The 72,089-nt window shown below is 37.8% G+C and overlaps 2 protein-coding genes and 1 pseudogene across 2 annotated transcripts; 1 reads left to right on the plus strand and 2 right to left on the minus strand.

Moving 5' to 3' along the window:
* Positions 1-31,377: 31,377 nt before the first annotated feature.
* On the minus strand, positions 31,378-32,611 carry LOC126624209 (non-symbiotic hemoglobin-like). The gene is made up of 4 exons (XM_050293246.1): positions 32,301-32,611; positions 32,028-32,142; positions 31,816-31,932; positions 31,378-31,679 (listed from the first exon to the last, which is right to left on the minus strand). The coding sequence occupies exons 1-4, from the start codon at positions 32,402-32,404 to the stop codon at positions 31,539-31,541; spliced, it is 477 nt and encodes a 158-aa protein (XP_050149203.1). The 5' UTR covers positions 32,405-32,611; the 3' UTR covers positions 31,378-31,538.
* A 2,435-nt stretch (positions 32,612-35,046) lies between these two features.
* LOC126624210 (non-symbiotic hemoglobin 1-like) lies at positions 35,047-37,136 on the minus strand (annotated as a pseudogene).
* Positions 37,137-58,337: 21,201 nt separating this feature from the next.
* On the plus strand, positions 58,338-59,562 carry LOC126624495 (uncharacterized). Its single transcript, XM_050293558.1, has 2 exons — positions 58,338-58,476; positions 58,924-59,562. Exon 2 carries the CDS (start codon positions 58,938-58,940, stop codon positions 59,433-59,435), a length of 498 nt encoding a protein of 165 aa, XP_050149515.1. The 5' UTR covers positions 58,338-58,476; positions 58,924-58,937; the 3' UTR covers positions 59,436-59,562.
* Positions 59,563-72,089: the final 12,527 nt, after the last annotated feature.

A 72,089-nucleotide genomic window follows, 5' to 3' on the forward strand; every position in this document is an offset into this window, starting at 1 on the left:
GAATCTAATGGATCGTACACCGAGTAAGGATGTATGTGAAGAAATTATATGAAATGGATAAGCAATTAAATGGTTTAATTGAAGAATGGTCAAGATTAATTAATTAGTTAATTAATTTTACGAAAGGTTCGTATTGGGCTTATATGTTGGTTTTGGGTTTCGGGGCCCAAAAGCGTTTTGGTCCAAAAGGCCCATTATATTTAAGTTGTATGACAACTAAAACAAAATGGGCATATTAGCCCAATAACAAAGGATGGCCGGCCATTAGGGTGGATTGGCAAAGTTTGCTTAATTACAAGTTTGCCACTCACCAAAGAAAAGGTTATAAAAGCAACTTTATAGCTATTTTCTCATTAGGGTTTTTCTTGTTGAAATTGGGTGAAACATTTTCTCCATTTTCTTCTAAGGAGGCCGGCCACTAAGGGGAGGGACATCTAGCAATCTCTTCTTCCCTTAGTCATCCATATCATCTTCACAAGATACAACCTTGGTGAAGAGACTTAGAGACATCAAGCTTTTGGTGTTTTGGAGAACAAATCCTTTTTCCTCAAATCATCAAAGGAGCACTAAAGGGAGGAAAACACAAGGAGGATTCAAGGAGCTTGGAGGTGACTTGAAGGCCCTCCACTTGGGTGAATCCCTTGTGTAATCAAGGATGAGCTTCAAGGGTAAAGAATCACTAAATCTTTACTTCTCTTTAATGTTGTTAAAGAGTTTATTTTGGTTCACCATATACTAGGCTTTGAAAGTCATGGGTTTTATGAATTATTTTTGGATGCATGCCTACTTTACAGTGTTAATAGCTTGCATGTGTTTTCAAATGTTCATACTTGTTCTTAGTCAGGACAAAATTTTTCCTTCAACTGATTGTATTGTATTTCTCTGAGAAGTGAGGGAAAGAACCTCTGTAATAAGAGGAGGTGTGAGAGGGGTGAGAAGGCTCCAGAAATGGCCTCCTCTAATTGTGAGGGTGAGGGGCCCTTTTATAGAATAAGGACTCCTCACTTATTACATATTTGTCCTTTCCTTTACCACATAATTACATTTAAGTCCCCTGAGTATTTGTACAAGATCTAAATACGAGGCCCTAAATATGGTATAAACAAAATGTATTGATAAAAAAAATGTTTTGCTCAAAATACTGCAAGAGGGCTAGTTTAAGATTTTGTGGTGTAAGATCCCATATCGCCCGGGGGAGGGGAGATGATGTGCCTGATATGTACATGCCCACCTCCCTATAGTAAGACGCATTTTGGATGGAAGCCCAAGAACAAATCCATGAGGGCATGTCCCAAAGCGGACAATATCTCACTATGTGGACTGGGATGTGACATGTGGTTTTTTTTTTTCAAAACTGTTTCTGCTGTGCTTTGAGAATAAATAGTTGTGAAAGAAGCAGGTAAGTGTTTGGTAAACTATAGTGCTAAAAGTTCTTTTAGCCAAAAAAAAAAAAGAGACGAGGTAGGATTGCCAATATGAAAGTTTCATTAATTAGTACTATTGTGAACCGCCTCCTTAAAAAAGCGTTTTTTGAGAAGAATGAGTAGAGTGCTTCTGTTTTCTGACGTTTTACACTCATGATTTTGAAAAAAAATAAAAGAGCTTTTTTTTTCATTTACCAAACACAACTTTAACCCAATTTTTTTTCTAAAAGTTGCTTTACAATAATTTAAGAAATCCCAAACTAGCAAGGTAATAAAAAACACTCAGTGAATTGAAAATGTTTTCTAGTTTTTTATTTATTTTTATTTGTATTTTTATAATTAAAAAACTTATAGGATCTAATGTAGTGTGTAGCAACAAAATGTGGTGTGAATAAAACATACCGTTTTATTTTTAAATTACAACAACATTTCTAAACAAATTGCCTGAAATACAACCGTGAAACTCAAAATTAAAAGCATCATCAAAAGATGCGTTGCCTGAACACCTATATGAGCCATGAACAAACAAGAGTCTTTTAACATAGTAGTTTTAGTGGAGTCCCTTGGGTGAGGGTTGAAGAGTTAGGGTTTCTGAGCGAACAATTGGATGAACGTGTTTTGCGGTTGTCGGGGTTGTGCCATGGAGAGAGTTCTCAGGCTTATTCGTTCTAAGTTCTAACTTACCGAGCAAGAGGGGTTGGAGGTGGTGATTAGTGATGCAATGTCCCAAGTTTTTCCTGGTGGGAAAGGTATTATGGAGGATGACGATCAATCCCAATGTAGTGATAGGGGTGTTCAAGGATTTGTGGCGGCCAAAGGAAGATGTGGAGGCTATGGAAATCAGTGATAACCGTATCCTATTCTGTTTTGGTAAGGATGAGGAGTTGAAGTGTGTGTTAAGCGGCAACCCGTGGTACTTTGGCAAAACCCTTCTGATTTTGGTTGAGGTTAAGGGTTTGGAGGTGCCTGTGGGTGTTTCGCTATGAGAGCAAAAGTTTTGGGTACATGTGTATGGGCTTCCACCGTCCCTTATGTCCAGTCGAATGAGGGAAGAACTTGGAGTGGCGTTGGGGAGATTTGTGATGGTGGATTATGACATAGAGGATTCCTGTGTTGGAGAGTTCATGCGCATAAAGGTAAGCCTTGATGTCTTTCAACCGCTGCACAAAGGAATGCAGGTAAGGCTATCAGCCTCAGAATGAGGTGATCTAATTGGTGTGCTACTTCAAAATGAATGGTTGCCGACATGTTGCTTCTTGTGTGGTCGTATGGACCACAATGGGGTGCACCATCAATGCTACGTGGGAAGTCATATGGATAAGGTTAAGTCACCATATAGGGTGTGGTTGAAAGCTGGGTAGCCCGTGTTAGGTTCTGGTAGTAATAATTGTCACTGGGATAGTGAGGGAGCCAATGAGTAAAAGGTGCAAGCACCGGAGTTTAAGGTGGTGGAGGGAGTGGAGCACATGGTGTTGGCAGTACAACGGGCTTTTGTGGTGCTAGGGGTCCGGAGTTGGGCGTTGACTTGCAGAATTCGAATTTGGAAGTTGTTGTGACTGCGAATGCATCTAAAGCAATTGGTGGGGGGGGGCGTGATTTACAGGACTCAGGATTCCTTATCTTCGTTACCATATTTGAATGATGGTAATTTATTTGGGGCGGGAATTCTGGATGAGGAAATGGGGGAGAATGTGCATGTTGACGTGGTGGATTTAGTGAGGGCATGAAGTAGTGGGCCAGGACAATAGCCCAATATTGCTTTTAGGTGGCATTTTTCCTCTTTCTAGAGTGGTGACCCCAGTTGTTAAGGTTAGGCCCATAGCACCTTTGGGGTCCGATCCGTTTGGATTAAACCCATTTATTTATAGGTCCTCTCTATACCCACACGTGGGTTACCACTAAATGAGAATCTGAGTAGAAGGAAGGGTTATCGGGGTTCCAACAAAAGAAGTGGTGTGAGGCGGTAGCAACCACTAGTTTTACAAGGAGGAATTGGCACGGTTCCTACTAGTTCTCAGATCCACTCCCCTAACCCAAGGCTACCTGCTTGCTTGGAGTTAGAGATCAATGTGCAAGTGGGTGATAAAATACTTTAGAGAAAGGAGTTTTAAGCTAGAGATGATGCTCTATCTGCTTCAAAGAAACAATGCTCTAGTCCATTGGTGGGGTTTGTCGATGAGCAACCTCGTTGATTATAATGAATTGCTTAAGCTGGAACTACCGAGGTCTCGGGAACTTTCGTGCAGTTCAAGCTCTGTTGGAAGTTAGCCAACGTTATCGTCCTTAGTTGGTCTTTGATGCGCAATATATAAGCACACAAATTAAACCTTCTTTTTATCAAATGTAGTAAAGTATGTAAGTAGGGATCGTTCTGGACCGGGGATTAGGAGGGATTGCTAAACACTTGAAAACTGACTTAGAAACGTAAAAACAAAGTTTAAAACACTAAACTAGACTCAAAGAATGTAAAACTAAATTTTGAAACACTGAAACAAACCAAAAGACTCAAAACAGCAAACCAACACTCAAAACTGCCTTAAAAACACTTTCTGGGCAGTTTTGAACACAAACACAAATTTGGACGAAATTGGGTTATAACTTGAATCAAAACACTTAAAAACACAAACTAAATGGATTTCTAACTAATCTAACACTTTAAAATAAAGGGGGATTTGGTTTTGATGAAATTGCAAACAAGACAAAACTTTGTAATTAAAACATATTGTAGAACGAATTTGAATGAAGCTTATTGATGGAAGGCTAGCTAGGAGGTTCTTCTCCACACATGTCACACTTGCATACAAAACGATCTCCAATTGCTTTTCGATACACTATGAATACTCAATGCCCCAGATTAACCGTGAATTGCACTAATTAACCCTTAGTTTTTTCACAAGTTATTGAGTTGGATGATTGCATACGACAACCCAAAACATTCCCTACAAGTTCCCTACATGAATTGCATAATAGAGATACAAGCAAGAATCATTAAGTTCTATGAAAAACATAAGCATTGACAAGGCACTCGTTACTATGAATTGCATGAAATTTATGCCAAGAATTTACTTAACGCGATTGTGACTAGCAACCTTCACTACTTGCGAATATAAGTTCATAACGATTAGGTGAAACTCCCTTATATTCTATCATCAAATTCATGCATGAAAATTAAGCGTGCACTCTCAACCAACATACACAAATCAGTTTTTATATGAACGGATAAGTAAATTGAATTCACAGCTTATGAAACGCAATTAGAAGTAATCAAATCATATTGCAAGCATAAACATGGTTTCGAATTCAGGGGGGTTTAGTTCCTCATACTTACAAACAAAGAGTATTGAATTTAAACATTGAAAACAAGGGAAAGAAAACACCTAAAACGTTCCAGCAATCCTAACTTGAATGGCATGCACGTCCAAGGCTTCTCCTCCTTCCTCTTTGCTGCGGCACAAGGTTTTGGGGATAGGTTTGGATGGTATTTGTATGGAGGAATGGATGGGAGATGGTATGGTGGTGTTTAGGATGGATGAGGGGTGTGGCAAAAGAGAGAAAGATGGCTGAAAATGTGTTTGTGATGTAGTGTATGAATGTGTAGATGGGTTTGGCTAAAAGAATTGATGGCGAATAGGTGGTGTGGCTGATTGTATTTTTTTTTATGTAGTGTGATGTGTAGTGTTCTTCCCTTCACTCCCTATTTATAGAAGCTCCAAAGCAAAGAATCACTTAAGTGGCTTCAATAAACAATACAAAAAAGACCAAAATGATGCAAAAACAGCTAGTTTCCATGCTTTTTTATCATTGTGTCTTGCCTTTAACAAAAGGCAATCATTCCTCTTTTGCTAATTCAACTCCTTTGTAGCTGTCCATGTGCCTTCATTCTTCAATTTCTGATGCATTTGCCTTGTATTCTGATAGGAGCATATTTATGCGACTTAGTTAGCTTGTTTTCTTGCATTTTCATAGTTTGTTTGTGTTTATTATAGTGTTTTAAGCTATTTCAAACACTAGAACTCATGCCCATTTCATTCAAAACATGTCATTGATTTGCATAACACATATTCAAGATTAATTTGTGTAGTGTCCACCATAGCCCAAAAGCCGTATATCCCTATTCCATTATGTTTTGTAGGTTTTAACCCCGTTGAGCCTTGTTTAGCCTATTTTCTTTGTTACCCACATTATCCTTTTTCGTAGGAGAATGACTCGAGATGTTGGAAAAAACTTCTCTAAGAAAGCCCGTTTCATGCTCTCCCAAGATGTGACCGTTCCGGGAGCTAATTCATATAACCAATCTTTCACCTTTTCCATAAGAGAAAAGGGGAAAGCCTTCATCTTCAATATACTCCCGTCCACGTTTACCGGAGTCATGCTTGAGCAAACGACTTCAAACTCCTTCAAGTGCTTGTTTGGATCTTCCATGGACAGCCCATAGTACTTCGGAATGTGATGTAACAAGCTTGACTTCAATTCGAACTCGGCAGTTTTGTCCTGAGCCGCCCTAGGGTATTGGATACATAGAGGTGCGGCATTACCCAATCCCGAAGCGGAAAGCTCCTTGATCGTTCGGTTGTCCGCTGCCATGTCTTCCACTTCCTCTTCAACTTCAGAAACGGACTCGGAACTTGCACTTGATTCACTAGGTTCCGGGTTCTTCCTCTTTCGTCTCAACTCACGCTCAAAATCGTCGTCAAAGTCTAAAATATGTTCGTGAACCGGATTAGAACTCCGAGTCATAAACAAGTACCTAAAACAAGAAACAAAATAACATCAGAATCTGATCTAATAATAATAAAAAAAAAAAAACGAAAATAACAATCCAAGGGATTAGCAAAGTTGCTAATCCCCGGCAACGGCGCCAAAATTTGGTGTGAAAATTATGTTGACACACAAATTAACCTTTTTTTTATCAATTGTAGCAATGTATGTAAGTAGGGATCGTTCTAGACCGGGGATTATGAGGGATTGCAAAATCACTTGGAATTGACTCAAATACGTAAAAACAAGTTTAAAACACTAAACTAGACTCAAAGAATGCAAAACTAAACTTTAAAATACCAAAACAAACCAAAAGACTCAAAACAGCCTAAAAACCACTTTCTGGGCAGTTTTGGACACTAATCATCAAATTGGACGAATTTGGGTTTTAACTTGAATCAAAACACTTAAAAACACAAAGTAAAACACTTACTAACTAATTTGACACTTTAAAACAAAGGGGGAATTGGTTTGGACGAATTTAAAACAAGACATAAACTTTGTAAAACAAAACAGTTTTGAAAACGAATTTGGTTTAAATGGATGAATGGAAGGCTAGCTAAGGGGTTCATCTCCACACATGTTATACTTGCATTCAAAATGATTTCTAATTGCTTTTCAATAAACCATGAATTCTCAACGCCCCAAGTTAATTAGGTCCGCTTAAATTAACCTTCAGATTTTCCTAACGTTATTGAATTGGATGATTGCATACGACAACCCAAAACATTCCCCACAAGTCCCCTACATGATTGCATAATAGAGATACAAGCAAGAATCATTAAGTTCTATGAAAACCATAAGCATTGACGAAGCACTTGTTACTATGATTGCATGAAACTTATGCCAAGAATTTACTTAACGCGATTGAGATCATCAACCTTTACTACTTGTGAATATAAGTCCATAACGATTAGGTGAAATTTCCTTATATCCTAGCATTCAATTTATGCATGATAATTAAGCGTGCACTCTCAACCAACACACACACATCAATGTAATTCGCATAGATAAGTAAATTGAATTCACAACTTATGAAACGCAATTAGAAGTAATCAAATCATCACGCAAGCATAAACCTGTATTTCAAATCCCCCCTAGCCAAGGGGGGTTTAGTTCCTCATATGCACAAAACAAAGAGAATTGAATTTAAACATTGAAATCAAAGGAAAAGAAACACCTAGAAATTCCAGCGCATGAACTTGAATTGCATGAACTTCTGAGCCTTCTTCTCCTCCTCCTTGGTGCGGCAAAGGTCTAGGACAGGTTCTTTGGGGTTATGGATGGCGTAGGATGGATGGGGGATGTGTGATAGTGTTTAGGGGTGATGGGTATGGTGCGGCAAGAACTTAGAACTAGGGGGAATGGTGTTTGGTGGGTGCAGCAAGAGTGTGGAGAGGGTTGGACGAATTTCTGGAGTGAATTGTGAATTGTGGTGAGTGGTGATCTGATTTAGGGGTTAATTGTTGGAAATGTGCCCTAAAGCCAATCATGTGATGATACTTTACGGACATTTCACATGTTAAACTAATCTAGTTTTACATATAAAGGGCATACATTATTGTTTGAGCCGTCTCATATAAATGTTATATGCTTAAACGATAAAGTCCAAGGAATATGTGATTGGGAGAATGTAATCTAATGAAGTTAGATTCATGAGACCATTCTTTCGTAGACACATCCTAAACGTTCCTGATCATAGGATTGTCAATTGGGCGTTGACAGTCCGTTAAGATCAGTACGTACTATGTCTTCTCTCAGGGAGAGTGATTAGTCTCGAGTCATTGGTGTGTGTGACATCAAGACAAGTACGTAGGTGCTCAATAGAGAATGAGTTCACTGAACGTGATCAACGAAGAGTTCTTATATTCCATGTCACATGAGAACTCATGGTTGGGATAATGCAAAGTAGTCCTTTGACCTGAGGCATCACAGTTGTCTTGTGGTTAAGTCCTTGATCTTTGATTATGTCAAAGTCACCCCCTCGGGGTGTCCACGGCATCGTTGGGGTTAAGCCACTTAGCTATGGAGACAAGTGAATGCGCAACAAGGGATCTCTAACCTTCAAACAGTTGAGGGAGAATACTCTATGATATGATTTGGAATCTCTGGCCAGAGTATGAATGAGATTAGGGAATGCGTTCCAAATCACATTCAAGGAAATCATATAAGCACACGAATCACATTGGATAGTAGACATGAATAAATAAACTATCATACCAAACAATGTGGTCAAGAGTATTAGATTAGAGAAGGACCGTATTGCATTTGTAATCCCAAACTGAATAGGTTCTCTATCCTCTTCTGATTAGCTTGGGTAACCATGATATGCTGCTAGGTGTCACTCATGGTTTGTGGAAGCCCTAAACGTTTGTAATCACTAAAGGGAGAATTGAAAATAGTTTCAATTCACAATCGATGTAAAATGGTTTTAATCGCCCACTACCTCGCTAAAAGGAACCTAATGGATCGCACACCATAAAAGGTGGAGATTGAAGATTAAACGAAAATGAGTAAGAATGATTAAATGGTTTAATCATTTATTTATGGAAAGGATTAATTAATATGTTAATTAATCAAACGAATAAGTTCGTTAAAGACTTCGGGATAGTTTTGGACCTTAAGGCCCAATGGGCTTCGAACGTCAAGCCCATTAACTTAAGTTGTATGACAATTTAATGAATGAAGATTCATTAAAGCCCAAAAGCCCAAAATCCCCTAAATGGCAAGCCATAGTGTGATGAATTAGGGTTTTGGTTATTTAGGTCACTTAAAGAAGTGACTATATAAATGACTTTATAACTAAATATTCATTAAGTGATTAAGGGTTTATTTTGGGGGAAAATTGGTGAGAATTGTCTCTCCATTTTCTCTCTAAAGAGGCCAACACCTTGGAGGGTACATCTAGCAATCCTACTACTCCAAGGTCACTCATTTCTTCTACAATCAAACCTTGGTGAAGAGACTTAGAGGTTCCCTATTTTGGGAACTTGGAGAAACCTATTTTTCCATCCAAATCCATGGATCTAAGAAGCAAGGAATGAAGGCCCTATCTCTTTGGGTGATTAGCCTTTGCTTATGCAAAGAGGAATCTACAAAGGTATTAATTTCAACTCACTTTGTTTTGAGTTGATTATTGGTTCACCAATCTACTAGGCTTTGAATTTCATGGGTAATGTTTTGTTTTTGAATGCATACAAGCATGATTCCGCCTTTAATTTGTTAATTGCATGCTATAGATGTTATTCAAATGAACATGTTTTTCAAAATAAATCCTTCAAGTGGTATCAGAGCCTAGGTCTAGTAGTTGGTGAATCCTTTTGGGTTTTGTAGTTCATAAGTTTATGATTTAAAAGTTGTAATTGTTACAAGCTTTATTCTTGCTTCTTTGAATGTAAATTTTGTTTGAAAATTTGCCATCTCAAATGTTGTAGATGTAGTTCATATGAGGATGAATATTGGAGCTAAAATTTGGTGCCATGTTTTTGGGGATTTTCGGCCAAATCCAAAGGGTGTTTTTTTGGGTTCATGTTTGTCTTGTTAAAATGGTTTTAAGGTGACTTTTGGAACCCCTAAGTACCCTAGGATGTTAGCCTCATTTTGAATGATAAAAATTTGAGTTTTATTGCATGAAAACATTCATGGAGCTCTTATGGGTTTTCATGGATGTTCTTCATATGTTCTTGATGTTCTTGCCAAGAACACAAAGGTTTGTGTTTTGATTCAAAGTTTTGATTTATTTCATAAAGTTTATGATATATGTTTTTCAAATGATTTATCATGTATTTAAAGTGTTAAATATTTGTATAAATGATGATGGAAACATCAATCATCAAAACATATATTATTTTTATGAAAGTATTTAAAGTGTTAAATATTTGTATAAATGATGAAAGAAATATCAATCATCAAAACATATATTATTTTTATGAAAGGTGAAAGCACTACTTGATTGTTTTTGACAAAACTAATAAATCAAAACACCCACCACTCCTTTTTATCCCTAAAAACCGGCCACCCTAATAAAATAGGGTATTTTTGGGGCTTTTATGCAATTACATAAAGTTTTGATACTTTTGTGTATTTGTACTTTGACCCGAAAGTTTACGTTTTGACGTTAAGGCCTAAAAACGCTAAAGGACAAATTGTTTTGCTCCTTTAATGAAGTTTTTGAATTTATTTAAATTTTGGGTTCTAGTTGTATTTACATGAAGTAGTGACTTTTGTGTTTTTACAAAGTGACCCCAAAAGTTTATGTTTTCGCAATATGGCCCAAAAAGTTGTGGTTATTGCATGATGGCCCAAATAGGATGAGAACAAAATTGTTTTGTCTCTTTAAATGAGAATTGGATTTTCATTTTGTTTAGCTCCACTTAAATCAATTTTATGGATACAAAAACCAAATGAAAATGTTGCATTCAATTAATTAGTTAAAGCGTTAATTAATTAAAGGATGATTATGAACCTAAGCCTAATATAATTGAGCTATGTGAAAGGCGTTTCAAATTTGTTTGAACCATGGGAATGTGTAGATTAGATTTTGGTTGTAATTTGATTTGATCAAATGTTGTAAAAGGGCATAAGTCCTTCTTTACTTTAAGGTAATTTGTTTTATGCAAATGTTGTAATGAGCATAAGCTCATCCTTTACTTTGAAGTATTTCTTTCTTGCTTTATATGATATGCATGAAAATGAAGTAATTGGGTCCAACGCCCCTAAGACAGCACGCCTTAATGTGATTAAACGCGTAACTAAAATCAATCTCCATCCCTAGACCGAGATTCAACACAAGGCTCGTGTTGAATCTAAACAAAGGTTCATAGTCATCCTAAGGCCCTAAGGCAACTATATAGTCCATCAAATGAATGCAAACCTTATGTTAGTAGTAACATATACTCTTGCTTTAAAAACCGTTTTAAAAGCATAGTGGGAGTATTATGTACAACTAAAACAATCATATGGACCAATAGTTGTAATAGGACCAAAATTGTTTTAATAGAGATTAAAATGTATGTTTATATGTGATGAGACCAAAAACCCTCAACCAAACCAATATTAAGTTGATAAGCGGAGAGTGCTTAGAACACTCTTTCGTGGCCTTCCACCGTGGTGGGATCCAATCGTTTATGACTTGTACACCGGCTTCACCCTATCATGGGGGAGTACAAAGTGCATGCTTATACTCAGGAGGAATCCATACACATATGATGAGGTGAGTGTAGGCAACGAGGATGGCCAATATCATATCATTGTGAGGCTATTCTTGAACCCCTTCATGAACTAAGCATGGTGGGAAGAACTTAACTAAGTGCAATGGAACCAATATCATATCATTGTGAGGTTACATTCTCTAGAGGCCAAATAAGATGGGTACTTGCATGAGTTGCAAATGAGTAAGCGTACTCTCTCATTATTATTGTTGCTAGCCATATATCGTATCATCGTGAGGTGGGCTTGGTAATAGTGAGCCTCCCATAACCTACTAGGAGTTTCATCCAAAACTCTCGAATTCCTATGAGGGATATGGAATTTGCCAAAAATAGTGGGTGGTGCTATTTGATTTAAAGACCCAAATCAAATGGCTTAAAATCAATCAATTTATATTCGTTATGTATTTGATTACCAATATATTTGCAAACGCTATCCAACACTTGACAAATAAAAGCCGAACGTTTAGTTTACGGACTTGGTACTACAAAACCATAGATTGTCTTTAATGGCTTGTAAAAGTACCAAAGTAGTCTCATCCTCACAATCTTCCTATTGATAATGTATCATTAGAAGAATATGTTAGAAAAGGTCTATCATAAAGAGGACAACACTTTTAATGTCATAATTCTTCAATTACAAATTGTTGTATGAAGAAATAAGAGTTGCTTTGAACAACCCTTAGTCAATACAAACACTTAGTGCTTATTTCTTTGTTAATTGAACAAAGAACTTGAGAAGTAAGCACAAGGGCATGGACACTTTATGTGCCATGATTCTTCACTTACAAATTGTTGTATGAAGAAATGAGAGTTGCCTTGTACAACTCTTGAAAGTTTGTAATTATGTTTAGAACATAATGGTTGGTTGACAAAAATAGTCCATTAACATGGACTTATGATGATTTTGAATCATTGAGTGTTGAAATGTTAAACCACTTAACGAGACGGAAACTAGGCAAGGACTTCACCTTTGTTTCCCTATCCTAATGGTTCACTAAGTTTATGGTAAACTATGTAGTGAACAATAACCACATACTCTCCAAATTGTTTGATGTGTATAACACAATTGAAAAAGGTTTCAAGAGAGATAGTGGGAGTTTAGGGACCATGACTAATGTAGTCAAAGGTGAAAGTCAAATAAAGAAGATAAATAACTCCAAGGGAACAAACTTTCTTTATGAAAGGATGGACATTGGAAGGGGTATTTGCAAGAAATGTCTTGCAAGTGTCAAGAACACACCTTTCGAAGGTGTTGTAAAATGTTCTTGAATAGTTCAAAACAGTTGGTTCTTCTACTTGAATGTATGATTCCGTATTAGTAACTATGTTTTACAAATCGTTGTAAAAGTGTGACTAATAAGAAGTAGAAGATATATGAGAGAAGAAAAGGTGCTTCACATACGGAACGTGAATAAGATATAGATCTCTGCGAAAGCAGATAGTACTTACTTCCTCATATGAACTACCAAAGAAATTGGATTATAGTAATCTAATTGATTGTCTCTATAGTAGAGATGATATGGTAGTGTTAACTGTTTAGAATATAATGATGCTTAAAACCCAAAAGGTTGCAAGGTAGTGACTAATCCCAACTAAATTGTGATACCTCTAAAACATAAGTTACGAGTTGGTGAAACAAGGATGTTTTGGATCGTTAGATCCGGATCCAATACCTTCTTGTTAAAATTGTATAGAGGCGAAATGTTCGAATCTTTATTCTTTTGGAAAGAAGAAAGAATCACAAAGTTGTTGAGGTTAATTCACTTAGATGTTAGTGGCACTTGTCCACAACATAATACTACTCATGTTATATGACATTCACCGAAGATCACTCTCGGTTGGACTATAGTTTATTTTGAATAAACACAAGTCCGAATACTTTGCAAAAGGTTTCAAAGAATTCAAGAAATGTAAATAGATGAGTAAGATATCTAAAGTATTTACCTCCTTAGATTTGATCCAAGGAAAGGTAACACTTTAGATGAGTTTCCTTGAAAGATATCAAGGAAAATAGCATCATAAGATAATGTATTTCTCCATTAGGAGAAGAACGAACTCGAATAAGATTTAGTTCGTTAGATGTTATCTATTACCCATATATAGGATATATACTTCTAAAACAATATGATTGTCAATTAGAAGATCTTCCAATATTTTCATGACTCCATAAGATGTAGTTGGAAAAGAAAGACAAATCTTAAGCATGTTAAAGATTTGGGGTTGTGTGCTAATAAGCAATATTTGTTTGATAACAATCTTGTAGGATATCCTTAAAATAACTTTTGGATATCGCTTCTATAAACCAACTAACAAATGTTGTTTTGTTGGGTAGTTCATTGTAATTCTACAATGTGATTTGCCTAAAAGCAAATGAACGAGAGATAGAACTCAAAGAATGGGTTCTTTGAGAGACAAGATAGTAATCAACAAATATAACAACCTAGTTCCTATACCACAAGCTCCAAGGTAGTCGATAAGAATGAAAATCCTTATGACTACATTGAGTGCATATACGATATATACTCAAGGAAATGGTAAAGTACCATTTGACTCGAAATAATGAAACCTTCATAGCTAGTTGGTAGCTTAAGGTAACTACAATCAAAGAGAATGGTTGACTTTGAAGAAACCATCTTTGAGATAGGCTTGGTTTCAATTAATTCGAAGATTGCTAGCTACAACTAAAATGGTGATTCAATGTTTTGACATAATATGGGTTTCCGAAACCATTATTAAGATAGTCTTGATAATATATGTCCAAAACTATAAATCACAAGACATGTAAGTTGTAGAGATCCATCCATCATGGATCTTAGCAAGTTAGTGGGAGCTATTTGCATTTTATGAGGAAAAAGGATCAAATCGTTTGATTTCTCATCAAGATGTAAATGAATCTTTTGTTTACGAGTTTTACAAAAGATTAGTGGGAGTTAATCATGTTCCTAAAATTTAAGTATATATGATATATTAATTTTGGAAATGAAAAGAATACTTCTTCGTTAAAGTTATGACTTTAATACATTATATGAAGATAGAATGTATATGGGAGATATAGTCTATATACATGGGATGGAAATCTATAATGATATATTTCATGATATAATTGGATTATATCAATCCCTAATAATAGACAATGGATGCTAGGAAGTTTCTCATATGATGATAAACTTCAATAAGAAGGACGATTCTAGTGAGACTAGCAAGTTGCCCTTCTCAAAGGGAACGTACCCTTTGACTCCCATAGAAATAATGCGTAAATTGAATCCTTTATGCATAAGCAGAAAGGTGATTTATGTATTTCATATTGTATGAAAAACATTGATATGAGTTGTACCTAGAACGGTACAAGACGATATCAGTGCAAGCCCAGGATCAGAACCGTGGCAACTGTCAAGTGAGTCCTTAAGTATTTAAGAAAAACTTAAGGATAGATTCCTCAAAGAATGAGGAAGAATTAGAGTAACGTAATGGAAGCGTAAATGTATTAGATTATGAATCTGATCCATCATTGGATGTTTCTTCATTATGAATGAAGAGATAAACAAATATCTCTTTATTATGACTAAAGAGATATTTGAATGGAAACATTAAAGTAATGACTTTAGTGTGTTCCATTATGAATGCAAGATATATTGCCATATAGAAGTTTACAACAATGTTGTTTGGATGGGAAAGTTCATTTATGAACTCTCTATTCGATTCCAACCAGAAAGTGTATGACACTAATGGGGCGATAGCTCAAGCCTGGGAATCAAGGTCTCATCAAGATCCGAACACAAATGAGAGACTGAACCACATGATTGAGAATCATGTATAATGGTGACGTCGTTATTCTCAAGGTTGCTTCTGTGGATAACACATATAGATATCCACTGCCTAGGCCTACTATTCAGCCATTTATGAAATGACTACAGAAGAGGTATCATCAAGATGACCAAGCTGATTGGCTCTAGTGCAAGTGGGAGATTGTTGGAAATGTGCCCTAAAGCCAATCATGTGATGATACTTTACGGACATTTCACATGTTAAACTAATCTAGTTTTACATATAAAGGGCATACATTATTGTTTGAGCCGTCTCATATAAATGTTATATGCTTAAACGATAAAGTCCAAGGAATATGTGATTGGGAGAATGTAATCTAATGAAGTTAGATTCATGAGACCATTCTTTCGTAGACACATCCTAAACGTTCCTGATCATAGGATTGTCAATTGGGCGTTGACAGTCCGTTAAGATCAGTACGTACTATGTCTTCTCTCAGGGAGAGTGATTAGTCTCGAGTCATTGGTGTGTGTGACATCAAGACAAGTACGTAGGTGCTCAATAGAGAATGAGTTCACTGAACGTGATCAACGAAGAGTTCTTATATTCCATGTCACATGAGAACTCATGGTTGGGATAATGCAAAGTAGTCCTTTGACCTGAGGCATCACAGTTGTCTTGTGGTTAAGTCCTTGATCTTTGATTATGTCAAAGTCACCCCCTCGGGGTGTCCACGGCATCGTTGGGGTTAAGCCACTTAGCTATGGAGACAAGTGAATGCGCAACAAGGGATCTCTAACCTTCAAACAGTTGAGGGAGAATACTCTATGATATGATTTGGAATCTCTGGCCAGAGTATGAATGAGATTAGGGAATGCGTTCCAAATCACATTCAAGGAAATCATATAAGCACACGAATCACATTGGATAGTAGACATGAATAAATAAACTATCATACCAAACAATGTGGTCAAGAGTATTAGATTAGAGAAGGACCGTATTACATTTGTAATCCCAAACTGAATAGGTTCTCTATCCTCTTCTGATTAGCTTGGGTAACCATGATATGCTGCTAGGTGTCACTCATGGTTTGTGGAAGCCCTAAACGTTTGTAATCACTAAAGGGAGAATTGAAAATAGTTTCAATTCACAATCGATGTAAAATGGTTTTAATCGCCCACTACCTCGCTAAAAGGAACCTAATGGATCGCACACCATAAAAGGTGGAGATTGAAGATTAAACGAAAATGAGTAAGAATGATTAAATGGTTTAATCATTTATTTATGGCAAGGATTAATTAATATGTTAATTAATCAAACGAATAAGTTCGTTAAAGACTTCGGGATAGTTTTGGACCTTAAGGCCCAATGGGCTTCGAACGTCAAGCCCATTAACTTAAGTTGTATGACAATTTAATGAATGAAGATTCATTAAAGCCCAAAAGCCCAAAATCCCCTAAATGGCAAGCCATAGTGTGATGAATTAGGGTTTTGGTTATTTAGGTCACTTAAAGAAGTGACTATATAAATGACTTTATAACTAAATATTCATTAAGTGATTAAGGGTTTATTTTGGGGGAAAATTGGTGAGAATTGTCTCTCCATTTTCTCTCTAAAGAGGCCAACACCTTGGAGGGTACATCTAGCAATCCTACTACTCCAAGGTCACTCATTTCTTCTACAATCAAACCTTGGTGAAGAGACTTAGAGGTTCCCTATTTTGGGAACTTGGAGAAACCTATTTTTCCATCCAAATCCATGGATCTAAGAAGCAAGGAATGAAGGCCCTATCTCTTTGGGTGATTAGCCTTTGCTTATGCAAAGAGGAATCTACAAAGGTATTAATTTCAACTCACTTTGTTTTGAGTTGATTATTGGTTCACCAATCTACTAGGCTTTGAATTTCATGGGTAATGTTTTGTTTTTGAATGCATACAAGCATGATTCCGCCTTTAATTTGTTAATTGCATGCTATAGATGTTATTCAAATGAACATGTTTTTCAAAATAAATCCTTCATTAATATGAGTATATATAGGCACTTAAAACCCTAGGGTAATCAGATATGGACATGGATAACCCAAATCCACAAGGAAATAGGTCTAAACAATCAGAAATCCTAAGGGATAAGGAATAGGCATGCGGCAGGATTTATGGGACATGGATAGGCCTTCTAGAATGCCTTTCAAGGCAAGTAATTAGGGCATCTAGAAGCCTAGGGTGCGGCACTATAGGATAGGGCAGATTAGGGCTTCTAGAAACCTTCATATGTAAGGAAACTCACGGCAAGGATGGATAAGGTTTCTAGAACAAGGATGAGGTATACTAAATGGATAAGGTGCCCTAAATGGATAAGGATTCCTCATTGCACTTGGACACTTTGCCTATTAGGATTAGGAAACCTTGTTTTTGTCATTCCTTCTTTATCTTGGACTCCTTTTCCTTCTTGGACTTGGAAAACTTCTTTGTTGCTTCACTTGAGACCATTTGGATTTTGACTTTCCTACATCAAGTAGAAAACCTTGTTTGAGTAGGAATCTTCATCTTCAAGGAATCCTAATTCAACTAGGAAACCCATTTTGACTAGGAATCCTAATTCAACTAGGATTCCATCTTCACTTAGGCGCTTTCCTACTTCGACTAGGAGACCTTGTTCAAATAGGAAACATCATCTTCAAATCTTCAATTTCGTCCATCCTCTTGGCTCCAAGTATATGACGTCCATTCCAAGCTCTAATGTGCTCCAAAAGGCTCCAAAATGCTTCTTTTTATGTAATATGCCTTTAAAACCTGAAAACACATAAAACTAGCTTAAAAGACTACTTTACTAAGGAAAAACACTATAAATGCACAAGAACGAGCTAAACTAAGGCGCATAAATGTGCTCCTATCATTTCCATGCTTTTTTATCATTGTGTCTTGCCTTTAACAAAAGGCAATCATTTCTCTTTTGCTAATTCAACTCCCTTGTAGCTGTCCATGTGCCTTCATTCTTCAATTTCTGATGCATTTGCCTTGTATTCTGATAGGAGCATATTTATGCGACTTAGTTAGCTTGTTTTCTTGCATTTTCATAGTTTGTTTGTGTTTATTATAGTGTTTTAAGCTATTTTCGTGTGTTTGTAGGTCCATATGACAAAGTTGGCAAGAAAGTGCAATTTGGAGCATTTTGAGGCAGTTTTGGGCACCAAATGGATAGCTTATGAATGGAGCAAGATGGATGGACGAATTTGAAGTTCAAGAGGCTAGGAATGTGCTGAAAAGAGTGAAGAAATAAATCCAAGTCAAGGAAGATAAGAAATCAGCTCAAAAGAAGGAACATTATCCAAAATCTTATCCAACCTTATCTTATCTTATCCTATCCTAATCCTATCCTAACTTAATTCCAGTTGCAAAGGGATTTATTTTCAGATTAAAACACATTAAAATAGGTTTCTAGAAGCCCTTATCCACTCCTACAAAGGTGTTGCACCTTATCCCTTGTTTTTCTAGAAATCAGCCACAAAACAACCTTTCTAGAAGGCCTTATCCCTTGTCCTAGAAAAGTGACGCCCCAAACCTTTCTAGAACTTCTAGAAACCTGATTATTCCTTTCCCCCTTGGTTTCTAAAAGCCTTAGCCTTTTCCTTCAAGGATTGTGTGTTATTATCCTATTCAAATTAGGCCTTTAAATCCTTTTCCTTTGCTACATAGGGGCTGCGAATTTCAGCCTATAAATACCATCCTTTGCTGCACCATTGAGTGACCACCCTCTACCATATTTTCACTACACCATTCACCCAAACATCCCTCTTGTGCCGTGAGTTTGCAAAGGAGAAGGAAGGAGACTCTTGGAGCCATGCATGCCATTCAAGGAGTTTGGATTGTTGGAGCGTTTCTAGGTGTATTCTATCTTTGTTTTTAATGTTTAATTTAAGTTATCTTTGTTTATTTGCGAACATGAGGAACTAATTTCTTTATAGTTGGAGGTGAATTCAAAGCCATGATTATATGTTTTATATGAATTGATTACATCCAGTTATTGTTTCTTGAGTCGTGAATGTGGTTTACTTATCTATTTGATTGATAACATGTTTATGTATGTTGATTGAGGGTCGACACTTAGTTTGCATGCATGAATTTGATGCTAGAGTATAAGGGAATTTCACCTAATCGTTATTAACTTATTTTCATAAGTAGTAAAAGTCGCTAGTCACGATTGTGTTAAGTAAATCCTTGGCAAGAGTAACATGCGTATTCCATAGTTATGAATGCCTCGTCAATGCTTATGATTTCCATTGAACTTAATGATCTTTGATATGTGTCTCTATCATGCGTATTCCATACTTAGGGTCCTTGATAAGAATAATTTGGTTGTAATGCGTATTCCATTCAATTCAATGAATCTAGGGAAATCTGAGAATTAATTGGTGCAATCTAGTTAATTTGGGGCATTGTCATTCATGGTTTGTTGAAAGAGTAACTGGAAATCGAGTCATATGCATATGTTTCATGTGTGGAGAAGGAACCCTCTAACTAGCCTTTCACCATTCTTTTTCATCCAAAATCGTTTTTGTTAAGTTTGTTTTCAAAGTTTATGTTTTAACTTTCAATTTCGTCAAAACAAAATCCCCATTCATTAAGTCTTGTTTTTAGAGTCAAAACCTATTTTCTTTTGGTCTTTTGAGTCTTTTAAGTTCTATTTTCGTCCAAATCACTTATTAGGTCTAGAATTGAGTCTTTTTTATTGTTTCTAGCTGTTTTGAGTGTTTTTGAGTTAGTTTTGAGTCTATCGAGTCTAGTTTAGTGTTTTTGAGTCTTATTTGTGTTGATTAGCATCCCTAGTTAATCCCCGGTCTAGAACGATCCATACTTGCATCATTACTACAATTGTCATCAATAGGGTTTAATTGTGTGTCAAGTTAATTTTCACATCATATTCCATCCCTTTTCCACATGTACTAGCTGTTAGACAACTTTCACACACATGTTTTGCATCATTTCATCTTGCAAACATCAACTTTCGGCCACTTTACACCTCTACACACATGCTATGCATCATTTCAGCTTGCAATTATGTTTGTAGTTGCTGAAAATGTGAATACATCTTGTAAAGCAATCCAACAAATGGCATCTTTCACTTCTTTTCCTTTCAAATTGTTCCTTAAGTGTATGTATCTGCACACTTCCACACTTCAACTTCATTATTCAAATTTTTGCATGTGTTGAAACCCTTCTTAAAACACCAAAAACGTCCATCCCACTTGCTCCATATGCATGCAAACCATTTTGGCCCAAAATTGCTCCAAATTGTACCAAAATGCACTTTCTTTCCAACTTTGTTATTAGGACCTACAAACACACAAAAATAGCTTAAAACACTCTTATAAGCATTAACTAACTAAGTAAATGCAAGAAAACATGTTAACTAAGTCGCATAAATATGCTCATATCAGTCTTCACCAAGTATAGTGTGAAAGAAATGGAGTTTAAAATAAGGAGTTTGGGTTTTAATCAGAGTTTTGTGGGAACTGCTCAATGGTGGAGGCTTACTGGGTTTTATGGTCACCCAGCCACTGCAAATAGACATTTGTCTTGGTCTCTCCTAACTAATTTAAGCCAGCATGTGTCATTGCAATGGTTGTGCCTTGGTGATTTTAATGAAGTTCTCAATGTACAAGAGCAATTGAGATGTAAAGTATGCCGAGAAAGCCAGATGGATGGGTTTTGCAATGCGGTTCATAGCTGTCAGTTAATTGATATGGGGTATGTTGGTAGTGATTTCATTTGGACAGATAATAGGGATGAGGAAGTGTGGTGCCGGTTAGATCATGCTTTCTCCAATATTTCATGGCTTCAATTATTTCTGGAATCTAGAGTTTGCCACCTGAACCCGTTTGAGTCTGATCATCTACCTCTTATTGTTGAAATTCAGAGTACTCGCTCAGGGAAGATTCGAAGAGGTAAGAGATTTAAGTTTGAAGAAATATGGTTACAAAGGGAAGGCTGTGAAAATGTGATAAAGACTGCGTGGTCTACTTCCAGCATATAGGTACCTTTATTTCAAGTGTGTGAGAAAATCCATGCCACATGGGTTTCTCTATTGGAGTGGCAAAGGTCAGTCTTTGGCTATACAAAGAGGGAAATTGCAAAAGTGAGGGACAAATTGGGGGTAATGTTTAATCATCCACCCTCTGATGATCTCTGGGCGTGTAGGGAGAAGTTGATAAATCAATTGGACTCACTGTTAGGCAGAGAAGAAACCTTTGGGCGGCAATGGTCGAGGACGCAATGGTTGAAGGATGGAGATAGGAAAACTAAGTTTTTTCATCAATGGGTGTCAAATAGAAAAAGTAGAAAAACATTATTAAGGGGTTGGAAGATGGAGAAGGAATATAAGTTGATGAAAAATTGGATAAAATAGCTTTGAGTATAATTTTAGGGTTGATATTAACAGTTGTAATGAGTTTAGGGATTTATTTTTCCAAAAAATAATTCAGATACCTCATTTTCACTTGTAACAATTCACTTATTGTTGCAGTCCTATTAGATTAGATATATAATTGTGTAAATCCTATCTATGGATATCCTAGAATATTCCCTAGGGATAGATATTATCCTATTAGACTTGTAATCCTATTAGGGTAAGGATTTAACCTTCCCTACTACTATAAATAAAGGCACAATGGGGTGGAATAGAACACACCTCACAATTACACATCTCTCTCTTTCTCTCTACTATTGCCGCACCCCCTCTCTCTGTCCTTTATATGATTCAATAAATTATGCCTACAACACGTTATCAGCACGCTCTTGATGCTGCGCTAAAATAGAGTTTGATCTTCAGTCATGGGAGCATTACAGTTTAATCATTCTTTTTATGATTAATTTATTATTTTATTGAATTGATCTACATGCTATGGATTCAATTTATTTTTTCTTTGTTGACCGTGATACAACGCATTGGAGATGCAATTCCAACTTTCAGAGAAGGATCTTCTACAAATTCAAAGGCTCAGTTGTTTTCTGCAAATCAAGTTCTTTTAAAATAAATTTAGATATTTGAAAAAACCTTGAAGCATGAAAAACATTCCCCATGATGCATGAACCCCCTATATTTATATTTTGCTTCCAATTATATATATATATATATATATATATATATTGTATATATGTTCATATATTTTGTCAATATATATACTTGTTCATGCAATACGCAATTATGCTATGTGGAATTTGTGAGTCAAAGCATCAAAATTAATTTAGAAGCAATTTTTAAACCCTAGAATTCGAAATCTGGGATTTTTTTGCGACCAAGCCGCGACTCCGTGCTGCGTTGCCATTGGCACCGAGCTAAGTTGGCTAGCTTACAGCCAGGCCACCACCTTGGGACAACATCGTTTGACATCATGGACATCTGCAGCTCTTTGGGCTTTGCTGCACGCACTGGATAGTCAGGCCGACGCCTAGTTTAGGTTTATGAAACGGGCCTGCAACCCTAGCCCACTCCAACACAACCCGAAGATCTGCTAAGATTATCCTTGAGCCCTAGGCCCATCACTAGCCTACCTAAACCTGTTGGGCTCATTCTCTTGCCTTGACCCTCCTGCAGTAGCTTCTATGGCTGCTGGACTCGCCATGTCATGGCCCAACCACAAAGCCAACTTCAGCTGGGCTTTGTAGCTCATTAACCCAAGCTAGCGAATGATGGGCTTGCTAGCGCTCCGGTTCGAGACCATAACAAGCCAACCCTTGTGGTTGGGCTTGCCAAGAAATGGCCCGTGGCCTGCAGCCATGATTGGGTTGCTCTGCAGCCAACCCGAGGCTTACTAAGCCCTTTTAGGGCCTTACCCTACACATGGCAACTGTAGCCCATCGAGATTGGGCTATAATTTTTTGAACCCAATGCTATTTTTTGGCATTCCTACTAATATTAACTTGAATGTTATTATTATTTTTGCTTCTACGATCAAACCTGAATGGTTACGTTCTATTAAATTAATTAAAGTGACCAAAAGTCCATTAATCTGACAATTAATCCAAAATTATTGGCCTGCAGTCCACTTGTTGGCAATTAATGATTCAATAAATTATTTCTTTTCTTTGAACCGTTGACTCCCTTTTATAGTCCCGAAGCACTCACACTTGAGTTCCTAAAGTAACCCAAATCTACTACACTTAGTTGTATATTGTATTCTGTGTTCTTACAAGTACCTCCCTTTATGAATCAGAAATTCATAAATAAAATCGAACCTACAGTTTCGAATTTAGTGCCTTTGAAACTAGAAGTTTTCATAAAACAATACACCTATGAAAACCCGACGTTTTCATGTAAACCATGTCATAAAACCCGAATGTTCTAACTTTGATGCTTATGGATATATTATTTCCATAGCACCAATCATAATCTTGTTCCTTCCATTCAGTGGATTGTCGAACCATAACAAGTTCGATTTCCCTTATTTGAACATTTCTAATAGAAACCACGTTATGTGGGTACAAGACGTGAATCTCCACTTGACTATCAAGAATCTGAGTAATCATTGAAGCCAACAATGGCATGGAAGAGCTGAATAAGCCTTTGCCATGATCTTTACTCGAAGACTTATGCCCGAAGCATTACAAATGGAAATACCTCCCAAACGAGGTCTTCATGGCTCTTTGGCTCGCTTCTACGACCTATTTAATCATGAACAATGTTACCTGAAGCACACCATGATTACATCCATGAATGAGTATGATTCTAAAGTTTATAAATCTGATTGAATTTTGACTGGAGAATACTATTCTCGTCCTTCCTTTTTTCTAACTCGTTCTAGGAGCAACATTGTAGAGAACCGAAGTTTACCAAATTCTTAGATATGATTACTACCATAAATGTGAGAAAAAGGTATAAACCCAGCTTTAGTTGGAGTTTATCGAATGGTATAAACCCAGCTCATCTCCTCATTTCAGTCGATTTAATTGCGTTTCCTCGGATCTCATTTTATAAGCTCGACTGGAGTCTACCAAATGGCTCGACCCAATTTGGTCGAGATTGAATGGTGATGCCTTGCTTCGGCAATGATGCATTGAAGGGCATACTCTGCTTCGACAGAGGTACACCAAATGGTATTGCTCTGCTTCAGCAGAGGCCTACTGAACAGACCCCTGCAGCTTCGGCTGGAGCCTACGAAACCCAAGTCTAGGTTTGTCTCTCTCACAATCCAATTTCGAGTTTGTTTTTACAACATATGGTAGAATCAAGGTCTGCCAAGGTGTGTCATCATGCCTAAAGCATAACCCACCTAAAACTTCAAGAATAAGGGACAATATTTTCGAAGACTAATTTTGCTCCACCAAACATCATTGGAAGAGCAGAATTTTGACATGGATGGCCTTGTGGGCCGAATCCCCTAAGTAAGCCATTTACTTTGTGAACATTTTTCTATGTTCTTGGATTCACATTTGGTGTTTGTTTTAGTTATGGATAATCTTAATGATATTGTCCTCGAATGTGAGTTAATTGAATCATGTTTCTTGTATACATGTGACCGAATTAAATTAAAACACGTGATTAGGTACGAATGTGGGAAAGTTAGTTGTCTGGATGAATGCGATACTATGTACACTAACTTTATACCTAAATCACATCTCTAGCAACTACTTCAAGTTTGTTAAACCTGATTAAAAGCATTGGCACGCTCCTTGTTGTATGAATGGTACTATGTTACCATTTAAAAGACCTTAAATTCTCTTCATTCTAGAAGAACGTTGTTAAGTCTTAAGGATATTCGAGATGACAATAAATATTAATGAAACCACTAATGGAAAATAGAGTGGAATATCTTTGCACTACCTCAAAAAAAGAGCCTGAATCTTTGCTTTGGGGCCAATGGGCTACCTCCCAACTGGGAACACACTACATGTCGTCGGCCTAGAGCCTGGTGATTGAGTAGTTTACTTGCTTTGGCATGACCATTTAAGACACTTAGGTTAAACAACTATGCCATGTTACATCTTCTTACACGAAGTAGGGATTAAGTGCTTACAAGCACACTTTGCCAAGCCTGCTCATTTGGGAAATTTGATTTCTATATCATCCTTAGCAAAGATACAAAACAACCCTTTTTCATAATAGATTCAAAGGAATATATGTGGACTAATCCAACCAAAATGAGAACCATATAAATACTTATGGCTTTGGTTAATGAATCAACAAATTAGTCACATGTTCGTCCACACACATTGCTGCTAAACCTCTTGGCCGATTTAAGGGCTCACCACCCTACTTATCCCATAAAGTCTAGAAGACTAGATAATGCCGGAGAGTTTATATCAATGGTTTTTTTATAAGTATTGCATGTCTTTTGGGTTTATAATTGAACATCGAATTCCCATGTTCACCCCAAATAGCCTCGCATAGTGATTATAAAGTGTAATTTAAATGATCGCCCAGACCTTGGTGAACGTACCAACTTTTCAGTTTCTGCCTAAGACTATGCAATCTTGTATGCAGCTATGTTAGTCTACCTTGAGGCCCATTGCCACCCAACCATTTCAATGTTACAATTGGTTACTGGTATGAACCTGACGTTTCATACTTACGTATTTGGGTGTGCATTTAATGTGCCAAGTTGTGTCACCACAACTTACCAATATGGGTCCTCACAGAAGGTTGTGATTTTTTGTTAATTATGATTCTCCTTCACACTAGCTCTTTAGAGCCCTTGCATGCGATCTCTTTAATGCTCATTTACGGATTGTCACTTCAATGAGACAGTTTTCTTACCATTAAGGGGAGATAAGAACGTCAAAGTTCCTATAGAACGACGTGAATTTGTGTGGATATTGCCTACTATGTCTCATCTCGATCGCTGTACTGCACAAGTGTGATAAGTAAGTGTGATGAATTCTAGCTTTCAGAATGTTGCTCCAAACACATTCCTCTAATCTAGCTAAAGTGACGAAATCATATACCAACTGCAAACAAGCTTGCAAGGATAGAAGTATTTAAAAGACGTCGAGTCACCATCCCTAAAGGGTGTGCCACCTCTGTTGGATGGTCCGGTACACCGGCGGATAGCCAATCAATCTGTCTTGACCTGAAGCGTAACAGATCACTCGGTTCATAGGATTCACATCCCTAGAAGAGGAAGGTCACATAACAATAATGAATCTATACTCGATCCCTGTCTCAAACCATTTCCATCTCATGAGATTAATCTGGATTACTCCCGAGACTTGAAGTTCTTGGTCCAATATACTAGTTTGGATGAGTTAATGGAATTGGAATGAGATTATCATCGATGATGTTTTCACTTATATGGTAGCTACCGACATAAATGAAAAGCGACGATATCAAACAGTGTTTCGTTGATTAGTGACAACGTAGAATTGATTGGATAACTGAAATTACAATCCAGGTTAAATTCCTTACTAAAGTTTGTTTAGACCGATAGTTCCTACACTACCCAAGGTAATCTTGTTGTGTTACAAGTGGGAAAGGAAATGTAATGAGATGAATGAAATAGTGCGATATGATGCACGCCTTACGATGCAAGGTTTCTCTCAAACACTTTGTGATTGATTGCAGCATTACGAATTGGTTAGTATTTCTTCATGGGATATTGATACAGAGATTTACATGTAAGTTCTCAAAGAATTACATGGACTGGTTCAAATAGTTCCATACCACGGAACACCCTTTCAACTTTTTAGAGGCGTTCACTTATGAATTAAAGCAATCCAGCGGATGTGGTATACCCGTCTAAGTGATTATTGGATTAGTTAAGGATATGAAGTAAGCCCTTGCCTATTAAGCTATGAAGTCATATTCCAAATTGCTAGAGTTACAATTTATGTTGTTAACATGAATCTCACTAGGACTCTGGAAGAGCTTGAGAAAACTACCTTGCACTTGAAGACTGAATTTGAGATAAAAGATCTTGGGAAAACTCGTTTATACCTTAACCTGAAGTTCAAGCGTTATTCTAACGAAACTTTGGTCTTCCAGTCGAACTACACCCTAAAGGTGTTACATTTGAGTATACCTATGATAGTCCATACGTTATATGCAAATAAGACCCTTGAAGAGGTTATGGAACCTGAAATTCCATATCTAAGTTCAACGTTGCGCTTTGTTGTACTTAGCTCATTACGTTAGATAAGAAATCTTTTTCACTATTGATCTATTGGTAAAGATGCATCATCGATCCTACACGTAACCCCTGAATTGGTATTAAAGACGTTTTTCGACAACCCTGAAAGGTACTACGGATTTGGGCTAATCCAACGTATCCTGAGTGGATCCAACCCTTTTGATCCTTAGAATGATGTTTGCCTTGTTGTTACGCTAATGCTGGTTACTTATCAAACCCGCATTAGGAAAATCCTCGAATGCTTATGTCTTTATCGTTAAGGATATCACAATATCTTGGAGGTCCACGATATGACCTTAGTTGCGAAATCTTCGAAACGCTCAAAGACTCACTTCACTTCACTACCCCACATGTGAGACATGGTTAAGAGTTCTTGTTAAGCTTATTCCAAGTACTTGCTGTTTTCATCCATTGTTGAGTCTCAACGACGATCCATAAAGATTATGCCACCTGTATCAACTCAACCAAGACATGATACATCAACAAAGTCAACACCAAGACATATTATGTCTACATCTACATTAGCAAAGCATAAGAAGATCAAAGTCATGCAAGCCAATCCCAGACTACCTTGCCAACCTCTACACGATGTCACTATTGAAGTCAACCTTCTAGAAACTTGTCTGAGGAATTGGTATGCCTAACTATTCATATACAATTCTTGTAGTTCTCATTTGGAAGTTCTGTCAAACTCAGGCAGAGTATCTAGAAGTATACTTACTTGATCTTAATGTACTATTTTCCCTACGATTAGGAGCATTTTTCCCACTGGGTTTTTGCTACCTAACTAGGTTTTGACGAGGCACCCATCCTGGCTGGTCATACCCTTGTGAGCTCTTCTACTTGCATCCAAAAGACGTATAGTTTTGACTTAATGCAACTTCTCACTTTTCTCTTTAGTCTATGGGTTTTTCTCCCACCTTAGGTTTTACCATAGCGAGGTTTTGTGAGTTTAACCTTTTATGCATTATTCCGTTGTTTTGAGACTCATATTCGCTCATTGTGCTGATGACTTCATCAACTATACTTACTTTATCGCTGAAGACCTGATGTGCCATTTGCTTAAGTATTTACACACTCAAGGGGGAGTGTTGCAGTCCTATTAGATTAGGAATGTGACTATGTAATCCTAGTGTATCTAAGGATATCTTGGAATATTATCTAGGGTTAGATATTATCCTATTAGAGTTGTAATCGTATTAGGGTAAGGATTTAACCTTCCCTACTATTATAAATAAAGACACAATGGGGTGGAATAGAACACACCTCACAATTACACATCTCTTTTTTTCTCTACTATTGCTGCACCCCCTCTCTATCTGTCCTTTATACGATTCAATAAATTAGGCCCACAACACTCACACACACACACACACACACACACACACACACAGACCATTGTTAAGGTGGTTTCATTTATTTACTTAGGGTTTTTATCACAAGTAGTCCCTAAAATTGACTCGTACCGTCAACATGGTCCTTGAAAATGAAAATTAATCAATGCAGTCCCTAAGTATAGGTGTTGCAAATCTATGTGATCATTCCGTTACAATTCTATCAAAATTTCTGTTAGTATGTTCGATGTGGCACATAGGTGGACCCACTAGTCTATTAAACATTGCCACATGAATAAATAAAAAAATTAGAATATGTTCAACAAAAAAAATTAAAAGCTGCATTTCACAATGGAGGAAGACAATTCGTGTTAAGGGCAGGCTAGAGGGAGATCATCTGCAATCCTCATCTTCTTCTTCAAACAATGTGACCACGATTAGCCTTTTCCGTTCGTACCATCATCAGGACCTGGGTTTCTTAATTTTCCAATTCTCTTGCCATCTCTCCCACCCCAAGCCACATTCATCCCCACCCATCCCCACCCCTGACATCGTTGTTGTCAGTCCTTCCCCCTTATCGTCAAATCGTGGACCCTTCCCCTCCTTACCCTAACGGCACTAACCCACCTCAACCTGTTTCCATTCAACCCAACCGCCAACTTATCCCAACCTCTGACTGACACCAAGCCAGGCACAACCACCAGTCCCCCATCGCAACCCTTGATCCCAATTTTGAGACAGCAAGACAACCTAAGAACGAAGAAGTTTTGAGACAAGCTTGGGTGACATCCTTGGCTTGGTCATTGCAGATGATCTCCTTCTGCCTCTAGCATGCCCATGGCTTTCTCTTCTTGGCACGAATTGAGTCTTCCTCATTGTGAATGTAGATGTAGCCTTTTTTTCTTGTTGAACAACTTTTAATTTTTTTTTCATTTAATCACTTTGAGTATAGTTTTAAATGATTTTAAATTAAATTTTTACATAGTTTTTAATAATTTATCCATGTGGCAATACTTGCGGATTCAAATCTATGTCACATCAGCACACTAACAGAAATTTTGACAAAACTCAAACGGAATGACCACATTGATTTGCAACACCAATAGTCAGAGACTATAATGATTTATTTTTATTTTCAGGAACCATCTTAATAGTAGGGGTCAATTTTAGAGACTACTTGTGATAAAAACTTTTAAAAAGTTGATGCTATTAGAAAGATTTTTATCACAAATGGTCTCTGAACCCACCCTATCAAGATGGTCCCTGAAATTAAAATTTGATCCACGTTGTCCCCGAATATGAGTGCCATAAATTAATATGGTCCTTATGGTAGAATTTCTTCAAATAATTTGTTAGTGTGTTGATGTGGCACATGTTTGGACCACTTAACCTGTGCATTATATAAAGTTACTATTTTTTAAGAAGATTCAAAATTCTGAAACTATAAATTGAGTAAATAGAAAGAAATAAATAAATGTTTTGTCGTTCTGACCCTTGGGATCTCTCGACTATCTGATTCTTTCCACTACTTTCGATCGCTTGGATCGTAATCGAACCGATTTTCCCTCGGACTTGGTCTCATCTTCTCCCGGTTTTGACCATCGTCAATGCAATTCAACAAGGGGGTCATGCCAGCGTGTGGTTAAAATTTTACTCTCATTTTGTTATGTATCTTGTTGACTTTGTTATGAATCTTATTGATTTTGGGCTTTCTGACTTATCAAACTAGATTATGCACAGATAATGAAGATTACATAAATTATGGTATCTCTCTAGCTATGGAATTATTGGGGATGTCTAAACAAAAAAATAAAAAAATAAAATCTTGAAAAACTAGTGGGGCGTTGTGGAAGAAGGTGTGGCGTTGGGTTAGGGAAGATGGTTGGGCACAGAGGGGAGATCTGATCAGGGAGGTGGGGCAAAGAAAGAAAGGGGGGAGGCGTGAAAGAGGGAGAGAGAAGTCGTCCGTTGTGGTGGACTTTGGCAGCTTTGAGTGGGTTGCGGTGGCTGCTGAAGGATGGGAACGGTGGCCTAAAGGGTGGATGTGGCTTGTCGTTTAGGGGTGGTTTGGAAGTGAGGTGCTTAAAAAAAAAGCACCCATGAAAAAAAGCTGTGAGGATTTTAGGTGTTTGGTAAACTGAAAAAAAAGGGCTTATTTTGGAAGTTGTTGTGAGAATAAGTTGAAATCAAAGGAAAAATCTAAAGCTACTATTTGCAGCTTTGGAAAACTTCAAATCACACGGAGTTACAGTGCTCCTTTAATGAAAAGACCTACTATCAGACTACTTTTTTTTCCAAAAGAACTTTTACAAAAAAGTTTACTAAACACTCTGCTGATTTATTTCACAGCCGCTTATTCTCACAACAGTTTTTTTTCAAAGCACAGTAATACCAAACCAGCCCTTAGTACTACAGTCTAGTGGTATTTCTCTTCACTTGTAAGTGAGAAATTTTAAGTTTGATTCTCGCCAAAAGTGAATTTTGAACCAAATTATTGCTAGCCTATTGTGAAGCTAAACTCATCCCCTCTTCTTTAGTGTGGATAATATTATTTGTTAAAAAAAATCATTTCTATTTAACAAATAAAACATAATCCACATAACGCTTTTTAACTAGATTTGTAAGTTCATACAGTGCGCTAGTAGATTATTTGACAGAACTCTAACGAAAAAATCACATTGATTTGTAGCGCTCATATTCAGGAACGACATTGATCAACTTTCAGTTTCAGAGACAATCTTAATATAATAGGTCAATTTTAAGAACTATTTGGAATAAAAACCCAATTTAGAATGATATTAAAATATTGAGGGTTTTTTTAGATACTTAACAAAAGAAGGGATCAAACAACCAAACAAAAAGAGGCAGACAGTATTTCCCTCTTATTAAGTTACAAATTGAAAAAAAGAACTTGTAAAGACAGTTGTGGCTAATTAAGGGGAGGCTTCATTTCTGATTTTATAGCAGCAACCAACTGATCATAAGCTTCTCCCCAAGCATTCTTCATCTCCGGTGACCACATTTCCGGTAAGGCCTCCTTTATGGTTTCCAACAATGCGAACTTGGTCACCTATATATAAAATAAATAATTGTTCGATAAGGCACATATTTGGAAAAGAAGAATTCGAACCCAAAACTTTGCGTACAAGGAAAAACGCTGTTCTTATTTAATTAGATAAAATCCCTTGAAGCCTGATAATTTATACCTCATAATGTTCATCTACCACTCCAGACTTGAAGTGGACACCACCTAATCTTTTCAAGGTTGACTCTCTCACTGTAACCTTGCCTGCTTTCCTGAGTTGAACTGCAGATTCACAAGTCTGGAACACAAATGAAGGATTAACGATCGAACCCAAGTTAATTATAATTTACTTTATATGTGATAGTATCACACTAGCAGCTTAATTATATTTACCATAACAAATACAGACATGGCGTGAGGCTTGAGCTTTGGGTTCTTCTCAAGAGGAATGTCAGAGTCCCTCAAGAAAGAGAACAGCTTCTGAGCTGATGGTGCAATTTCAAAGATCCTGCAAATTGAAGTCCCAGTTGGTTCAAAACCTTTCTTCTGACATCATATATAAACTATGAAGTGCAGATGAAAAAAAAAGAACGAATCAGAAAAATTGGGTGCTATTTTATAGTTTTGTATCGGCTAAATTTGCAAGTTTATGTAAAACGGACTTACTTTAAGAAGAACTTAAGGCCCAATTCAGCAGCGTTCTTCTTCATCACACCCCATGACTTCACCACCAGTGTTTCCTGTTCTTCTGTGAAAACTTTGCCTTCCATGCTATAACAATTTAATTGTCCCAAAAAGTGAAGCTCTAAGAATTTGAACTTAAATAATTGAAAATTGTATCGAGGAAATTTCCAATGAGATCAATATTCTTTGGCAGAGAATATATATAGTATAACCCAGTGCGGATTAGATTTAGCACCCAACTTTTTGTGACAACTCTTCAGGACACTGGAGAGCCATTCTCCCTATGGATTTCAATTTTTAGCACCCAACTTTTGATTATGTAGCACATGTCCCAAAACCAGGGGCTGTCTGAGGCAGTATTTGGAGAACATGGTTTTAGGTGGATGAGAATCCTCTCCGTATCTCCTTTGCGAGGATTCTAAGGATTCTCATATCCTATTCATTTATCGTACATCGTACGGTTATTTTTTGTTAAGTATTATTTGTGTTTAATTTAAAAAAAAATCATAAGATTTCTGACCATTCGATATACGATAAATGATGTGAGGATCCAAATCCGTTTTGGGTTTTTCGTCTTCAGGTCTTGGCAACTAAAGTGACGCAAGCCACAACATCGGATTTGGATCGAGGAAGGCAAAATTTTTGTCTCAACTTTATTGCCCAATACCTTTGAGGCTAATAACATATTTGTCAACAACGACTAATTAATCATATCTTAGTTAGGCTGCGCAAGCATTGTACGAGGTCCTTTGCTTGGCATGGCAGACGCATTGGCCTTTGTCTTGGCATATAAAAGTGGGAAGTGGTTTGAAGAGTTGTCTTTGCACAAAAAGACAAAAATATAGTATTGTCAAAACCCTTCAGGGTTGGGGAGAGCCAAAAACTAAGCTTTGTATTTCAATGTTGGTAGGCAACGACCAATGCTCCAATGAAAATGTAAAAATTGTAGTTTTTATTCTTGAATAATTTTTTTTTATTAATTATGTCCATCCTGACTACTGTGTAAGAAATTTCTAATAGCCTCAAGCTTGCAATTGTAGAACCGTAAGACATGAATGAATTGTCCTCGTAAAGAAGTTGAGTCTAACCACATCGTATCTTATATTTTCTAACAATTTGTTTGTTTTAACTTTGTGATAACTCATATATTTCATAAATTTTTACCATCCATTCCTAGTCTCTTTGTGATATTTTGGGTTAAATTAGTTGTGTTTTACCCTCTTTTATGTTAATGTGCAGTTAATTGTATTTTAGAGTCCATTTGGGAGAAAATGAGGCAAAATGGTGCTGAAAGTAGAGAATTCATTAAGGCCAGATTCTGATGTAGAGAGAGATTGTGTACAAATATGGTGATGAATATGGCCCTTTAAGAGACCAATAACAGAAAGAAAAAAAAACATGTGAAATAAATGCTCAATTATTGCAATGTCTTGGCATCCTGTAGCAGCTTCTTTAGCACTTAAATACTAGGTTTTACATCACTTTTACACAAACCCCCTCTTGGAGACACTCATAGCACTCTCTCTTCTCTTTCTTTGGCCTTTCTTTCAGAAACAAAATCCTTTTTCCATTCACCACCCGTTGCCACCAAAGAAACCTTGCATCCACGCTGTTCTTAAAGGAGTTCCACATCAAAATTGTTTCAAGGGGTTTCTTATATGGATTTAATTTCACTAATATTCTTCGTATCTATATGTGATCATGTTGAGTAACAAAGTTCATAGCTGGGGATTTCGATGGAGCCTTGCAAAACTATTCTAAGTTATTAAGTTAAAGCAGTCAATTCGTCAATCTATTTTCTTGTTTCATTCACTAATTTTATATTTTAATTTGTTTGTTTATCTTAATGTTTGATCACCATTAGGGTTTCCTACAGATTATATAATCAAGGTTATAGTATACATCATACTTAATCTTGGTGGAAATGTGAATGAATGGAGAAGCTGCTATGCAAACATCATGCCATGTGATTTCTTTGTTCTTTGAAGTTTTCTTGTTTCTAATGAATTCTTAATTGGTAATCTAAGTTGAATATCACAACTAGGTTGCAAATTAGGAGTACTTGATCACAACCACACATCAAATGGATGATCATAAATAAGTAAAATGAACCCCAGTTGCAGATTGGAGAGTTGAATACGTTTTGACTTCATAAACACGCAATTGGCTTGTAATGGTGAAATCGAGATCCTTAGTTCCAAATCAATCTATCATTCATATTTATATTCTCTCGCATTTTAAGCTTACCTTAGTTTTCCAAAACAAAAATCCAAATTCAGTTTGTAGTTTCACTGTTTAGTTAGGGTTCACATAAAACTAGTAATTTGTAGAGGTCTAATCAGTCCTTGTGGTTTGACACCCTTATTTGTGTCATTATATGATCCTTATATTTACACTTAAAAGGAACAAAACATTTAGGATGAGAGTTTTAAAATCAACTATTATTTGTAGCCTAATCAACTATTATTTGCAACCCTCCTTTTTGCCCTCCTCTTTGCCCTCCTTTTTCATTTGACGATTCAAACCATATTTCTTTGTACTTTTTTTTTTATAATTTCAATTTTTTTTAGTGGTAAACCTGCTCTCTACCTCTCACATAGTTGTATCATACAATTCTTTGGATTCTCTCTATTAAATTTAATTGGACTTTTAGTTTTATGAAAATTACTTCAACTACTCATGTTATGGGTTCATAAGCCTTGCTTCCCATTGTAATTGCCATTGTAGCACGTGTGTGGCCCAGCCCATAAGGGCCATGCGGACTTGACGTCATCCCCACCTTCCTCCAGTATATCACTGGCAGTCCCTCGTGAGTGCGGCACGCACCTTTTTGTTTGTTTCGGAGCCGTTTTGGCGGGGCGTACTAAACTCACTACGTACCACACCACCGGGCGGCTCGCCTGAATGCCGAGTCTTTCTCCGCCGCCAACTCGACGTCGTCGTCACCCGCTAGATAAGGCCAAAAACTTGACTTTACTAAACAAGCGAGAAAAGTGCCGGCTCCCTTCTTACTGACAGCACTGCTACGTGCTGGCACTCAATTAGTAGCGCTGGCACGTCACTCGGCTCCTCGGCTCACTTCGGTTGCAAAGACTTTCTCCTTAGGCGCATGTCTCAGCAACACAAAATGAGGGTTTCGCTCGTTATAGGACTTGACCAAACATATCATCATTACATATCTGAGAAACCCTCCTTCACATACAATTCTGGCTCCATTACTGTCCCGATCACATTTATTCAAACTCTAACTTGTAATTTTGACACGATATTTTTCAATATTTTATAAAATATTTAAAATTCTAGCTCTTTCTGCCTCTAACTTGCCCATGGCTCTCTCTCCTTGGCCCGAATTGTGTCTTCCTCATTGTGAAAGTAGATGCAGCCTTTTTTTTTTGTTGAACAACTTTTAATTTTTTTATTTAATCACTCTGAGTTTAGTTTTAAATGATTTTAATTAAAATTTATAAAGTTTTTAATAATTTATCCATGTGGCAATACATGTGGGTTCAAATATGTACTACATCAGCACACTAACTGAAATTTTGATGGAATTCTAATGGAATGATCACATTGATTTGCAACATCAATATCCAATGACTACATTTATTAAATTTCATTTTCAGGAACCATCTTAATGCTAAAAGTCAATTTCAGGTACTACTTATGATAAAAACCCTAAAAAAATTGATGCTAATTTAGAACGACACTAAAATATTGAGGGTGTTTTAGATATTAACAAAAGATAGGAACAAACAACCAAACAAATAGAGGCAGATAGTATTTCCGACTTATTAAGTTACAAATTAAGAAAAGAACTTATAAAGAGAGTTGTGGCTAATTAAGGGGAGGCTTCATTCTGATTTTATAGCAGTAACCAACTGATCATATAAGCTTCTCTCCATGCATTCTTCATCTCCGGTGACCACATTTCCGGTAAGGCCTCCTTTATGGTTTCCAACAATGCGAACTTGGTCACCTATATATAAAATAAATTGTTCGCTAAGGCACATATTTGGAAAAGAAGAATTCGAACTCAAAACTTCACGTGCAAGGACAAACATTAGCATATACCTCATAATGTTCATCTACCACTCCAGACATGAAGTGGACACCACCTAATCTTTTCAAGGTTGACTCTCTCACTGTAACCTTGCCTGCTTTCCTGAGTTGAACTGCAGATTCACAAGTCTGGAACACAAATGAAGGATTAGTGATCGAACCCAAGTTAATTATAATTAACTCCACACTAGCGGCTTAATTATATTTACCATAACAAATACAGACATGGCATGAGGCTTGAGCTTTGGGTTCTTCTCAAGAGGAATATCAGAGTCCCTCAAGAAAGAGAACAGCTTCTGAGCCGATGGTGCAATTTCAAAGATCCTGCAAATGGAAGTCCCAGTTGGTTCAAAACCTTTCTTTTGACATCATATATAAACTATGAAGTGCAGATGAAAAAAAAAAAGAACGAAACGGAAGAATTGGGTGCTATATTATAGCTTTGTATCGGCTAAATTTGCAAGGTATGTAAAACAGACTTACTTCAAGAAGAACTTAAGGCTCAACTCAGCAGCATTCTGCTTCATCAACCCCATGACTTCACCACCAGTGTTTCCTGTTCTTCTGTGAAAACTTTGCCTTCCATGCTATAACAATTTAATTGTCACAAAAAGTGGAGCTCTAAGAATTTGAACTTAACTGATTGAAAATTGTATTGACAATATGAACAATGCGATCAATATTCTTTGGCAGAGAATATATATAGTAAAACCCAGTGAAGATTAGATTTAGAGGCAACTCTTCAGGGCATTGGAGAGCCATTCTCCTTATAGATTTCAATTTTTAGCAAACAACTTTGATTACATGTTCCAAAACTAGGGGCTGTCTGAGGCAATATTTGAAGAACATGGTTTGAGGTGGATGAGGATCCTCTTCGGATTCTCTTTGTGAGGATCATATCTTATTGGTTCATCGTACATCGTGTGGTCAGTTTTCGTTAGGTATGATTTGTGTTTAATTTTAAATAAAAAAATTCATAATGATTTCTGATCACAAGATATACGATGAGCGGATAGACTGTGAGGATCCAAAATCACAAAGAGAATCTGAATGAGATCAAAATCCGTTTTAGGTTTTTCCTTATCAAGTCTTGGCAAATAAAGTGACGCAAGCCATAACATCGGATTTGCACAACTTTATTGCCCAATATCTTTGAGGCTAATAAGATATTAGTCACCAATGACTAATTAATCATATCTTATTTATTTGTCACCACTGACTAATTAATCGTATCTTATTTCGGCTGCGCAAGCATTGTACGAGGTCCTTTGCTTGGCATAGCAGACGCATTGGCCCTTGTCTTGGCACATAAAAGTGGGAAGTCGGTTGGAAGAGTTATCTTTGCACAAAACGACAGGAATGTAATATTGTAACCCTTCAGAGTTGGGGAGAGCCAAAAACTAAGCTTTGTATTTTAATTCAAGAATATAATTTATTCTGAATTAAAACTTTTTATTAATTTTGTCCATTCTATCTACTGTATAGAAATTTTTAACAGCCTCAAATCTACAGTTGTAGAACCATAAGATATAAGGAAGAAAATCTAAATTGTCCTCTTGAAGAAGTTGAGTCTAACGACGTCGTGTCTTACATTTTAGAGTTTGTTTGTTTTGTCTTTGTGGTTCAGTGAAATGGCGAATTTAAGATGAGAGTTTTAAAATCAATTTAATGTTATTCCTAAAGCAACCTAATCAACTATTATTTACAACCTAATCAATTATTATTTGCAGCCCTCCTCTTTGCCTTTCCCAGATTTCTTTGTACTTTTTTTTTATAATTTCAAATTTTTTTAGTAGTTAACCCTGCTCTCTACCTCCCACATAGTTCATACAATTCTTTTGATTCTTTCTATTAAATTTAAGGGTAATGCTAGGGAGACTAAACTTGTACACAAAAATTTTGAAAACTAAAGGACATGAAAGTTGATGATTAATTTATTACTTAAATATTGATAAACGCACTCATTTCTATTGATGTCACATCATTTTGTTTGCAAATTTTGTCTTCAAATTAAGTCTCCCTAGCGTTGTCCTAAATTTAATTGGTTTTCAGTTTTGTAAAGATTACTCCAATTGCCCTAAATTTAATTAGCATTGCCCTCATTACATATCTAAAAAGCCCGCTTTCACATAATATTTTGACGTCATCACTGTCCCCAATAACGTCTTTGTTGGAAGTATGTCCACAAAGCCACTCATTCGATGTAATAGCTTTTGTAATAGCGCAAAGCTTATTGTTAATCATTATTTATTGTATTATGTGTTTAAGCAATAAGGGAATCCAAGGAATGTATTTAATCTAAGAGAGAAGTAATCTAAGTTAGATTAACGAGACCTTTCTCTTATGTTCATTCCTAAAACGTTCCTAGCCATAGGATTGCCAATTGGGCATTGACAATCCACTAAGGTTAGTATGCGTTATGTTAACTCAAGCGTGAGTATGACTAGTCTTAACTCATTTAGTGTTGGACACTGAGACAAACGCATAGGTGTTCAAAAGGTAATTGAGTACACTGAACTACGGTCAAAAGAGAGTTCGAACATACATGTCATGTAAGAACTCATAAGATGCAATATGCAAAGTAGTCCTTTCACCTGAGGCATCATAGATGTATAATGGTTAGGTCCTTGATCTTTGATCATGTCAAAGGCATTCCATCGAGAATGTCCATGACATTGCTTGGGTCAAGCTATCTAGTCATGTAGGCGTATGAATGCACAACAAGGGATCTCTAACCTTCCATGGTGGAGGGAGGATACTCTGAGACATGATTTGGGAGTCTTTGGCCAAAGCATACAAATATGACTTAGGAAGTTTGTTCCAAATCATATTCAATTGAATCATATAGAGAAGTATTACATTGGATAATAGACATGAAACAAACTATCACTCAAACGATGTGATTAAGAGTATTGTATTAGATAAGGACGATATTGCATTGTAATTGTAACTAGATAGGCTCTCCAACCACTTCTACTTAGCTTGGGTAGCCATGACATACTGCTAGATGTCACTCATGGTTTGAGGAAGCCCTGAAGATTAGCAAACACTAATCTTCATCAAAGGCAGAATTGAAATGTAGTTTCAATTCACAATCGATTGTTAAGAGTAACAATCACCCACTGCCTCGCTAATTGGAAGCTAATGGATCATACATCGAGTAAGGATGAAAGTGAAAAAATAAAAATGAGATGGATAAGCAATTAAATGGTTTAATTGGGAATGGTCAAGATTAATTAATTATACAAAGGTTTGTATTGGTATTTTAAGTTAGTTTCGGGTCTTGGGGCCCAAAAGGGTTTTTGGCCCACAAGGCACATTGAGTTTAAGTTGTGTGACAACTAAAACTAAATGGAAATTAACCCAAAAACAAAGTCAAAAACAGCCATAGGGTGAATGGTAGCAAACTTGGGTTAATTGTAAGTTTGCCACTCACATGTGAGGTGGTATAAAGGCATCTTTATAGCCATTCTCTCACTAGGGCTTTCTTGAGGCAAAGAAGAGAAACTTTTTCTCCTTTTTCTCTATAGAGGTCGGCCTTCCTAGGGGAGTTCACTAGCATCCAACTTCCTCTAGGTAATCCATTTCATCTTCACACCATCATCCATGGTGTGTAGACTTTTGGCATTTTTGGAGTTCCTTTCCTCACATCCTCAAGGAGCAAAGGAGCATCAAAAGGGAAGAAAATCACAAGGAAGATTTAAGGAGCTAGGATGTGACTTGAAGGCCCTCCACTTGGGTGAATCCCTTGTGTAAACAAGGATGAGCTTCAAGGGTAATGAATCTCAAAATCCTTTCTTCTCTTTAATGTTGTTAAAGAGTCTTGTGTTTCACCATTCACTAGGCTTTGAAGGTCATGGGTTTTAGAATTGTTTTTGAATATGTGTTCAAATGTTATTAGTTTGCATATGTGTTCAAATGTTCTCACATGTTTTTAGCTAGGACAAAATTTTTCCTTCAAGTGGTATCAGAGCATAGGTCTAGTGTATGGTGAATCTTTTTGGGTTTTGTGTTTTTCATGGTTTGTGATTTAAATGTTGTAAATGTTACAAGCTTTGTTCTTGCTTTTTGAATATAATTTTTTGCTTGAAAATTTAGCATCTCTTGTAGATGTAGTTCATTTAAGCATGAATATTGGAACTAAAATTTGGTGCCTTGTATGTGGGGAAATTCGGCCAAATCCAAAGGGTGGATTTTTAGGTTCATGTTTGTCTTGTTTAAAGTGTTGTAAAGTGACATTAGGAACCCCTAAGTACCATAAGATGTTAACCCTCTTTTAAGTAGTGTATTTTTAGTTTTATTGAGTGAAAACATTCATGGAGCTCTTATGAGTTTTCATGTGTGTTCTTCAATGTTTTTGATGTTCTTACCAAGAACAAAAAGGTTTGGTGTTTTGATTCAATGTGTTTGTTGTTTTTCATAAAGTTTTGGTTTGTTATTGATTGGTGATGGATGATTTGTGTTTTTATTGTTCGATAAATTCTACACCTTACCTATATCTTACAACCCATACCAATCAAACTTTTCAACCATGCCAATCAACTATTCAACCCATACCTTTCACTTTATCAACACTTATAAAATTTTGAATTTTCACCAAAACCAACCCTCCACTCACACTACCAAAACCGGCCACCCCTATAATGGGGGTACTTTTGGGTCTTTTATGCAATTACATAAAGTTTTGATATTTTTGTGTATTTGCACTTTGGCCTAAAAGTTTACATTTTTACGTAAAGACCCAAAATCACTAAAGGACAAATTGTTTTACTCCTTTAATGAAGTTTTTGTAATTGTTGAAATTTTTGGATTCTAGTTGTAATTACATGAAGTTGTGGACTCTTGTGTTTTTACAAAATGACCCCAAAAGTTTATGTTTTTTCTTTGGGGCCCAATAGTTGAGGTCATTTACATTTGCGGCCCAAATTATGATGAGAACAAAATGGTTTTGTCTCTTTAATGAGAATTGGATTTTCATTTCATTTAGTTCCATTTATATGAATTTTATGAATCCGAAAACCAATTGTTTAAGTTGCTTTCTTAGTTAATGCGATTGATTAAGAAAATGGTGATTATGAACCAAGGGCCTCGATAATTGAGGTATGTGATTGGTTGCTTTACATTATGAATGTTTGGGTTAAGTAGTTTAGATTTGAATGTAATTTGATTAGTTCAAATGTGTTGTAAAAGGGTATAAGTCCATCAAATGTGTTGCAAAAGGGCATAAGCCCTTCTCTTTATTTCAAGTATTCTTTTTTGTTTAAATTGCATGCAAATTGGAATAGTTGGGTCCAACACTCAATAGGAAATAATGGTTTAATTAGATTAAACGCGTAACTAAAATCAACAACTACCTACCTTAGACCCAAGGTCCAACACAAGGCTCGTGTTGGGTCAAATCAAACGGTTCATAATCATCCTAAGACCTAAGATGACTATATTGTCCGTATGAGGATGCTATGCATTCGTTAGTAGTTCCATATAGTCTCGCTTGTTTCATTGAAATAGTGGGAGTATTATATACTACTAATTCATATAAACTTGGACCAATGGTTGTGATAGGCCCAAGTTCTTTTAATAAGATTAAAATGAAATTGATGTAGCCCAACAATACTACCTCAACAAAACGAATATTAAGTTGATAAGCGAGAGATGCTTTGAACATCTCTTCGTAGGCCTTCCACCGTGGTGGGCTCCAATTGTTTGTGACTCATACACCGGCTTCACCCTATCATGGGGAAGTTCAAAGTATGTACTTACATTCAGGAATCTATATGTACATACATGATGTGGTAAGGTAGGCAACGAGGATGGCCAACATCATATCATTGTGAGGCTATTCTTGAACCCTTACACGAACTAGCATGGTGGGAATGACTTAACTAAGTGCAATGGTGCCAACATCATATGATTGTGAAGCTTCATTCTCTAGAGGCCAAACTAGATGGGTAATTACAAGAGTTGTAAATGACTAAAGCGTTATTCTCTCATCATTATTGTTACTAACCAACATCATATCATTGTGAGGTGGGCTTGGTAATGGTGAGTCTCCCAAACCGCGCTAAGAGTTCAACAGAACTCTCGGATTCCATTGAGGGATGTGGAATTTGCCAAAAATAGTGGGTGGTACTATTTAATTTAAGACCCAATCAAGTAGTTTTAAAACAAACAATCTAATACGATTTCTATCATGTTATGTAGTTAACGACATGCCTAAAACTACACCTACCATTATACTTGACAAAAGGAGCCTTAGGGGCCAACGTTTCCTTGCTTGGTATCATCACATTGAGAATGTCTTAAAGATGAATGACATATCGTATGTGCTCAAGCAATCCCCTCCTCATGTACCTCTTACGAAATTAGCTTCAAAGGAGGAGTGCTAGAATTATACTAGACAATTTGAGGATGACTTACAAGCTAAATGCTTAATCCTCACTTCACTTAGTGAGGAGCTTAAGAAGCTACATGAGCACATGGACACTTCTTATGCCATGGTTGATAGTTTGCATAAGATGCATGACATTAAGACAAGTAACGTACGATTCTCAAATGTTTGTAGTCTATTGAATGCCAAAATGGCAAAGGGGACATCGGTCCAAAAACATGGACAAAAGATGGAACGGATCTTTCAAGATCTTGAGAGTTTAGGAACTTCCATCGATGGGAAAATGGCCCAAGATTTTTTCCTTGCATCTCTCTTGGATGATTTCACTAAGTTTATAGTAAACTATAAAGTGACTAGATTCGATCACACTTTTACCAAGATGATTGATATGTGCTGTAAGTTTGAACAAAGTTTCAAAAAGGACAGTGGAAGTGAGAATGCAATCACAAGGAAAAGGTTGCATAAGAAAAAGGCAAGAAAATCCAAAGGAACATGCTTTCATTGTGGAACGGATGAACGTTGGAAGAAGAAATATAGGCTGCACATTGCGAGCCTTATGACAAGAAGTTTTGAAGGGACTATTTCTGTCATAGAAAGTGCTTTTACAATAAGCTCCAATTCCTGGATATTTGATTTGGGTGCTAGTCAACATATCTGCAATTCATTTTAGGGACTAACAAGGATCAAGACACTGCGCAATGGGGAGATGATTGTGCGAGTTAGGAACGGTACTAAGATCTCTGCAAAAGCAGTAGGCACCTACATGCTTAAACTACATTTTAGGGAAGTCTCGGAACTTAAAAATTGTATATATTTTCCTTCATGACTAAAGAATTTGATTTCTATCTCTATGCTTTTACGAGATGGGCACTCAGTAATGTTTGAGAAAATGAGTTGCACTTTATACTTGAACGATCATATTATCTCTCATGATAATATGATAGAGGGACTTTTTCACCTAGAGACAAGTAGTGGGATGCATTTTATTGAAAGCGGGAATTGATGTGAGAATTACTTGACACACAAATTAAACCCTCTTTTTGACAATTGTAGTAAAGTATGTAAGTAGGGTATCGTTCTAGGCCGGGGATTAGGAGGGATTGCTAATCTATTCTAAATTAATTTAAAAATATTAAACAAGACTCAAGGACACAAAACTAGGCTAAAAACTCTAATAACTCGAAACACACTTAGAATGACTCAACATAATGAAAACAATCAATTTAGAAACTAGGAACTGAAATGGACGGAAATTGAGTTAAAAGACTAACAACAATGAAAACTAACTAAATAATATAATATAATAATGGGGGGGGGGGTTTGGTTTTGACGAGAAGTAAATTAAACTTAAATAAATTACATAATTGACAAAAGCATGAATTAAGGTGAAAGGATAGGTGACGGACTAGCTAGAGGGTTCTTCTCCACACATGACACATATGCAACCTAAATTGATTTTCAGTTGTTCTTTCAATAAATTGTGAATGACAATGTTCCAAGTTAATTAGGTCCGCTTAAATTAACTCTTAGATTTCCCTAGATTCATTGGATTGAATGGAATACGCATTACAACCAAATTATTCCTCATCAAAGTCCCTAACTATGGAATACGCATGATAGAGACATTCAACAAAGATCATTAAGTTCAACGGAAATCATAACATTGACTAGGCATTCATAACTATGGAATACGCATGTTAATCCAGCCTAGAATTCACTTAACACAATTGTGGATAACAACCTTCACTACTTGTGAATATAAGTTCATAACGATTAGGTGAAATTCACTTATATTCTAGCATCAAATTCATGCATGTAAATTAAGTATGCATTCTTAATCGACATACAAAAATAAGTTATCAATCAAGCAGTTAAGCAAATTAAATCACAACTGAAGGTAATCAATTCATATTACAAATATATTCATGGCTTTGAATTAACCTCTAGCCAAAATAAATTTAGTTACACATTATTTTCAAATTAAACCAAAAGTAAAACATGGGTTTGAGAAGATAAAACCAAGAAAAATGGAGTGAAACTTTGCTCTCTGTGTTGCTCCCGTCAGTTTCTCCTTGCCTTTTCCTTCTCTCCCCTCTGTCCTGCCTCTGCGAGCTGCCTTTCCTTCTGTCCAGTCAGCGCGTCTCTCCTCTCTCTCACGCTGCCAAAGGCAGCCCTCAATTTCCTGCGCCTCCTGATCCTCTCTGCGCCTTGCGTCTATCCCCCTCTCTTATGACCTCTCTCCCCTTCTCTTATCCCTCCGTTTCTTCTTTTAATCTTTTTTTTTATTCCTTCTTTTTTCTCCACTACCGTCCCATTTCCTTTGTCAATGCAATCCCCACATAAGCTTTAAGATGTAGTGGTATTGTAGTGGTATTGTAGTGGTCTGCAACTTTAGATAAAGATAATTGAAACCGGTAAATTTTGAACCCATCTGCACATAATAACGGACTGAATTATGTTTAATTATACAAAACACAAAGTGTCCTTTCCTTTCTTTTTTATTTTTCTCCACTTTACTTGAAATTAATCTTAAAGCAAATTTAGTTGTACATTAACACAAGGTAAGGTAAAGTACCACAATTTTAACACAAAAACATCACAAAGACTTTAGAAATGGATGGTATAAATGCATGAAATATATGAGTGATCAGGAATACCTCAAAACCCAAAAAGGCTGGAGAAGAAGTTAACCAAGAAAAGATGTGGCATCTTAAATTTGGACATGTGATCCTTGATAAGATTCACAAGATGTCGAAAGACGGATATTTCCACCCATTAGGTAATGACCAAATGGGTACTTGTGACTGTTGCTTGAAAGGGAAGATGACCAAATCTCCATTCACTGGAAAGGGATAGCATGCCACTGAAATTATAGGGTTAATGCACACTGACGTATGTGGACCTATGTCTACTACGTCGAGATGAGGCTTCTCCTACTATATCACATTCATTGATGATCATTCTCGGTTTGGCTATGTGTATCTTATGAAGTACAAGTCAGAATCCTTTGAAAAGTTCAAAGAATTCAAGAATGAAGTTGAGAAGCAAACTGGGAAGCATATAAAGATCCTAAGATTAGATTGAGGGGGAGAGTATCTAAGTAACAAGTTCCTAGATTATCTTAAAGAGTATGGAATAATATCACAGTGGACTCTACCGGGAACTCCACAACTTAATGGAGTTTCTAAAAGGAGAAATCAAACCTTGATGAACATGGTTCATTCTATGATGAGTTTTGCTAATCTACCAGTAACATTCTAGGGATACGCTCTATATACAACAGCTTACTTGCTTAATAGAGTACCTTCCAAGTCAGTTTCACATACGCCCTATGAGATATGGCATGGTAGAAAGCCAAGTCTTAATCATATTAAGATTTGGGGTTGTGAAGCATATGTCAAGACGCTTGAAGCTACTAAGCATGAAGTGAGATCAGTTAAGTGCTATTTTGTGGGAAATCCTAGAGAAACTATGAGATATTAGTTCTACCATCCTGACTACCAGAAAGTATTTGTCGCCAGAACTGCTAAGTTTCTAAAGGATGAATTTTTTCTCAAATGAATTACAAGTAAAACGATGGGAATTAATGAGATTAATGATGAACCACAAACAAGCACTTGACAAGTTGACAACTCTGTTCCTGAACCCCAAGCTCCACGAAGATCTGAAAAGGTCAGCAAACCACCTCAGAGGAATGATATGAATGACAAATTTGGAGAATTGCACCTTCGAGGTGGCAATGATATAAATGAGGACCCTAGAGACTACACTGAAGCAATGTCTGATATTGATTCAAAGAGATGGCAAGAGGCCATGAAATTCGACATGGATTCCATGTATCAAAATTAGGTATGGACTCTAGTAGACCCTTCAGAAGGTATAATACCTGTTGGAAACAAATGGGTTTTCAAGAGGAAGATAGGCACTGATAGGAACATGGAGACTTATAAACTAGTAGCCAAGGGTTATAGGCAACGAGAATGGATTGACTATTAAAAAACATTCTCTCCTGTAGCCATGATTAAGTCCATTCAGATTTTACTTGCTATAGCTGCGTACCATGATTATGAGATATGGCAAATGGATGTGAAGACAGCCTTTTTGAACGACTACCTAGAAGAAGAGCTCTACATGACTCAACCTGAGGGTTTCATGTCCAAGTCTGAAAAGACTAAGGTATACACGCTTTAGAGGTCCATTTATAGACTTAAGCAAGCCTTCAGGAGTTGAAACATTCATTTTGACACTGAAATCAAATCATTTGGTTTTACTTAAAATGAACACGACAATTGTGTTTATCAAAAGGTTGTTGGGGATGCAGTTGTATTCCTAGTGTTATATGTAGATGACATATTACTATTCAGGAATGACACTGTAGTGAGACATGGAATTCACCTTTCTAAGTCCATGGGACTGAAAACTCCTAAAGAGATACGACAAATGAGTATGACTCTTTATGCCTCTGCGATAGGAAGTTTCATGTATGCCATGATATGCACAAGGCCTGATATCGCATATGCTGTGAGCATTACTAGTCGATATCAATCTAACCCAGGATCAGAACATTGGGTAGCTATCAAGACGGTCCTTAAGTACTTAAGAAAAACTAAGGACACGCTTCTCGTTTATGGAGCAACGATAGAGTTGTGAGTGGAAGCCTATCTAGACGCAGATTTCCAAACTGACGTCGATGATAGAAGTTCCAACTCTAGATATGTGTTCACTCTAAATGGTGGAGCTGTCAGTTGGAAAAGCAATAAACAAGATATAATTGCTGATTCCACGATGGAGACTGAATATGTCGCTGCAGCTGAAGCCGGCAAAGAAGAGTTATGGATGAAAAAGTTCATTACTGAACTTGGAGTGGTTCCAACCATTACATCACTAGTAACTTTGTACTGTGATAATAGTAGGGCGATAGCTCAAGCCAAGGAACCCAGGGCCCATAAAAAGAATAAGCATTTTAACAGACGCTTTAATATCATTAGAAGATATGCTGCCGAAGGGAAAGTTAACATCCTCAAGGTTGCCTTAGCAGATAACATAGCAGATCCACTAACGAAGCCAATGTCTCAAATCCAACTTGACCGCCATATGGAAAATATGGGTATTAGATACATGGAAAGGTATCTTTTTGTGCAAGTGGGAGATTGTTGGAAGTATGGCCACAAAGCCACTCATTTGATGGAATAGCTTTTGGAATACTTATTGTGTTAAACTATTATATGTTTAATGAAGGGCAAAGCTTATTGTTAATCACTATTTATTGTATTATGTATTTAAGCAATAAGGGAATCCAAGGAATGTATTTAATCTAAGAGAGAAATGATCTACGTAAATTAGATTAATGAGACCTTCTCTTATGTTCATTCCTAAAACGTTCCTAACCATAGGATTGCCAATTGGGCATTGACAATCCGCTAAGGTTAGTATGTATTATGTTAACTCAAGCATGAGTATAACTAGTCTCAAGTCATTTGGTGTTGGACACTGAGACAAACACATAGGTGCTCGAAAGGTAATTAAGTACATTGAACTACGATCAAAAGAGAGTTCGAACATACATGTCATGTAAGAACTCTTAAGATGCAATATGCAAAGTAATCATTTGACCTGAGGCATCATAGATGTCTAATGGTTAGGTCCTTGATCTTTGATCATGTCAAAGGCATTCCATCGAGAGTGTCCATGACATTGTTGGTGTCAAACTATCTAGTCATGTAGGCATATGAATGGACAACAAGGGATCTCTAACCTTCCATGGTGGAGGGACAATACTCTGAGACATGATTCGGGAGATTTTGGCCAAGGCATACGAATATGACTTGGGAAGTTTGCTCCAAATCATATTCAATTGAATCATATAGAGAAGTATCACATTGGATAGTAGACCTGAGACAAACTATCACTCAAACAATGTGATTAAGAGTATTGTATTAGAGAATGACCGAATTGCATTGTAATTGTAACTGTATAGGTTCTCCAACCACTTCTACTTAGTTTGGGTAGCCATGACATACTGCTAAGTGTCACTCATGGTTTGTGGAAGCCCTGAAGATTAGCAAACACTAATCTTCATCAAAGGGAGAATTGAAATGTAGTTTTAATTTACAATCGATCGTTAAGAGTAACAATCACCCACTGCCTTGCTAATTGGAAGCTAATGGATCGTACACTGAATAAGGATGAAAGTGAAAAAAAATTAAAAATGAGATGGATAAACAATTAAATGGTTTAATTGGGAATGATTAAGATTAATTAATTTGTTAATTAATTATACGAAAGGTTCGTATTGGGCTTTTAAGTTAGTTTCGGGTCTCGGGGCCCAAAAGGTTTTTGGTCCACATGGCCCATTGAGTTTAAGTTGTGTGACAACTAAAACTAAATGGAAATTAACCCAAAAACAAAGTCAAAACCGGCTATAGGGTGAGTGGTAGCAAACTTGGGTTGATTGCAAGTTTGCCACTCACATGTGAGGTGGTATAAAGGCATCTTTATAGCCATTCTCTCACTAGGGTTTTCTTGAGGCAAAGAAGAAAAACTTTTTCTCCTTTTTCTCTATAGAGGCCAGCCTTCCTAGGGGAGTTCACTAGCATCCAACTTCCTCTAGGTAATCCATTTCATCTTCACACCATCATCCTTGGTGTGGAGACTTAGAGGTACCAAACTTTTGGCATTTTGGGAGTTCGTTTCGTCACATCCTCAAGAAGCAAAGGAGCATCAAAAGGGAAGAAAATCACAAGGAATATCTAAGGAGCTAGGAGGTGACTTGAAGCCCTCCAGTTGGATGAATCCCTTGCGTAAACAAGGATGAGCTTCAAGGGTAATGAATCTCAAAATCATTTCTTCTCTTTAATGTTGTTAAAGAGTCTTGTGTTTCACCATTCACTAGGCTTTGAAAGTCATGGGTTTTAGAATTGTTTTTGAATATGTGTTCAAATGTTATTAGTTTGCATATGTGTTCAAATGTTCTCACATGTTCTTAGCTAGGATAAAAATTTTCCTTCAGTCTTCGAACTCAAACTTGTAATTCTGACATGATATTTTTCAATATTTTATAGAATATTTAAAAAATTTCAGTGATACCCTTTTTTATCCTCCAAAAACTTGAATATCTATACGCTAACTTCTCTCTGTGTGAGAGTCCTTTCCTAATCTGAGAGTTCATTCTCACCGCTTGTGTGAGTCTTCATCTTAGGCATCTTCTTCAGCCACCGGCCCTCGGCTGGGCTTAGGTCGGTGGTAGCCTTTTTTTCTTTTTCTTTGTCTCTCTTCCGTCCTCTGTACGATAGGTTCTCCCTTTTTTTTCGACCCATTTTTTGCTGCTTTCCAACTCGATTTGGTACTGATTCAACTGCTCTTTGGCTTTAATAATAAAAAAAATAATTCCAACTTCCTTTTTCCCCTTCTACCTCTAGATTTCTCATATCCATGGCTCCAATCAATCCATTTTCTACCTATCCCCTGTTCCAGCTTCCCTCCGTCCTACAATGTTCTAGATCTGCGTTCATTTTCTATTACCGTTGTTTGTGGCCATCTCGGAAGGTGTGTTGAGCTCCAACTTTTGCATGGTCCTCGGGTGCTCACACCACCACCTTCAATCTGTGTGCAGTTTGCACTGTTGCTTGTGGGAGGTTTTTTTTCCACTAGCTTCCTTTACTTGTTTGTTGTGGATTTGGACTTTGTGGCGCTTGGTGGTGGAGGGTGGAGCATTTTTCTTTTCTATTCTGGAGTTGGTTTGTGGTTGGCGGCTTCGGCGATGGTAGAGTTGTGAGGGTTTTTTTTGCTTTTTGTTTGTAAATTTTGGTCTCAATCGGTTGGTTGGGCTCTGTTTTAGTGTTGCTTTGGGGTTCATTTTTAGTTTAGTGCTTTCATTGTATTTGGACCTCTTTTTGTATGTTTGTTGTTATGGTAATATATTTTACCCTTGACCAATAAAAAAAAATACAAAATTCCAAACTTTTTCGCTTTGTAATGGCCCATTCTTAAGACCTCTTCTTCAACTTTAAACTAAAGAAAATTCAGTAAGAACAAAACTTGTTATATCCATTTTCCATCCAAATCATGTAGTTCAATCCCAGCACAACTTTGCCGAAACAAACATAAAGCTATCAAAATTACGCTCAAGATAGTTCTTGAGTTTAAAGATTGTGTTGTGTCTGGCTTGCTAGTCCTTTGGGTTTGCAAGTTGATGCTATATGTCAGGTCAGTAACTAAGGGGATGAGGATCCTCTCAAGATTATCTTTGTGAGGATTCCAAGGATCACTTCATCGTGTCTGTTTATTGTACATTGTGCGACAAGTTGTCGTTAAGTATTGTTTGCGTTTAATTTTAAATAAAAAAAATTTAAAATGATTTATGGCCGAAGGATGACAGATGAACGGACACAATGAAGCAATCCATGGAATCCTCACAAAGAGGATCCGGATAGGATTCTATTCCTAACTGAAGGAACTAAAGAATGGGTTTTTCAGATTGCAAGTGACCTTTCAAAAGATCAATTTGCTCTATTTTCGTTGCGATTGACCTATTTCACGACCTACTTCCTCAAATCATGTGGAAGCTCTGACAGCTAGAAGGGGGTGGGTGGCTATGGTCTTGTCGCAAGGATTCTCCGAGGTGCACATTGAAGCAGACGCTCTACAAGTTGTGATTCCATTCATCAAAGAATTCTGACTTTATCTATAATTGTTGGAATTATTGAGGATGTAAGGATGTTGTTGCTAAATCTAAATGCCTCAAAAATTTCTTTTGTTAAGAGACATGCATGCGAATTGTGTTGCACATCGATTAACATTTGCTTCAAGGATCCTCCTAATTTTCTATAGATGTGTTGTACAATTGTAAACATATTGTAGTTTTCATTGAATTCCTTTATTTTGGCTTTCGAGCATGTGGGTTTCTTTCTAAGCCCGCTAATATCTTTTCATTTCCCTAAGTTTAGGAATGTGTAAATCTCATGATTGATTTATTTGACTGCTTTTCCTAAAACATCTTATTTGTATTTGTATATGTTGTATACACACTAATGAAAGATATCGAGGGAAACAAATTCTTTACATGGTATCATCTTAGGTCTAGGATTACTCCTCCTTTTGATCATGCATTCTTCCTTCTTCTTCTCCAATGGCTTCCCCCGATTCTATTCTGCTACTGTTCATTCTCTTTATAGCTGAACACCGCTCATTTTCTTAAACTCCCTAAAACTAATTACCTCTTTTGGCTCTGTCAGATTCAATTGTTTCTTATCGGTCACGATCTATGAAATTCATCGATGGTTCCGATCCTTGTCCTTCCCCATCATCCCTTACCCTAAACATATAGACAAAGATAAAGCCACCACTTCTGTTCGTAATCCTACCTCTGCAACGACATTGTCACGACCAGCCCATCATCAGTTACATCACCATCACTCTCACAGAATAGGTTCTCTCTTTAACCATAAGCTCTGTCCTTTTTCTCGCTAGAACAATCGGAAGCAAACGGATTCTCCTGCACTGTAGTCTTGGGCTCCAGCCTTTGCATAGAATCAGTGGGGTGGGCCCATGCCATATTAGTCTCCCCCAACGTGGATTTTGTCCCCGTTCTTCTAACCTAATCTCTTAGGCACTACTCCCTCTCCGTGGTGTCCTATATATTCCACTAATCAGCACATTGTTGTTGCGCGCTCGCATCGCTACAATAGCCCTGACGCATTTCCTCCATTCACTGGTACTAAAATAGTTCAACACGTTGATATTCCTTGATATCCAGATACCGACACAACACATCATATAAGGGCCAACCCAACTCTCTTCAAAACCCTCAGCTTTACAATGTAATAACTCTGTTTTGTTTAGGTAATGGGGACTCTATGTCCATTACCCACACTAGTAGCATTTCCTTATCTTTTGGTCATTCCGAATTTTGTCTACAAAAAAACTTGGTACTCTTTTGCTCAATTCACTTAAGAAAATCTTGTTTTCTTTCTCTTTACTCCTAATTTTTACCAAATCTATGACTTCGTATTGGTGCGTTACTTTTTCAGACCCCCTAGAAATGGCTTGTATCCCTTGTCTTTTCACTCCACCAATCCATCCTTACATAATGCTCTTGCTGCTGCCTTTTCCTATGTCTGCCATAACCTCTTGGGTCACCCATCTTCATCAGTGTTATCTCATTTAGGATCATTCTCATAACTTTTGTAAACACTGTGCTCTTAGCAAGTCTCATCAACAAACTTTTTTGCATAATACTGATATTGTGCACTACTTATTTTACATAATTCATTCTGATATATGGATGTCATGTCTCTTTTCTTAGAGGTTTTCTTTAAAATATACCATTTACAGATGAATATTCTCTTCACTCTTGAATTTATCCTATGCGTCACAAGTTTGAAGTTTTGAACAACTTCCAAACACTATTTATAATTAGAAATGCATTTAATGGTGTTGTGAAAAATCTTCAAAGTGATAATGGCACTAAGTATGTCAATAATTCATTTTCTACTTTTAGCAAACAAAATGGCATTATTCAATGCTGCTTCTCTTGTCTTCATATACCATAACAAATTGTCTCATTGAACGCAAACACGGGCACATTGCCACCATGATTCGTACTCTCTAATCCACATCCAAAGTTCCTCATAACCTTTGGGCTGGAGCCGCTCTCACCTTCATGCATCTCATCAATCATCTTCCCATTCCCGTTCTCAGTTAGGCCACTCCCTCCTCTCGCCTCTATCAATGTTCACCTACATATTCTTATTTGGTAAAAATGATTTCATTTCACACACGAATAATGTTACAACTTAGGTATATATATACAAGCATTTTGTAACCACTAAGAGAAACAAACTAACAGATTTCTTAACCAGTAAGAAACATCTTTTGATGGTATAGTTACAATATTGCCCTTTATATCCCCCCTCAAACTAAACTGAGGAATTCGAAGTTGAAGTTTGTCACGAAGAAAGATGAATCTGGACTTAGACAAAGACTTTGTGCAAATATCAACCACTTGATCTTGAGTACAAACAAAATGCACAAAAATCTATTTAGCCAAGACTTTTTCCCGAATGTAATGATAGTCTATTTCTACATGCTTTGTCCGAGCATGAAAAATAGGGTTTTTGGCCAGAGATATGGCAGAAATGCTATCATAGTTGGGGAGAACTAGGCAAGCAATAGCGAATATCCACCAATCACTAACATATCCAGGTAATTTCAAAGGTAGTGTTGGCTAGAGATATGTACTCTGCCTCTGTGGAAGATCGGGCAATAGTTGGTTGCTTCTTAGCACTCCAACCAATCAATGAGTTGCAAAGACAAACACAATAACCTTCAGTTGATGTTTTGTCAAGGGCATGGCCAGCCCAATCAACATCTAAGAATGCTGTGATGGTGGGAGTGGTTGAACAATTAGAGAACCACATACCAAGATCAAGGGAACCTTTAAGGTACCTGAGGATTCGCTTAACTGCTTGAAAGTGTGAAATTCTGAGATTTTGCATGTATTAGCAGACAAGATTAACTTCAAAACTAAGATATGGCCGTGTCCAGGTTAGATTTTGGAGAATACCAACTAATGAACGATACTCAGAAGCATTTTCACATAAGGGAGAGTTATGATTAAGTTTGGAGGTGCTGAGTGGGGAACTACAAGATTTAGCTCCAGTCATGTTGGCTTTGGATAAAAGATCCAAGATGTATTTGGTATAGGATAGGAAGATACCTGAGGAGGATCTTTTAACTTTAAGACCAAGAAAGTAGTGGAGAGGTTCAAGGTCCTTGATTGGGAACATGGAGCTGAGTTGCTGAATTACTTGTCGACATGCTGCAGAATTGGGATCGATGACCAAAATATCATCAACATAGACAAGAATGAAAATCATATATGGAACCTTTTTGATAAACAAGGAATGATCACTTGGAGATCCAACAAAGCCAAAAGAGTGAAGAATACCATGAAGCTTCTCATACCAAGCTCTCGGAGCTTGTTTTAAACGATATAAGGATCTATGCAAGTGACAGACATGAGATAGCTTAGTTGAATCTTCAAATCCAAGGGGTTGTTGCATGAAAACTGATTCATTGAGTGTCCCATGTAAAAAGGCATTACTAACATCAAGTTGGTTCAAAAACCAATTAAATTGAGCTGCAAGAGTGAGGAGAAGTCTAATGGTAAATAGCTACAGGACTAAAAGTTTCAGTGTTATTTAAACCTTTCTGTTTATTGAACCCCTTGGCAACTAGCTGGACTTTGTACCTGTGTATAGTGCCATTGGGCTTTCTCTTGATTCAAAAGACCTATTTGCAACGTACAATATTCTGTTATGAAAACTTAGGAACAAGAGACCATGTTCCAGTGTTGATAAGAGCATTGACTTCATCTTGCATTGCTTGGCGCCAATGAGGGTACTTTGAGGCTTGAAAGTAGGTGTTGGGTATGTAGTCCACTAAGAAATGGGATGGTAGGGGGTGTTTAGTGGCAATGAGAGCTTTAGGTTTGAAGATGCCAGATTTGGACCTTGTTTGCATCAGATGAGTGTTAGTGGGTTGAATAGGGTTGGTGGGAATAGGATCTGAACTGCCACTGGAAGACTTAAGGTGGTAGTAAGGGAATGAACATGGGAAATGATAGCTAGAATGGAGGAGGACATAATTGGGGAGGTGGTATTAACAAGTGTAAGAGAAAAAGGAAATGTCAAAGTAAAAGTGGATGGTATAGTGGATCTAGACCGAGTATGGAAGGTTGGAGATCAAGTTGTGGAGTTTGACGTATGGTGGAATGGAAAGCTGGATTCATTGAAAAGAACGTGTCTTGAAATGTACGCCATGTTGGTTGCAGGATCAAGACACTTGTAGCCCTTATGATTCAGGTTGTAGCTGAGAAATGCACATGCCTTACTTTTAAGATCCAGCTTCGAAGAAGTATAGGGCTTGAGCCATGGGATATAGGCACAACCAAAAACCTTTAAAAATTCATAGTTTGGTGCTCGATGATACAGAGATTCTCATGGATATTGTCTGGATGCGGTGGGCAATCTGTTAATAAGATAGATTGTTGTGTTGAATGCCTCAACCTAATATATGTGTAGTACTTTAGAAACTGCCAAAAAAGTGTGAGCAGTTTCAAATAAGCGACAATGCCTCACCTCCGCATCTTTAGGTGTCTTTGTTTCCCCACCGTGGTCCCTATGTCAAACACAAATGAATGAGTCAATCCTCGGAATGTGTCTTTTTAGGTTATAGTGTTAACCACAAAGGTATTGTTACTTGGATCCCATTATTGGTCGTGTCTACAACTTTAGGCATGTTTTTTTTAACAAAAATATAATTTCTTTTTTTCTTTGCAGGTTTCATCTCCTTTTTATTTCATTGAACTAGACATTCAACTTACTTCTCCTTTTATTGCTTCTTTGCTAGCACTTCAGGCCCTAGGCCTACAATCTAGCCCCCTCTGCTCTAGACGCAGTCTACAGTATGCAACTTTAGCCATAGCTTCATGTCATGTACCCATGTCCTTACGGTAGCCAATCCTTGCTGCACCCCTTACGACATCATTTCATCCATTGTCCAGATATTCTTCTTTTCCTTGTGATGTAATTCTTGTTCTACTTGAAGCTGCTATGATTGATGATACACAACCTTATATTTCTCCGTGTTCAGAGCCTACATGTTACCTTATGCGCACCTTCCTTCACGATGCATTTCCAAACCAAGTTCTGCATTGACGATACCACAAGATATTGCCTTCTTCGTGCTTTAGTTTTTGCTGCTAATATTTTGGAACCGACTTGTTTTAACCAGGCTCATAAACATGTTGAATGGTGGAATGCTATGTCTGAGGACAATCCATGCTCTCCTAAAAAAATCCACATGGACCTTGGTTTTGCCGGCTCCTTCTCAAAATCTTGGGGGTTGTAAATGGGGGTTTTGCTTAAAATGAAAATCTGATGGGAGCATCTAGCAGTACAAAGCTCAGCTAGTCACTAAGGGGTTTCACCAACAACTGGGTTTTGATTATGATGATACGTTCAACCCAGCCGTTAACCCCAGTATGATTCGCACATTTCACATTCTAGGGGTCTCTCGTGGTTGGTCCATCCGTCAATTACATGTTAAGAATGTTTTTCTACATGGCTTCTTCAAAGAACATCTACATGAAACAGCCTCCTGGCTTTATTGATCCTTCTCGACCACACTATGTTTGCAAACTTCACAAGGCTCTTTACAGGTTTTTAGCAAAGTCGGGCGGATCCTTCTCTATTTATTTTTAATCATGGTTCTCAAACTATGTTTCTTCTTCTCTATGTGGATGACATTGTTGTAACCGGAGGTGTTTCATTTATTCCTCATGATTTATTAGTGTTATTTGCTCTGCTTTTGACATTAAGGACCTTGGCCCTCTTAGCTATTTCTTGGGGCTCAAGTTCAGTTTCTTAATAATAGCCTTCACTTATTTCAGTTCAAATATGTGTATGATCTCCTCCATTGTCATAGTATGCTTGACTGCTAGCCAACAACCACTCCACTAGCCGCCAAAGTCCCTTTATTCGCTTTTGATGGTGAACTTTATCCACTCCTACCACTTACTATGAATTAGTGGGTTGCCTCCAATATCTTACTTTGACTCGCTCGGATCTTGTAAGATTATGAACATGAGGTAAGATATTTCAAGTTAGTGGATTGAGTCCAATTGGCATAAGAAAACCTTATAAGAATTGGTAGATTGATTCCATTTGATGGAGGATTCAGTCTTATGTTAGAACTAATATGAGATAGAAAATAGAAGTAGTTTTCTATGTGGATTCTAATAGGAAATCTTATTATGATATGAAAAGGATTATATATATATATATATATATATATATATATATATATATATATATATATATATATATATATATATATATATATGGTGATGTAAGATCCCATATCGACTAACGGAGATGGGGTGATGTGCCTTATTTGTACATGCTCCCCTTCCTATAGCATAAGGCCTTTTGGGAACTCACTGACTTCGGATTCCATTGGAACTCCGAAGTTAAGCGAGTTCAGCGAGAGCAATCCTATGATTGGTGACCCAGTGAGAAGTTCTTTTCTGAGATGTGACAGTGATCTCTGCTCTCACATATTAACGCTTGTATTGGCACTAAGTCATATTCCTAGTTTTGAGCACAAGGTGATCAGATAGAGATGAAAAGATCACTAGCTACAAGCTTTGTTTCCTGCATTCATGGCTTCCTCTGGTGCAAATTCATCAAGTCAGTGCTCTACAATGTTTTCATAGGCTTAAGCTTTTGTGATTTATTTGGCTGTGATTTTAGTAACTTGATAGATCATGTGGTGTTAAAGTTTACATGTGGTATAAAAGCCATAGTTTAAGTTCTTAAATTCAATTAACAAAATCTATTGAATAAAAAAAAAAAAAAAAAAAAACCCTTCAATTGTCAGGTTTCGAGACGGGTTCTAGTTAGAAGCAATAAATATGGGATTACACAAAACGGTGCGTTTGAATAAAAAAAATTCAAAAAGGTCATTCAAAATTTTTTGACCATTAGAACTCGAAAGCCTGCATCTTGTTTCAGTTGTTCTGGGATTAAGGAAACTGAACATCATATCTTTGTTCTCTCTTCTTTGCGATTTTGTGCCTTGTCGGTCTGGGTACTGAATATATCTGCTTTTTCCTTCCGCTGCGCGATGTTTGATTTTTCATTCATCAAGGTATGTATTCTGAAACCCAGATAATTAACATGAAATCCGAGTTTAATTTCGCTTTAAAGTTTGATTAGAATTATATAACTAAACCTATCGTTAATGTTGATTCAAACTAATTCATCAGTGGGCATATGAATTGATTACCTGTAAAGGATATATTCAGTTTTAATTTTCATTGAATAAGTGATTTAGTTCCTCAATTGATGTTTATATTTAACTTTTGACTATTTCGTATGAGGTGAATACCTTATTGTGAATGAGATGAATTATTCTAGGATTAAATGCTATGCTTGCCTGAAGTTTTCAATAAAACCGTTCATCCTACATGTGCTTATCAACTAAATTGTGTTGAGATTATATATATGGATAATAGTTGTGATGTCTTGATGTGCAATAGATTGAGGAATGAAATCAGGACTCTAAAGTTCATATTGTGATTTCTATGTTCATCAGTGTCTACAATATCAATGAAGACCTTAAACTTGGCAAACATTCCAGTCCTCACTGGTGGAAGCAACTACAAAAAATGGAGAAGAGATATCAATTTGATGTGGACTCTTAATGAGTTTGATATAGCAATTGATAATCCCAAGCCTATTGTCATTGATCAAAGCACTAGGTTTGAGAAATCAGATCATGAAAGATGGACAAGGGCTAGTAAAGTGGCACTTACCATCTTGGAAAGTGGGATGACTGATACTATCAGAGGAGGAATGAAGAAACTACAGCTAGCTGTGGATTACTTGACAGCAATTGAAAAGAAGTTTAAGGAGTTTGAGAAAACAGAAGTAAGTCAATACATGTCCTTGCTGACTACATACAAAATTGAGGGCATTGGCTCCATAAGGGATCATACAATAAAGATGACAGATACTGCTGAGAAATTGAATTCCATGGATGTAAACATCGGTGAGAAGCAGCTTGTGTTCATGATTCTTCAGGCCCTTCCCACTAAGTACAGTTAGTTAAAAGTCTCATTGGTTTAGTTTTAGAAATAGTGCCTAATTCTTGGTTTTGTTTCATAACAAGTGTCTACATATGGATCCAATTTCATAAATAGTGTCTACTTATTGGCCATTTTTCATAAATAGTGCCTAGTTATTGGGTTCTGTTTGATAAATAGTGTATAGTAATTGGTATTGTTTCATAAATAATCTCTTTCTTGGTCCACTTTCATTAATAGTACCTAGTTCTTGTCATTTCATAAATAGTGTCTAGTTATTAGTCCAGTTTCATAAATAGTGTATAGTCGAACTTCATAAATAGTTTTCACCTATTAGTTTAGTTTTATAAATAGTATTTAATTCTTAATTTCGTTTCATAAATAGTGTCCACTTATGGGCCCAATTTCATAAATAGTGTCTACTACAGCAAAAAAAAAAAAAAAAAAAATTATTTTTGAAACTAAACCAAAATAACCCACACTATTACTGGAACTACAACAAAATTACTCACATTACTTTTGAAAACTGATAACTCACACTATTTATGGAATATAACAAAATAAACACTATTTCTGAAATAACGGCAAAATAACTCACATTATTTTTGGAACTATAGCAAAATAACCTACATTAGTTTTTAAACTGAACCAAAATAACCCACACTATTTTTAGAAGGGAACAAAATAAACATTATTTCAAGAAATACAGTAATATAACCCACACTATTTGCGAAATTGAACCAAAATAATGCACACTATTTCTAGAACTACCACAAAATTACACACTATTTATGAAACTAAAACAAAATAACTCACACTATTTCTGTAAGGGAAGAAAACACACAATTAACAAACCATTTTTTTTTTTTTAAAGAGTAGTGCAAAGTACACTATTTCAAGACTTGAGCTATTTCTTGATCTGAAAAAACTAATAGTGATCATAGTGTAGTAAAAACAAAATCCATCATTTTGTAGTTTTCTTAATGAAGCATTGCTCAGTTTATGGATCACAAGCATGCAAACATAATTTAAAAGTAAGAAATAACAAGGAAATGAGATTAGTACCTCTATTTTAAGGTTTTGCTTTGAGAAATTCTCTATTTCTTATGCGGATTGGTTGCGTCTGCAAATTTATCTTTTTGAAACGGGAATGAAAGTTGAAATTGAAGTTGATTTTTAATTTTCTGGTGTTATTGCATGTTTGAAAGAGCATTTGTGTTTGCGAAATAAGACGTGGGTAGAAGACTATGGAAGTTATTGCGTCAGTGGGTTGTTTTTATATTAATGGCAGCTTGTGAGAGGACATTGGTAGAATGGTAAATATTGTGAAGTTTGTAATGGGCTTGAGTTTCATTAGGGGCAAGGAAGGAAAAAAATATTTATTGTTTGTTGGGCTTTTAATTCAACCCATTTCTTTTATTCAACCTGTGTCCTTATGGTTAAATTTTAGGCCTTTTTGGTTAAAGAATAGTTTAGGGTGGTTTTTGGTTAAATTAAAGTTAGCCTAATATCTTTTCATTAAAGCTCTTCTTCTTTATTTCACTCGAAGAATCGCGAAATATCAAATTTTAGTACAATTTTGATGCATTTTTGGTTCAATTGTTTTAGGTTGTTGTTAGGACATAACAAGGCTACTTGTAAAGATGCAATCCAAGACAATTAATTTGCTGTTGTATATCATTATTTAATGGGATATTACTGTTACGTAATTTTAATTTGATTGCAGTTTACATAACTAGTTGTCTATAAAAAGATAAAATTAATCGGAAAACTATCCTACAGTGGATGGTTGAGTAATTTAGTGGAAAAAAAATAATTAAGAAAGTGAGTAGGATGACAGTAGTAATAATGACAGAAGAAATATAATTTGACGTATGAAATAATGATAACCCCATGCCTAATTGCACATGCAATTGCAAGACAATAAGACAAATTACATGCAATTGATAACCCCATTCAAAATCCTAAATGGTTTGGGCTAACGGAAGTGGTGTTCCATCAAGGGCATGGATTGGAAAAAAAAATTGTTTTGCACTGTGGGCTTGCTTCCACTTTGTGGGCTCTTTTGACACACCCCGATCCTAGAATCAAGGTGTGCTGGCCGTCAGGTTTCGAGGGTGAGAGTGAGTGAGAGAGTCGTGAGGGAGGAGAGAGAGAGGCACGGGGAAGAGGGAAGGAAAGCAGGGAGTGTGTGTGTGTGTTTGTGTGGTCCAACACAAATCCACATCATCAATTTCTCATCCTAGCTCCCTAACCACACACAAAAAATATCCCACATAAGCAAAGTCCAAGGTTAAGAATTTAAGTCTAAATAATGCCACACACACACATACCTTAATAACGCCAAGGGTACTTTCGTCCTTTCACGTCCTTAATAAGAAAATCTCGGGACGGGCTGTGACATCTTTAGTTAGGCTTGTTTTCTTATAATGTTTGTCATTTTTATTAAAATTCATGCCCTTTTTATTAAATAAAGTTATTATGTGGTTTTTGGTTAAATTGAAGTTAGCCCAAGCCCTTTTCATTAAAACTCCATTTTTTTTGGGTGCGTTAACGAAAAAGGCTTGGGCCAACTTTTATTTAACCAAAAACCACCATAAACTATTATTTAATAAAAAGGCTTAAGTTTTAACCATAAAGACATTCATCAAGCCCTTAAAAAAAAAACACGGGCTCAATAAAAAGTCCAGCCTACACAACAATTACTATTCCAAAAATGCCTATAACGGAACTTTAACTCAAGTCCGTTACCAAAATAACAGTTACCACATTCAATCCATCACCTCCATTGCCATTAATTACACCAACCACTCATACAAACCAGCAAATAGAACCAAATTCAAACTCCGCAAACAAAAGTCCATTCCACAAAATCCAATTTCAACTTCAAATTCCAATTTTCAAACAAAAATCTACACATCAATGGTAGAAGAACAACAAATTCTTGACGAACAACAAGTTCCTGAAGAACAAGAGGTGCTAAACTGAAATTCTTGTTAAATTCTCACTTTGAACATTAGTAATATGTATGTTTGCATGTTCGTGTTAATTTTCTTTTTACTACATTTTGATAACTACTCAATTTTTCTAAAGCTGAAATTATGTGTGGTTCCTACTTTTCTTCAATTTCATGTATAACTTTGGGATAATACAAGCAATATTGTGTTGATTTTTGCATCAAATCCACAATTAGTGTCAGTTATATTGTTTTAGATATAAACAGTGTATATTTTGTTACATCTCATAAATTTTGGGGGCTATTTTTTATCAAGTTCACAAAATAGTGAGGGTTATTATGCTTAAATTTCATAAACAATGTTCAGTTTTGCTCCCTTTCCATATAAATAGTGTGGAATATTTCATAAACAGTGCGGGTTATATTGTTCTAGATCCATAAACAATGTTTAATTGTTATAGCTCATTGGGGATTTTTTTTTTTAAATTTTTTTTATTAATTTCACAAAATAGTACGGGTTATTATGCTTTAATTCCAAAAACACTATTGATTTTTTGTTCTAGTTCAAGAAATAATGTGTTTTATGTTAATTCATGATCTTAAAAAGTATGGGATGTGTTGTTGTAGTTCACGGACTAATGTTGATTTTGCTTCCCTTCATAAACAATGTGAATTGTTTTGGTTTTGTTTTGCTAACTTTCATAAACAATGTGGGTTGTTGTGGTTTGGTTTTGCTCCCTTTCCTTATAAACAATGTGGGTGTGAACACGGAATTTTCCTGAAACGAAAAAGACAAGAACGACGTGCACAAACAAATATTTGTATTTTGATGATTTTGGGTTACAATCTCTCTCTATTTTGATCCTCTGATTCGATCTCCGTAAGGTGTTGATTTGTGAATGTTTGATTGATCCAAGGGCCGTCGAGGCTTGATCTTGGATGAACTGTTGGAAGTTTCTTCAAGGGGTCGTGGGCTTGATCTTTGAAGATGGATTTGAGCGGATCTTCAAGGAGCCGTTGGGGCTTGATCTTGAGGATGAGTGTTTCTTCAAGGGCCGTTGAGGCTTAATCTTGAATAACGGTGATAAGCGGATCTTTAAGGGCTTTTGGGCTTGATCTTGAAGAACAGTGATGAACGGATCTTCAAGGGCTTTTGGGCTTGATCTTGAAGAACGGTGGCTTGTTGATCCAAGGGCCGTCGGGGCTTGATCTTGGAAGAACGATGAACGAAGAACACTTTCTTCAAGGGTCGTCGGGGCTTGATCTTGAATTGGTGGATGATTGTTGATCCAAGGGCCGTCGGGGCTTGATCTTGGAAGAACGGTGGATGATTGTTGATCCAAAGGGTCGTTGGGGCTTGATCTTGGGGCTTGATCTTGGAAGAACGGTGGATGGTTGTTAATCCAAAGGGCCGTTGGGGCTTGATCTTGGAAGAACGATGAACGAAGAACACTTTCTTCAAGGGCCGTCGGGGCTTGATCTTGAATTGGTGGATGATTGTTAATCCAAGGGCCGTCGGGGCTTGATCTTGGAAGAATGGTGAACGAAGAACACTTTCTTCAAGGGTCGTCGGGGCTTGATCTTGAATTGGTGGATGATTGTTGATCCAAGGGCCGTCGGGGCTTGATCTTGGAAGAACGGTGGATGATTGTTGATCCAAAGGGCCGTTGGGGCTTGATCTTGGAAGAACGATGAATGAAGAACGAAGAACGAAGAGAGCTTTCTTGATTCTTCGGGAACCTGGATGCTTGAGAGCTTCGGAGTTTCAGAGCTTCAGAACTTCAAGAATTTTGCCTAATGATTTTTTGGTTCTCTCCCCCTCCCAAATGAATGAAATGGGATTGTATTTATAGAATTTTCCAAGGCCTAATTTTGAATATAATATTCCAGATGAAATAAGTCGTTTCTGCCAGATGTTGACACGTATCCTATTTGATGACTTTTCCAACTCATTTCAATTTTCGTTGAGTCGCACGCTACGTGTAAAATTTATGTAATACATGAGCGTTGACACTTTTATTTATCGGTCAACATTTATTTACCGAAATTTCGATGTCTACAAATGCCCCCACTTCAAGGCACGTCGTATACATGTGCTTGTCACGTGTAGGAGATGCGTTTTGAAGTCCCTTATTGTAGATGTCGATCTAAAGGCCATCGAGGCTTGATCTTGAATTGGGCTGGAGATTTCTTCAAGGGCCGTTGAGGCTTGATCTTGAATTGGTCTTGAGATTTCTTTAAGGGCTGTCGAGGCTTGATCTTGAAGGTTGAAATTGGACCACAAGGAGTTTCATGTGGTAGATGATCCTTGGCTTTGGTAGTGGATGAATCGGCACGTATTTTGTTGCACTTGTTGACTACAGCTTTGATCTTGAACTAGATTGGAGGACTTTCTAGATTCCTCCAATTGTTGACTTTCCACAGCTTATTCTTGAACTGGGTTAGAGGATTTTCTGGTTTCCTCCAATTGTCGACTTTCCACAGCTTATTCTTGAACTGGATTTGATTCAAGAGTGGTAGACACTTGATCTTGAATCGGACTTGTGATTTCCTCAAGGACCGTTGAGGCTTGATCTTGAATTTGGCTGGAAGCTTCTTCAAGGACCGTTAAGGCTTGATTCTTGAAGGTTGACTCGAACACATGGCAAACAGGCACGAGGTGGAGGTGACGACTTGTTGCTTTGTTCACTCTTTCTAATTCACACCTGAGCAGTTTGGTCAATGGTATGATCTTCAAGATTGATGGGCTCTTCTTCCAGTTGGTGACTTGATCTTTAAGGATTTGATTCAAGGGTGGTAAATCGGCATGTGCAGCCCACAACGCCTAGTAAGTCGACCCAAGAATTTAAGGGTCAAAACGAGTTCACTGTCCAGAGTGATTGCAAACCTGATGATATGAGATACTTTTGATTTTGAAGAAGTAGCGGATGAATCGGCACGTGCTTTGTTGTGCTTGTCTCCACATGCTTCAATGTATCATCATCCCTTGTCTTATCTATTCTTCTGGTAGAATGTAGCATCTTCTCGAGTTCTTCAGCTCAGACTCCTTCTGCTGAGCTAACTGTGCAGGCTGCATTTTTCTCTGCTTGTTTCTTCTGCACGTTGTCTCCACATGCTGCAAGGTATCATTTTCATTTCCTTTATCTGTTCCTCAGGCAAATGTGGCATCTTCTCGAGTTCCTCATCTCAGACTCCTTCTGCTGAGTTGACTGTGCACGCTGCATTCTTCTCTGCTTGTTTTTTCAGGCAGATGTGGCAGCTTCTTGAGTTCCTCAGCTCGGACTCATTCTGCTGAGTTGACTGTGCAGACCGCATTCTTCTCTGTTTGTTCCTTCTGCACGTTGTCTCCACATGCTGCGAGGTATCATTTTCACTTGCCTTATCTGTTCTCCAGGCAGATGTGGCAACTTCTTTGGAAGTACAGCAGCAGTGGGAGACGAGTACTCGAGAGCAGTGCTAGGTAGGCAATCAGGGAAGGGTTCCAAGCAGTCGGTTCCTTACCCGAGTTTGAGTGGAGGTTCCGGCATATTGTTTTCTTTATCCTTATCTTTGTAGGTAAGAACAAGGACAAAGGAAATGACAGGGAGAACGCATGATATGAGATACTCTTGCTTTCTACCCTGGTGATATGAGATACTTTTGCTTTGGAGTTATTGGCTTGCAGAGGTACCCCAAGGAATAAGGAACACTGGGTGACTCGAGAGGCTTCGTTGGGAAGGCATTCTCGGAGATGAAGAAATGTTCTGTATGTCTGCCTTGCTATGTAGGGTGAAGGTGGACAGTTATAGGAAGTCCTTTAATACTTGTAGAGGTACTATTTTTTTCACTCGTGTCGGCAACCAATGCGTGATTGATCGGTATGGCTTCACGTGCTTTCTTCTTTATCAGAAATCTTCGACAAATTGTCCGTAATTTTCGCCAGGCTGAGTGTGCATGTGACAGGTGTTGACGAGGCTGAAAAAGACTGGCACCTCTTCGATATCTGGGATCGGCGTTTCGACAAATTGCTCGTGATTTCTGCAAAGCTAAGTTTGCACGTGACGGGTGCTGACGAGGCTGAAAAAGACTGGCGCCTCTTCGATATCTGGGATTGGCGCTTTAACAAATTACCCGTGATTTCCGCAAAGCTGAGTTTGCGTGTGACGGGTGCTAACGCGTCTGGAAAAGCAAGATGCTTCTCCGATTTCTGAGCTTGCCTCTTCGATTTTTGAATCGGCATTTTCGAACTCTGAGCTCACCTCTTCGATCTCTGAAATCCCATCGAGTGCTGATTTTTTATAGAGGCACGCAGTTCGTTTCAAAGCACACTTGAATTTTTGCTTGTAAAAACTCCCTTCTTGCACTTCTAAGATCTTGATTTGTCCGACCTCTTCTTTCTTCAACACCTTTGAAAATGTCTGGACCCTCCGATCGTCGTTTTGATTTGAACCTTGGTGAAGAGGTAGTCCCGCCTTCTCCAGACAACATATGGCGCCCATCCTTCATATCCCCTACTGGTCCTCTTACCGTTGGGGATTCGGTGGTGAAGAATGATATAACCGCTGCGGTGGTGGCCCGAAACCTTGTCACTCCCAGAGATAACAGACTACTTTCCAAACGGTCTGATGAGTTGGCTGTTAAGGATTCTCTGGCTCTCAGTGTGCAGTGTGCAGGTTCTGTGTCTAATATGGCCCAACGCCTATTTGCTCGAACCCGTCAAGTTGAATCATTGGCGGCTGAAATGACGAGTCTCAAACAGGAGATTATAGGGCTCAAGCAGGAGAATAAACAATTGCATAAGCTCGCACATAGCTATGCGACAAACATGAAGAGGAAGATTGACCAGATGCAGGAATCTGATGGTCAAATTTTACTTGATCATCAGAGGTTTGTGGGTTTGTCCCAGCAGCATTTGCCTTCGTCTTCTGGGGCTGTACCGCGTAATGAAGTTCCAAATGATCAACCTTCGGCGCCTCCTCCTCCTAGGGTTCCGCCGAGTGATGTGGCTTCAAACAGTCAACCTCAGGCGCCTCTCATTTCTGGAGCTCTGCCGAGTGGTGAGGCGCCACCTGATCGTCCTTGAAGATCCCTTATTGTAAATTTGATTTGATTTGATTTGTTTTTTTTTAAGGTATGTATAATGCAAATTTATGTAAAATTTCCAAAAAAATAAATAAAATGGACTTTTATTTCTCTTAATGCTTTTTTTTTTTTTTTTTGCACATGGTGCCAGAGCACCAAACATCAAACATATTTTTTTTAATCATGGTGCCAGACGCACCAGAGATAAAACATTTTTTTTTATTTTTTTTTATCTGTTTTTTTTTCCTTTAATCATGGTGCCAGACGCACCAAAGATCAAACATTTATATATATATATATATATATTTTGCCTTTAATCATGGTGCCAGATGCACCTCTCCTTTTTTTTTTCACGTGGTGCCAGCACCACTTTGCTCCACTATGTTGTTTTGTTTTTTTATTTTTTTTTTATTTTTTTTATTTTTTATTTTTTTTATTATATATATAATTATATAAATTCTGGTGATGGGATGAAGAACTTGCAGGGAAGGACGAAGATGGAGAGGGCTGTACTTGCTGCTAAAGCTGATGGGCAGAAGGAGAGGGCCTCGGAGCACCGGTTCCTCAGCCATGGAGGGCACAGGATCCAATTCTTGGAGAAGAGCATCAGAAAGTTCGACTTCAACCTGACCGGAATATCAACCATCGTTCAGGTCAATGATATTAAGAACTCTCTTGGGCTTTTCAAGAGGGAGCACAACCAGGTCACCAACCAGGCCCTTCATCTCCTTCAGGATAACTACCCTGAGTTTGTTGCCAGACAGGTGTTCATCAATGTGCCATGGTGGTATCTTGCTTTTAATAGAATGATCAACCCCTTCCTGACCCAGAGGACCAAGAGCAAGTTTGTATTTGCCGGTCTTTCCAAGTCTGCTGAAACCCTTTTCAAATATATAGGCCCAGAGCATGTGCCAGTTCAGTATGGTGGGCTAAGCAAGGAAGGTGTTGAGGGTGAGCTTGGACGTGGCGGATGATGAGCCTGACGAGAGCGTTTTAAGCCATAGGATCAGGGAATTGGCATCAGCATTACCGTTTCCATTTGCAGGGTAGCGAGCAGGACTTGGGAAGGAAGATGATCCAGAGGGCAGGAAAATGATGAGATGGGCATGGGGTTACTGACAGATCCGAACCCGACAGAAAACCAAATTTGAAAATGCGACGTGCACTGCCGGAGAGGCTGACGCGTTAGCTGTCGTAGCTGCAGCAATGGCGGCGGTGCCATGTAGTTTGGATGGAGAACATGACGATGGAGAAGAAGATGGCTGTGGAGATGGCACGACGTGGCGTAGTGGAGTAGAGAGAGATTGGGCCTGGGCTGTATTTCTTGTTGGGTGTCTTGAGGAATTTCGTTTTGTCTCGGGCCTTGAAGTCCACCTGTTGGGCTTGGGCCTCTGATGCCATAGCCCGGATGCAGACGTAACGAAACGACGCCGTCGCCGTTGATCTCGACAACACGCAAAAGCTGTGGCTCTCCATATCAACCCCATCGCCATTGTTGCGTCTCTGAGCTTCGACAACATATGTAACAACAACCATTAAAGGGGTTCTCTGCTCATTAACCTTCTGTTTTTGAACCCTTCTGACGACAATACCACAACCCAATCTCATCGATAGCATAAGGGTCCTGCTCGTTGCTGTTGGAACAGAATTGCTTTGGCGAGAGCTTGTTCCTGGATTAGAGTGTCGTCGAGCTTCTCTTTCCGGGAGGATCGGACACGGCTCCAATGGTTGCTGGAATTGGGTTTTGGCGGTGGATTGTGGCGAGAATGACTGGTTGGAGCAGTGCCTGGTGCGAATCTGTTTCAACGAGCCCGCGCTCCAATGGACGACAGATCGGAGCATGGAATCGATCTGCCGCTCGAGGTCGAAGGCAGAGTTGAGGCAGGGATCCTTGCACACCTGCAGCCACGGCTTGCAGACCAGCATTAGCGCACTCCAGGGTGAGATTCTCGGGTCGTCAGCGTCGGACCGAAAGGGGAGCTCTAGGATCAGGCTGAAGACATGGGGAAATAAGGAGCGTGGTGGAAGCAGCTGCTGGTGTTGACGCAAGGATCGGGGAAGTCGAGATCAATGAGGACTCCCATGTAGACGGTGTCCCAGAGAGATCGGAAAACCAACTAGAGAAATAGACAGTCATCTTGTTTTCAGGGAGGAAGATGGCAAGGTCTTTTGGGCTTCTTGCCGGGTTTGTGGCATCTGGGCCTGTGAAATAAAAGGAGGCCTGGGCTCCGACTCCCTTTCTGTTGGTGCAGACGAGGCTAGGGCGGCCCAATTCATTTTTTTTGTTTTATGTTTTTTTTTTTTTTTTTTTTTTTTATTGTAAGAATATCGTTGCATTCGTAATGAAATTGACTTTCATTTAATAAAACCCTTATTTTTATTTTGATGTGACTGAACTCAAAATTGAATATTCAAGCTGCCTACGTACCTTTCCAAAGAAGAGATCAAGTCTTAACGTAGTTCGAATGGGTGATGAATTTAACAGTGACTTTGATGATGATTTTGATGATGATTTTGCCGTACACAGTTTATGCTCTTGCGGGCCAGGAGCGTTGGTGTTTCCTTTTATGCTCGTGCAGACCAGGAGCGTTGGTGTTCCCTTTTATGCTCGTGCAGACCAGGAGCTTTGGTGTTGCCTTTTATGCTCGTGCAGACCAAGAGCGTTGTGCCATGCAGTTTAGGCTCGTGCAGGCGAGGAGCATTGGTGTTGCCTTTTATACTCGTGCAGACCAGGAGCATTGGTGTTGCCTTTTATACTCGTGCAGACCAGAAGCATTGGTGTTGCCTTTTATGCTCGTGCAGACCAGGAGCGTTGGTGCTGCCTTTTATGCTCGTGCAGACCAAGAGCGTTGGTGTTGCCTTTTATGCTCGTGCAGACCAGGAGCTTTGGTGTTGCCATTTATGCTCGTACAGACCAGGAGCGTTGGTGTTGCCTTTTATGCTCGTGCAGACCAAGAGCTTTGTGCCATGCAGTTTAGGCTCGTGCAGGCTAGGAGCATTGGGTGTCCTGCAGTTTAGGCTCTTGTGGACAAGGAGCTTTGTTGGATTTGTCAATCAATTTTGGAGAGGTGTTCCTCGCAATCTTTATAGCAAGGAGTCTTGACCGAATGATTGAAGAAGTCTTCAGGAAAGAAATCGCGCATCGTGATGGGGATGGATGATCTATGTGTCAAAATTTTGTCATCTTTAACACGTTCACGTTGTTTTGAAGGTTAACAAGAGCTGCTTTGCCCCCTTTCCGATTGGCGGACTTATGGAGGAGACGTATACTTCTTGTGCAATTTCTTAGGAGTGACTTGAGCCCATCCTTTAACTTTGCTTGACTTGGAGGATGCCCCCAACGGTTGAGGTGAAAACTTTGTGTCGAAAGAGTCATAAGTGATGGTGGTATAGTTTGACTTCACCACATCGTCAAGATCTAGCTCAATGATTCCTTTCTGAGCCAGCTTCATGATGAGATCTTTCAGTACGAAGCATTTTTCTGTTGGATGGCTGATGAAGCGGTGGAATTTACAGTACCTTGGACTGTCAGTGCGATTCATCTTTTCTGGCCGTCTGCACTCAGGCAAGCCGATCACCTTCTTTTCCAGCAAGTTTTCTAACATGGCAACCACATCAGAGTCGGGGAATGGATAAGTCTTCTCCTCAAGCTCCTTCAAAGTGCGTCTACGCATTTCTTGATCACGAAAAGCTTCGGTTTGAATCGCCTTGCCTCGTGTAGGGATTTTGACGGGAGCTGTGTTGACCGTCATTGCTTCCTTGGTGGGTTTCCACGCAGTCTTCTCCAACTTTGGCCCAAGAACTTTGTCGTTCTTGTAGTCGGCGATTGGCTCTTTCTTCCCATGATGGGCGATGCTCAACTCCATGTCATGGGCGCGAGTGGCCAATTCCTCGAAAGTTCGTGGTTTAATGCCTTGAAGGATGTATTGCAAACCCCATTGCATGCCTTGGATGCACATCTCGATTGAAGAGGTTTCCGAGAGCCTGTCTTTACAGTCAAGGCTTAAAGTGCGCCATCTGTTGATGTAGTCAATGACTGGCTCGTCCTTCCACTGCTTTGTGCTCATTAGCTCTAGCATGCTCACAGTGCGACGGGTGCTGTAGAAGCGGTTGAAGAATTCCCGCTCTAATTGCTTCCTGCTGTTGATGGACTCAGGCTCTAGGTCTGTGTACCACTCAAAGGCGTTTCCTTTCAGCGAGCGCACAAACTGCTTGGCGAGGTAATCCCCTTCGGTCCCTGGGTTATTGCAGGTTTCAACAAAGTGGGCAACGTGCTGTTTCGGGTTTCCCTTTCCATCGAATTGCATGAACTTTGGCGGTTGATAACCCCTTGGCATCCTTAAGGCATCAATCTTCTTTGAATACGCCTTCGAGTACAACCCGGAGGTATTTGAGCTCCCTTCGTATTGTGCCTTGATGGTGTTAGTGATCATCTCCTGCAGCTGCTGGATAGAAAGAGATCCCATGAGTGCCGCTGCTTGGTCTGGCTCCGGCCTCACATTGATTCTCTCTACCAGAGGCTCATCTTTTCCGCCAGCTCCTCCCTTTAGTGGATCATCCTTTGGGTCCGGTTTCTCCCCGTCCTGTGGCTCCAGTCGGCTGACGAGTACAGCGATTTGCAAGTCTTTTTCTTCCATAATCTGTGTTAGCCTTGCAATC

The sequence above is a fragment of the Malus sylvestris genome, chromosome 5 (assembly GCF_916048215.2).
Source record: "Malus sylvestris chromosome 5, drMalSylv7.2, whole genome shotgun sequence".
Classification (NCBI taxonomy): Eukaryota; Viridiplantae; Streptophyta; class Magnoliopsida; order Rosales; family Rosaceae; genus Malus; species Malus sylvestris.

Coding starts and splice junctions, on each gene's coding strand:
- LOC126624209 (XM_050293246.1), bottom strand. CDS start 32,404: ATGGAAGGCAAAGTTTTCACAGAAGAACAGGAAACACTGGTGGTGAAG. Junction 32,143..32,300: donor GGCCTTAAGTTCTTCTTAAA/GTAAGTCCGTTT, acceptor TTCAATTTGCAG/GATCTTTGAAATTGCACCAT. Junction 31,933..32,027: donor CCATGTCTGTATTTGTTATG/GTAAATATAATT, acceptor TTTGTGTTCCAG/ACTTGTGAATCTGCAGTTCA.
- LOC126624495 (XM_050293558.1), top strand. CDS start 58,938: ATGAAGACCTTAAACTTGGCAAACATTCCAGTCCTCACTGGTGGAAGC.